Source organism: Malania oleifera, chromosome 12, assembly GCF_029873635.1.
Source record: "Malania oleifera isolate guangnan ecotype guangnan chromosome 12, ASM2987363v1, whole genome shotgun sequence".
Taxonomy (NCBI): domain Eukaryota; kingdom Viridiplantae; phylum Streptophyta; class Magnoliopsida; order Santalales; family Ximeniaceae; genus Malania; species Malania oleifera.
This window is the reverse complement of record NC_080428.1, coordinates 2,929,486-3,001,574: the sequence shown is the minus strand read 5'-3', so window position 1 is coordinate 3,001,574 and position 72,089 is coordinate 2,929,486. Positions and strand designations below refer to the sequence as shown.

The 72,089-nt window shown below is 37.4% G+C and overlaps 1 protein-coding gene across 7 annotated transcripts; it reads left to right on the top strand.

The window, feature by feature from the left end:
* The first annotated feature begins 35,659 nt into the window (after positions 1-35,659).
* Positions 35,660-64,772, top strand: LOC131144328 (inosine-5'-monophosphate dehydrogenase-like). Of its 7 annotated transcripts, XM_058092897.1 has the most exons (6): positions 35,693-35,842; positions 36,609-37,641; positions 38,890-39,069; positions 50,688-50,945; positions 63,499-63,617; positions 64,322-64,772. In XM_058092897.1, exons 2-5 carry the CDS (start codon positions 36,649-36,651, stop codon positions 63,568-63,570), a joined length of 1,503 nt encoding a protein of 500 aa, XP_057948880.1. In that variant the 5' UTR covers positions 35,693-35,842; positions 36,609-36,648; the 3' UTR covers positions 63,571-63,617; positions 64,322-64,772. The 7 variants fall into 7 exon arrangements, with proteins under 7 accessions (XP_057948879.1, XP_057948880.1, XP_057948881.1 ...); XM_058092896.1 differs by lacking the exon at positions 64,322-64,772 and having other exon boundaries at positions 35,660-35,842; positions 63,499-64,042; XM_058092895.1 differs by lacking the exon at positions 64,322-64,772 and having other exon boundaries at positions 35,771-36,031; positions 63,499-64,042.
* Positions 64,773-72,089: the final 7,317 nt, after the last annotated feature.

The following is a 72,089-nucleotide window of genomic DNA, read 5'->3' as shown; positions in this document are numbered from 1 at the left end:
AGCTTAATAAATGTTCGAGAGTGCAATTATAAGCTTAACTAAATTTTTATCATGGATAAAAAATGAGGCAATGAAAAGCCTTCAAATTGTGTGTGATTTGAAAATGAAAAAAGTTGATCTTATTGATGTGCAATTCCATTCTAATGTGCCAAATGGGCTCAATAAATACTATAGTGTAATTCTAGGCTTAAGTCAATTTCTACCTACCATATGAAAATGAGGTCATTAACACCTTCATCTTGTGTGTTCTTTGAAAATGGAAAGTTGAGTCTATTGATATGTAATTTTATTTTAATGTGGCAAAGTGGGCTTAATAAATCTTAGAGTGTGAAGTTGTAAGCTTAATTGAAATTTGATGGGACATATGGAAAAATGAGTCCAAGTACAACTTTCATTTTGAGCCTCATTTGAAAATGGAAAAATCGACCTTATTGATGTATGATTCTATTCTCAAAGGCCAAAATGGCCTTATTAAATGCTAGATATGTATCTCGATTGTTTGCTCAACTCAATTTTGAGCAAGCACACAAATACAAGGCCTCGAATGAAAAGTTGACCTTATTAATGTGCAATTCCATTCTAAAATGCTAATGTAAGCTTAATAAATGCTAAAGAGTGCAATTGTAGGCTTTACTCAATTTTAAATAGGCATGTGAAAATAAGACCATGGATAGACTCCATTTTGTGTGTTACTTGAAAATGAAAAAGTTGATCCTATTAATATGTCATTCCATTCTAAAATGCCAATACAGGGTTTAGATAGTGTAATTGCAAGTTTAACTTAATTTCAACCGGGTGCACGAAAATGAGCCCATGAATAGCCTTCATTTTGCAAGTTGTTTCAAAATGAAAAGTTAACCTTCTTAATGATTGATTCTATTATAAAGTCCTAAAATGAGCTTAATAAATCATAGAATGAAGTTGTATGCTTAACTAAATTTCAACTAGGCACATGAAAATGAGGCCATGAATAGTCTTCATTTTTGCACATTATTTGAAAATGAAAAAGTTAACCTTATTGATAGTCAATTCCATTTTAAAGTTTCAAAATGGGCTTAATAAATCTTAGAGTGAAGTTGCACGACAAAATTTCAATTTAGACGAAAATGAGGGCATGAACAGCTTTCATTTTGTGTATTACTTGAATATTAAAAGGTTGACGTTAATGTGTGACTTCATTCTAAAGTTTCAAATAGACCTATTAAATGCTAGAGATCTCCATTATAAGCCTCACTTCAATTTTGATTGAGCACATGAATACCAAGCCTTGAATATCATTCTTTGGCGTGTTATTTGAAAATGAAAAAGTTGAGCTCGTTGATGCACAATTCCATTCTAAATTGTCAAAATGGGCATATTAAATGTTAAATATCTAAATTGTAAGCTCAATTCAATTTATTATTGTAGAGAACCAGATAATTTTCATACTTTAATAATAGGAGGAGGAGAGAAAAGGAGAAAAATTAAACAGGGTCTCGTCGACGAACACAGGGGATTCGTCGACGAGCACTCATGAGGGTCTCGTCGACGGGGGCGTGTCTCATCGACGAGAAGATACCGAGAGGCTTTTTTTCAGTTTGAATCTTGTCAACGAGGAGCGGACATTCGTCGATGAACTTTCTTCTTGTCCTTGTCGATGAAGTGACGTGGCTCGTCGACAAAAGCCGGTGTTTAAATAGCCTAAACTTGATTTTTCAGCTGAAATTCTCGCACAAATCACACTCTCTCTCCTCAGTTCGTCCCCTCCCCCTTCTCTCTAAGTTTTCAGGTCGAATTCTCACTAATTCGACAATCCGAGGCCACCACGACGCTCCTGAGAAAGTTCTTTTCAAGTTTGCTGGAGTGGATCGTTGATGAAGTTGGCTTGAATTCCATCCCAATTTCAGGGTAAGGTATTTTATTTAGTGTTTACCTTTCCCATAGTTATAGAAAATGTAGTACATAGAGAAATACTGATGTTTTGTTTTAGGAGATGTTGTTTCAAGGGTGTTGAGTGGGGAACCCTATGGGCGTGGGACCAGGTACATAAAAAAGGGCTTTTTAGAAACTAGATAAAGGAAATATGCTGTGCTAGGAAATTTTACCAAAGTTATCAGAAATTTTATGTATATTTATATTATGCCAGTTTATTATCCAATTTTACAGATTATGAGTTTTAATATTTGTGTGGCCTGAGTGGATGTTTACCTGATATAGAATCTATATAGTTTTTCTCAGCATATCATGATTTACAATATATACAGATATAGACAGATATTTACCAAACAGATATTTATCAAACAAGTATTATAGATTTTATTCATATTAGTATATTATAGCAGTTACAGAATACCATGTTTCCTAAAACCATAACACTCAGATTTACAAATTATACAAACAGATATTACAGACAGATATACAGTTATTACAATCAGTTACTACAAATATGTGATATAGATATCACAATATATACAGTTCAGATTTATAGTGTTATGGTTATTTTGAAAACATGATAAAAACAGTAGAAAGATTATTGTAATATATATACAGTATCAGATCCTTGATGAAATATTATAGACAGATACAAATAATAGAGCACGGTACCGTTGCTATTTACAGAACAGAGTGCAACCACATATCTCAAATAGTATGTGGGTACCGTGAACCGCACTCGGAGAGCTTGTAAACTCCCTAGGACTTTGGGTTGAGGGGGCTCGGTTTGACAAGGTAGTTTTTCCAGTTCCGTGCTTAAGAGTGGATACAGTTTGGCCGGACTGAGGAATGGTAGAGTATAGTGACTTACCTAGTAGGCCAACCAGAGTTAAGTCTCGCCTACAGGCCGCACAACCCTATCATAAGGGGTTAAATCATGACACACAGATTTTCAAGGAAGAACACAGTTATGTATATATATATATATAGATTTACAGTGTTTGATAAATATAGTATGATGTTAGAAGTATGAAAAGTAGAAAATCAGATGATACAGTTATATTTTAAACTACGATGAATGTATGATATACTTTGTACAGATTTACCGTTTTATACAGTTTCAGATGTTAATATAATAGTTATGCAACACACTAGAAATAGTATATTTCCACTTACTAAGCGTCATGTCACCGCATTACTTTAGCATCTTTTAGGTGAGCCAGTTAGGCGAGCAGATCAAGCTCGCAAATAGAGTGACCTCTTGATTGTCCTGCCTATAAGGTAAGTGTGTACAGAGCATTGTGTTTTGGGATAGATGGTACTGGTAAGAAATGTAAAGATGTAACTATGGTTTGGTGACACTGAATTATGGTATTTTATGTTTATATATGGTTATATGATTTATTTTTCCACTGCATAGGTGTGTCTATTATGTACAGGAATACCTCTATGCCTATCTGAAGCCTGAGATGCTATAGCTAGGGTATCAAAGTAGTTTATGTGTTTATTTACATTTAAAAAATGGTGAAATTTTTGGGTCGTTATAGTTTTGGTATCAGAGCCTAGGTTGCTAGGTTTTGTAGACTCTAGAGTACAACAGGAAACAATACCAAAATTTAGAAATGGAATCTTAAGAAGAGTGGAACAAGGTATTAGTGAAATTGATGTTGGGAAATTAGGATGAGAATTTAGGGTTTCGTTCGGCTATTTGGGGGTAGAATTTCGAGGTGGTTTCTGTGATTTTCCTGGGGTGACGATTCCAAGAAAACCATAGTAAACTATCGATAACTTCTATTTTCATACAATAAGACTCAACCTTAAATTAGTAATGAGAGGTTAGGGGTATTTTAGTATAGTATTGAAGGAATCAGATACTTAAAATAATTTGGTAATAATGCAGGATGGATCCAGGAGGTAGTAGCACTCACGCTAGTGGGGATGATAAAGCTGGGCCTTCTGGTGCAGGAAGCAGGGATTCAGATGCTGTGCTACATAGTGTGGCTCAACAAGTTATGGCTGAGATTTCTTGGAGCTCCAAGGAGCAGGGAGGTCCATCTCTAGCTGAGGAGTGTATGATAAAGAAATTTGAAAAGATGAATCCGTCAGCATTTTCAGGAGCGGCTAATCCTGCAGTTGCAAAGAATTGGGTGCAGGAGATAGAGAATATTTTGACCGTATTTCACTGCACCGATGAGCAGAGGGTCCTTTATGCTACCTACAAGTTGACAGGGGAGGCCGAGAGATAGTGGACGGCCACTAGATTATTGGAGGAATAGAGATCTATTTCAGTGCCGATGACCTGGACTCAATTCAGGGACATATTCTTTGATAGATACTATCCTGCCTCAGTTAGAGAGGCTAGGATATAGGAGTTTTTAAGCTTGTCCCACGGTTCAATGACAGTCCAGCAGTTACGGCGAAATTTATTGAATTATCGTGTTTCTACCCTTATATTGTTCTAGATGAAGTTAAGAAGGCTAGGATGTTCGAGAGGAACTTGAAGCCATATATTTATAGACAGGTTGCACTATTGAGGATACATGACTTCTCATAGTTGGTTGACAGGGCCATAATAGAATAAGAGAGCTTGCCAATAGAGACTGAGATACAGAACCAGAAGAAGAGGACTGCACTCTCGAGTTTTCAAGTGGGGTCCAGCCGAGGCCCTTGGAGAGGAGGTAGATCTGGTGGGGTCAGAGGCAGATGGTAGAGTATAGTGGATTTCAAGGTGGACAGCCTCACACCACTTGCCCTAGGTGTGGATAGAGACATCCAGGTGAGTGCCGGTTAGGGGAGAATGTTTGCTACCACTATGGGAGACCTGGTCATATGGCTCGTACATGTCAGATGCCATCGAATTATGCACCAGATGCCAAACCAGTTTGGGGTGGTTACCAGGTGCCCCGTGGAGGTCAGCAGAGGAACACTGCATCGGCAAGGGTCTATGCGATGACGCCAGGTGACACTGAGATGGCTGGAGACGTAGTCGTAGGTACCCTTATTGCTTTACCATATAAATTTATTATTTTGTTTAATACAGGTACCACCCATTCCTTTATATCGATGGGGTATATCAAAGTAACTGGGGTAGAGACACAGCTATCAGATGTAGAGTTGTCTATGGGTACGCCGATGGGGTCTATGGTAAGAAGTAGGAAGGTGCTTTGGAACTTTCCAGTAAGTATTCAAGAGAAAGTACTACCAGCTGGTCTAGTGGTTCTAGATATGCAGGAGTTTGATGTAATACTGGGTATGGATTGGCTAGCAATTAATCATGCCATCATAGATTGCCATAAAAAAGAAGTGATTTTTAGACCTTCGGGTGAGCAAGAATACAAATTTATAAGTTCACGCGTGCGTGCCTCACCACAGCTTGTGTTGGTTATTCAAGTGAGGAGACTGTTACAGAGTGGTTGTCAAGGGTATGTTGCATATATAAAGGAATCGCCAAAATAAGAAATGAAACAAGTTGATATATCAGTAGTGCGTGAATTTCCATATATTTTTCTTGAGGAATTGCTTGGCTTACCACTAGACCAAGAGATTGAATTTACTGTAGATCTGTTGCCAGGGTCAGCACTGGTATCTAAAGCACCATATCATCTGGCCCCGGTTGAACTGAAAGAATTGAAAGATCAGTTACAGGAGTTACTGGACAAGGGATTTATCAGACCCAGTGTGTCGCCCTGGGGAGCACCAGTTCTATTCGTGAAAAAGAAAATGGGACCATGAGGTTGTGTATCGATTATAGAGAGATAAACAAATTGACAATCATGAATAAATATCCTCCCCCTAGAATTTATAATTTGTTTGATCAGCTTTAGGAGACCCAGGTTTATTTTAAAATTGACCTGCTGTGGGGTTATCTCTAGGTGAAAGTTCGAGCAGAAGACGTTTCGAAAACAGCGTTTCGAACGGGATATGGGCAATACGAGTTCCTAGTAATGCCATTTGGGTTGACTAATGCACCAGCAGTATTTATGGATTTAATGAACCGGGTGTTCCATTAGTATTTGGACCAGTTTGTGGTTGTATTCATCGATGATATACTAGTCTACTCGAGAAGTTTTGAGGAGCACGAGCATCATTTGATATTGGTGTTGCAGATATTGAGAGAAAGAAAATTGTACGTAAAATTTAAGAAATGTGAGTTTTGGTAAAGGCAGGTTTCTTTTCTCGGCCATGTGATCTCTAAGGCAGGTGTATCAGTTAATCTAAGTAAGATAGAGGTAGTGGTGAGTTGGGAAAGCCTAGGAAATATCCAAGAGGTCAGGAGTTTTTTGGGATTGACAGTGTAACGCCCCAACCTGGGTCTGCCAGGGAGCACTACGTCTCTCCTCCTCCACCTAGACCAGACAACAGGGGGCAGGCATTGTCAAACTAATGACTGGCCCCACAAACAACACGTGTCCTTTTCAGTGTGTTTTGTCCTCACTCACACACTTCTTGAGAAAACTTCCCAGTGGTCACCCATCCCAATATTGCTCTAAGCCAAGCACGCTTAACTATGAAGTTCTCATGAAAAAGCTCCCGAAAAGAAAGATGTACCTTGTTGATATGGGTAGTAACATTTAATCCTTTTAAGTCTTTCATCCATGGGATATTACATTCTCCCCCCACTTATAGAACGCAACGTCCTCATTGCGAACGCACGTTTCCAAACCCAGGCGATGTGAATCTCATCACACTTCCGGCTGAGTGTCGGCTCTAATACCATTTGTAATGCCCTAACCTGGGTCTGCTAGGGAGCACTGCGTCTCTCCTTCTCCCCCTAGACCAGACAACAGGGGGCGGGCCTTATCAGACTAATGACTAGCCCCACAAACCAACACGTGTCATTTTCAGCGTGTTTTGTCCTCACTCACACACTTCTTGAGAAAACTTCTCAGGTGGCCACCCATCCCAAGATTGCTCCAAGCCAAGCACGCTTAACTATGGAGTTCTTATGAGAAAGCTCCCGAACAGAAAAGTGCACCTTGTTGATATGGGTAGTAACATCTAATCCTTTTAAGTCTTTCATCCATGGGGTATCACAGGTAGGCTATTACCGAGGATTTGTAGATGGTTTGACCTTATTAATGCACAATTCCACAAAAGTGCCAAAATGGTCTTAATAAACGTTAGAGAGTGCAATTGGTGGCTTAGCTCAATTTCGATTAAGCACATAAAAATAACACCATGAATCATCTTCATTTTATAGGTTATTTGAAAACGAATAAGTTTATCTTATTGATGTGCGATGCCATTCTAAAACGACAAAATGCACTTACTAAATGCTAGAGTGCAATTGTAAGCTTTGTTAACTTTTGCACGAAAATGAGGCCAAAAATAGCCTTCATTTTTCTTGTTATTTTTAAATAAAAAATTTTACCATATTGTTGTGTAATTTCATTCTAAAGTACCAAAATGGACTTATTCAATGCTAAAGATCTCAGTTGTAGGCTCAATTCAATCTTTACTGAACACATGAAAATTAGGCCTTGAACAGCCTTTATTTTGAATGCTATTTGAAATGAAAAAGTTAATCTTATTGATTTGCAACTCCATTCTAAAGTGTCAATATAGGTTTAGTAAATGTTAGGTAATGCAATTGTTGGCTTAACTCAATTTTGACTCAACGCACAAAAATGAGGCAATTAATAGAAGTTCATTTTGCATGTTACTAGTGTCAATAGTAAATTTTTAACACAATAAAATAGGGAGATCGAGCTGAATATGTGAAAAGTTAGGTAAAAAACACAAGGTAACAAGAGGCATCATAGGGTGGTCAACTGACCGCCCTTGGACAGTCAATTGGTCCCTATTCCTCCTCCTATCATTTGGTGCCACCAATTGGCAATCGACCGGCTCATGTTGCTGGTGAACCACTCTAAGGAAAATTTTAATTTTGACTTGTTTACTCATGATTAGTTAAGAGGCTGGCATATCCCATGTGTCCTAAAGTTGTCATATGTTAGACAATGATATTGGTAGTTGGTGGTTGATCGTTTGAATTTGAATTTTTAAAATTCAAATTCAAAAAGTTATTTCTCTCCATCTCATTGGAGGTCTATATATAGATCTAAGTGGGGGTATGAAAAGAAAAAAATTAAGTGTTTTTGTACACTTTCTTGGGGATAAATAAATATTTTATTAAAAGTTTGAAGAAAAAAAAAAACCATCTCTCACATTGTTCATTATTTGAGTATTTGGGTTGTGTGCATAAAGATAGTGTCCTCCATTTGATCTGCAAAAGGTGTATAGCCTCTTTTTATCATTTTCCAAGGTTTTTTTTATTTTTTTTAGTTTTGGAAAAGCATGTTGATATGTTTGGAATGTACAAGTTCGATTCTCCATGATTTCTCCATTTACTTGCATAGATTATGCATGCTAGGATACTAGAACATGTTTTTCATTAGAAGTCCAAAAGGCATGTTTATCAAATTTTGCATTTAGGTAGTCGACTGGCCTATAGGCACAATCAATTGCCCCTCAATAGTTTGAAAAAAAAACTGTTACGCTACTAGACGGTTGATTGCCCCTTTGTAGATAGTCGACCACTAAATCCTAACAGTGAATATTTTGCATTTTTCATGGTTTTCCCTGAAATTTCAAGTATCTCTGAGTCTATAAACTTGATAGAGTGCATTTAGTTGAGTGTGAATGCTATTTTGCTTAGTATTTTCATAAATTTTTTTCATAAAAAACCAAGTTTTCATCAATAAATGAATTCACATGAATTTTTCGTAAGGTTTTCAAGTTTTGCAAAGTTTCAAACAAAATTTTTAAGTTTTGCAAAGTTTCAAACAAAATTTTAGAGTCATACATTCATGATATAGCTTTCACATCTTCTCCATAACTTTTTCAAACTAGAATTTGAGGCAAGTTTGTGGTTCTCCCACAAAAAAATTCACACTTTTTCAATTTTAAACAAGTAATAAATATTTTTTAAAGCAATCATCTATGAAGTGGATTGAAAGTGGAAAAATGAGTTTTTCTAAAAGTTTAACTTGATTTTAATATTTGTTTTACAGAGTTTTCCAATTGGAAAATTGGTTTTCTAATAATTAATTTTTCAACAAAGACTTCAAGTGGTTTCAAAAGGATTCAAGTGTTTTCTAAAATCATCAAAATATTTTCCACAAATTATATTTGAAAGTATTTTGGTGAACTAAAAGTGGCTTGATTCCTCTCTTGAAAGATTTGTGGACAATCTACTTCAATAAATTTAGCCACAACTTTAAAACTAATAGGTCGTTTGGTATCACCGTCAAAACTTACGAAAACAAAAACCATAAGCAAAAACTAAGAACTAAAAATATAAACTAAAAACCAAAAACTAGCAACCTATTTACTTAATATTTATAAAGTTAAAATAAATTAAAATTTTAATTTAAAAAATGCTCATTTTCGTGTTTTCATCAAATAATAGTTTAATAAAATATTATAATTATTTTACTTGATTGTTATATTTTTCAAAATGCACTTTACAATAACAATATTTTTATACATGACTATTGAAAAATTTTGAAATATTTTGTGCATAAATTTTAAAATTAACAATAAATTCAATAACAAAATACTTTTACTATTTTAAAATTGTCATGTCCAATAAAATTTTTATTGTAAAGTAAATTTTGAAAGTAGAATAATTAAGTAAAATAATTATTATAAATTTTATTTTTATTATAGTATTTTTTTATTTGTATTATTTGTAATTTTATTATTTTAATCATATTTTTTTTATAATATTATTTAATTTAAAGATGAAAATGAGCATTTTTAATTAAAATTTTAATTTATATTAGTTGTACATATGTTAACCAAACAGGTTGCTGATTTATAATTTTTAGTTTCTGTTTTTAGTATTAAGTTTTCACTTTTGGTTTTCGTTTTACTAATTTTTGACAATGATACCAAGCGGCCCCTTAGTTATTTGGATTGCTATGGTTTTCAATTTTTTTAAAAAAAAAATTATAATGATTGGAATTTTTTAGGATATTAATTTAATTCTATACAAATTCGGTAGATATTTGTGTTGAAAATATTTATATATTACTTATATGGAAGTTAAGGATATAATGATTATTTTCTTCTGAAATAAATACTAACCTAAACATCTTGTGTATAAATCTAGGACTTTTTAATCATCTTGCTAAAAAAATACTATTAATTTAAAAGTTATCTTACAATTACAACATTTACAAATCATAGGTATGGTTGTTGCGAGATAAAAATAGGGATGACCTGCGACGTTGCTCTCTGACTTCCGATGACCTAAAAAGAATGAAAACAAAGCAGGCTTGGAGGACCCGGGGTGTACTCTGGGGGATCGCTCCGATGCCTAAGTAAGGGAACATTTTGAAGAGGTTGAATGCAATTGTAAGATTGGGTTAAGAGTGAGTTACCTTTGCTTGTTTGCATTACCCTTCTTTATAGCGGCGAGGTTTGACCCTTGCGGTGATCCATCATTATGACGGGGGGGCGTGGATCGCTCAGGAGGTTTAAGGTGCCAGCGTGGATCTCTCCCTTCATTATTTGGTTAGAGCTAATTGCTCCTACTAGAACATTTGACTTGGGTAATGATTGTCAGGGTTTGATTTCCTTTTACAAGCTGATATATTTAAGGTATATCAAGAGTAAATTTAAAAAAGTGAGGAATGTGGTCATAGTAAATTTAAACCAAAAAGTTTTGAGATGCAACATGCATGTCATTTTTGAGAATGAGATTTTAAAAAATAAATTGTTTCTTTTGCCGAACCGATGCCATGGGGGGATTCGGCTGAGTTAGCTTTGCCGAGCCGATGTTCGACTAAGTTGGTTTTGCCGAGTCGATGTGAGTAGGTTAGACTGAGTTAGTTTTGCCGAGTCGATGCTAACATTTTGCCGAGTTGTTTCTACCGAACTACTCATTATGGTATTTCTTGCCAAGCTGTTTCGGTTGAGCTGCTCTTCGCGGCATTTCCTATTGAGCTGCCCGCCACTGCATTTCTTGCCAAGCTATTTCTGTCAAGCTAGTCATTGTGGCATTTCTCGCCAAGTTGTTTTTGTCGAACTGCTCATCGTGGCATTTCTTGCCAAACTGTTTCTGCCGGGCTACTCTTTGCGAAATTTCTTGTCAAGTTATTTCCGCCAAGCTACTCATCAGGGCATTTCTTGCCGAGCTACTTGTCGTGGCATTTCTGGTCGAGCTATTTCTGCTGAGTTGCTCTCTTAGGCATTTCTTACCGAACTATTTCTTCCAAGCTGCTCTTTATGACCTTTCTAGTCGAGCTGCTCTTTGTGACATTTCCTGTCGAGCTGTTTCTACCAGTCGCGGTATTTCTTGCCAAACTGTTTCTGCTGAGCTACTCATCGCAGCATTTCTTGCCGAGCTGCTCTTCGTGGCATTTACTACTGAGCTATTTCTGCCAAGCTACTCGTCGCGACATTTCTTACCAAGTTGCTCTTCGTGGGATTTCTTGTCGAGTTGTTTCTACTAAACTACTCATGGGTTGGGTCTTTTTTGCCTAATGAGCTATGTAACGACCTACCTAATTTACCAATTCAATTTTTTCTTCATAATAACATTCAATATAATAATCATGTACCATTGAATAACATAATCAACCTTGACCTATGGGTACTGGGGATATACCCAAAATATAACTCAGATACCTAAGCAGCTGGAAAAGTAAATTATAACATACCATACCCCCAACCAAAATACCATAGTCCTACTAAACTATTATATATACAATCATCTACAAAAATACCAAAATTAGCCTAGGTCACTTCCCAAAAATAAATCTAACCCTAACTCATCAACTCACCCTTCTCACAGGGTAGCTTAGCCGAACTCTACCGTTGCGGAGCTCTAACTGCTCATCTACCTAGATTTCTTGAAATATATGTGGTTGGGGTGAGATACCTCTCAGTAAAGGAAATAAACTAATATCAATGTGTGGCAACATGAGTATTTTTCATGTTATACATATAACATTACATAAATCATATGTGGTAAAACTATCTATGTCTTATTTGGGGAAAATATGATTTATCATAACATGGTATAACATTATGAATTTCTATACATAAAAATCATTTCATATAACTGTAAATGAAATAACACCCTGGATGGATAGCTGGCTGGTCTTATGTCTTACCCCCACATGACTAGGTTGTGCGGCCCGAAGGCGGGATGTGACGACCTGCTTAATTTCCACATTTTTTTTTAAAAATCAATATTACAAATCCCAACTTAGCAGATCATAATCCACCTGGACCCGTGGGTACTAGGGATACATCAGAACACATAACGGAAGCCTAAGCAGCAGGACATATACAATCACAATATTATAAATACGAAAACATCCATCACATTACCATAAATACCAGAGTCACTATATCCACTGTATTACAGTATACACATCCCAAAAACAAAATCTAGGGACATTTCCTACAAAAATCCAACTGTCCCTACTAAAACTTATCCTTCAAAAAGGGCAGACAACAGTTCTAGATCAGCGGGGCTTTTCCCACTCTCCCATCTGGGGCTCCTGAAAAGTTTATAAAATTTTGCGGTGAGACACCTCTCAGTAGGGGAAATAAACTAATACCAGTGTGTGGCAACATGAGTATTCCGTGTTATACATATACCATACAAAATGTATTCAGTAACTGTTATATCAAATCTGAGAAAACATATATATCATCAAAATATGGTAGAACATACTGCATTTTCATAGACATATTTCATCTCATATAATAATAATAATACACAAACATTCCTGGTAGGTTAGTTAGCTGCTATCATGTATTACCCCCACATGACTGGGTTGTGTGGCCCAAAGGCAGGACCTGACATTGGTTGGCCGACCACTGCCAAGTCAAGAGTACAGTCTGTAAGTCTGATCGGTCTTCCAGACCTGGTACGTACACTAGGGGCGTTCACACACTTCTTAAAAACCACATCAACCATCCAATCTCACACCACTTCGTACAGCGACGTTAACACAGATATCATGACCACGAAAACCATGGACACATAGCTACGATACTGTGCAAGTACTAGCCTAAACCAAGCCAACCAGGTTCTAATACCATATAACATATATTGAAATTGTGATAAATGGAAATATCATATCATTAGTTTTCAAATCAATTATATCATTTTGTATATATACGTATATCATGAAAATCATCGGCCCATACGCCGGTATTACACATTTTACCATAGCTCAGCCTGTACGCTGGCACATCATAGCACAGTACGCTAGCAAATCATTTCTATAGCTTGGCTCGTACGCCGGCAAATCATATACATAACTCAACCTATACGTTGGCAAATCACATCCATAACAAGGCCCGTATGCTGACAAAATATATCCATAGCTTAGCTCGTACGCTGGAAAATCATACACATAGCATGGCTCGTACGCCGGAAAAACATATAAAAATCTCGGCCCACACGCCAGTTTTCCATTATAAAAATCCATATCATTAACACATTCCCAGAAAACAGTATTTCATAACAATTTCTACTCATACCACACTAACAAGTTTTTTCGCATATTTAACATACCATTATTTTCAACAGTATTTCCCCAAATATAAATCATATATAAATATATTTATTTTCCTAAAATCAAATGCTATAACAATATACATATTTCCCATAAAACACTAGTTTAGTTTATCCCTTTACCTGATTCCTAAAAAGCCCCTAAGAAAATCTGTCCCGCACCCATAGGGTTCCCAACTCAACACCCTGGAAACAGCATTTCCCATAACTAAAGTTCAGTATTTCTACGCATATAACACTTCCTACAACTGTCAGATAACCAAATACTGAGTAGAAAGCCTTACCCTGGATTTGGGATGGTTTCCAACTCTGCCCCACCAACAATCCGCTCCGATAGACTTGCGGAGAACTCTCCCAGGAGCGTCATGGTGGCTTCAAATCGTTGAATCGGCAAAAATCCAGCCCAAAATCGAAAAGAGAAGGAGGAAAAACCGTATAGGGAGAGTGAGAGGGATTCGGCGCAGCAAAATGAACTAAAAATCACATTTAACCCTATTTATACTGCAGGAGTCATCGACGAGCCACGTCACCTCATCAATGAGTCCTATAGAAAATTCGTTGACGAACTTCAACCCTCGTCGACGAATTTCAGGCTTCTAAAAAACCTCTCTCGGTATCTTCTCATCGACGAATCCTAGCCACATCGATGAGCTCCGGTTATACCCTCGTTGACAAATCCCCTATATTCGTCGATGAGGAGCTGAAAAAAATTCCTCGGGATTATCCTTTCCAAAATGCAACGTTGTCGATGAACGCGAGGCGTTCGTCAACGAAGTTGACTACCTCCTTCTATTTTCGATTTCCATTTCCCTTTCTTTTTATTATTTAAATACCATTATTCTTTGGATTGTTACACGGGACCTAGCAATGGCTGGCCAACCACACTAGATCAATATAAGTTTGTAAGTATGATGGGTCTGCCCCTCCTGGTTTGGATGACAGAGGGACGCCTGCACTACCATAAACCACATCGACTGCTGATCCCCCACTATCCTTTACGACATATTGTAGCACTAACATAAACATGATTGTGATCACATAGCTACGGTATCGTGCTTCATGAAAGCCTAAACTAAGTCATCCGAGTTCTACTAACATATAGTATATTTCCAAATAATAATACATGGCTATTTCATAATAATATCTGTCATGATAATATTTTCATGAAATTTTGCAGAACATATTATATAAAATTCACGGCCCTTGCGCTGGCATTTTGTATCTTGTAACTCACGACCCTTACGCCGACATAGCATGTCATATAAAAACCACGGCCCTTACACTAGCATATCATATAAAACCACGGCCCTTATACGGACATATCATATAAAAAACATCGGTCTTTACGTCAGTATAGCATATAAAATTCATAGTTTGAAATCCCTGTACCATTTTTTTTATATCTTCCTGAAAAACAGTAATAACATGCTTATTCTTGAAAACATAATATTCTGATATTACATAAAATCATAGAATTTCATACTTATGCCACACAAAAGTGAATACTGTTCCATTCATAAAATTTACACAAATTCATAATCCCTGCTGAACAGTGTTAAAATTGTTTTCCTGTTAACAGCGGTATTTCCAAACTCAGTTCTATAACATACATAATTCCCTTGAAAATAAAAGCTGAATATTAATAAATAATTTCATGGAAATTCTTACTTAGTTTATCCCCTTACCTGACTTATGGAAAAACCTACAAACTCCAAAATTACACTTGTGTGGTCCTCAGTTCAATACCCTGAAATTGATATTTTCCCAACAAAACTTTAGTATTATCTTCCCTAACATATTCTCCTCAGTCCAGAAACACCAAAAACCTAACAAAACTGAAATTAACGAACTTACCCAAATTTTGGAATGGTTCCCAAGTTGGCCTGACCTACAAATCACTCCAGCAGATGTGAAGAGAATCTTTCCAAGAGTGACGTGGCAGCTTCGAATCGTCAAATCGGCGAAAAACCAACCCAATATCCTAAAGAGAAGGGGTGGAGGACAAAGTAGAGAGAGAAAAGAGGTTAGGATGCCATTTTCTTGCCGACAATCTAAATTAGAGCTATTTATACAATTGGCTTCATCGATGAGACATGTCATTTCATCGATGAGGCCAAGAAGGGAGTTCGTCAACGAACTCATAACCTTCGTCGACAAATTTCAGACCCTGAAATTATGCCTCTCGGTAATTTCTTGTCGACAAGACATATGTCCCCGTCGACAATCCCAACAAGTCGCTTCGTCGACGAACTCTTTGCATTCATTGACGAGATCTTGTTGTGACCCCCTTTAAAATTTCATTTTCCCCATCTCTTATTATTTAAATACTATAATTCTTTGGGTCTCTACAAGTTGTGCTCATTTGTTGGGTGGTTGCGTGGCCTTACGAGCTATGCTTGTCAGTTGAGTCTTCTTTGCCTAATGAGCTGTGCTCATTTGTTGGGCGGTTGCATGGCCTCACGAGTGGTGCTCATCAGTTAGGCATTCTTTGCCAAATGAGTTGTGCTTATCCATTGCATGGTTGCGTGGCCTCACGATCAGTGCTCATCAGTTGGGCTTTCTTTGTCTAATGAGTTGTGCTTATTTATTGTGATTTCTTATGGCCTCACGAGCAGTGCTCATCAGTTGAGCCTTCTTTTCTTAATGATTTGTGCTCATTTGTTGGGCATTATTCTGGCCTCACGAGCAGTGCTCATCAGTTGGGCCTATTCTTCAATGCCTAATGAGTTGAGCTCATTTATTATGCAACCTTTCGGCCTCGTGAGTTGTGCTCGTCAATTGGGCTGCTATGATGTGACGTTGGTGTATATTCATTACGTTCGCTGCCCCTAAAAAATGTAAGAGTCTCTTGTTGATTGTATCATACCTTTGGAGAATTGAGATTTATTGAAATTGGCACCATGTCAACATCTTCACAGGGATTTGATCTTTTTTCCTCGAGATGCACACACAGATTGATGAGTTTTCGCCTTCTCGAGATGCTAACTTTTTTGGGGATTTGTGCGGGCTTCTCTATAAAGGATGTGAGCTCGCTCATTTGTTCCTTGTCTCAACCAAAGGGTCTCTTTCCCTCGGCTAGGTACGCTTTCCTTCCGCCCTTGTCTTTGTTTCTTTATTCAACCATTTTTTGGCATTGTATGTTTGTTTTTGCTTTGTTCTTCATGTTCTTCAATGTTTTTGTGAAAATGTGGCCCTGTTGATCCAATGGGTATAGTTGCGTAAGTGGTTTATCTTGTTTGTCTTGCCCTTGATTTTCTCATGGAGTACTTAGAGCTTCAGGCCAAGCCCCTAATTACTGTAAGGAGTGCACGGTGTAATTTTTCTCCCTCAGATATGTAAAATGTCTGTCATTTTTTTGCTATCCCTTCTAACATTAGCAGTAGATTACCTGCCAACTCTGAGTCTGCTCTCGACCCCAATCCAAATGAAATTTGTTTATATACTGACTTTCTCGACTTAGGACTTAGGCTACTTTTTAGTCCCTTTTTTTTCTAATGTGTTACACTTTTATAACAAAGCACGATCACAATTTGTTCCCAACTCTTACCTGTCGTTAGTATCTTTTGATGTCCTCCTCCTCTAGCGAGGTCATCAACCCATGGTGCCTCTCTTTTGAAGTTGCTTCCAGATGAGGACGCACTATGTAGAGAAGGAGTTGTATTACTTCAACTCTGTTTCCGGCTATAAGCTATTTACCCCTGGTTGATGTCTCGGTACTTTTTCGCATACGGGGAGTTAAACTATCATAGGCCTCGCGTTTAGTCTACTCCTCTCGATGGTGATGTTTGTTTCTTCCTCCTTTACTTATTGTGTATGCATGAGCTATGTGTAAGTATAGGTTGCTTAACTCATCCTTTTTTCCTTTTAGCTCGGCTGCATCACATATCTCCCACGCTATCTCCCTCCGAATAGGCTATCCTTGAAAACCTGGGAGCTATTGGTCGGTAGGGGATTGTCCCTTATGAGGAGCTGCTCAAGGAGCGAGTCTTTGTGCAGTGTGTGCTTAGCTGCGTCTCCCCAAGTCTCATCCTTGCCTTGCTTTCATGGTGTGTATACTTATGTTTCTCAGTAGCGATCTGTAGCCTTATCTCTATTTTATTTTTGCTGATAAGGACTTCAACAAGTATGAGGCCCTGATAGCTGATGCAAAGAAGCATAGATTGAGCAAAAGCAAGAAGAAGAAGAGGAAATTTCAAGGGGATTCTTGTAGCGACCTAGAGAATTAGGGTATTTAAATAATGGAAGAAGGAGAAAGGAATTAAATAAGTAATTAAATAGAGCCTCGTCGACGAACACGGGGGATTTGTCTGCGAGAGCACAGGAAGGGCTCGTCGTCAAGGACGTGTCTCGTCGACAAGAAGATACCGAGAGGGTATTTGGGTGATTCTGAATTTCATCGACAAAGGGCGAGAGTTCGTTGACGAATTGCTTTCTTGACCTCGTCAACGAGGGCCGGTGTATAAATAGCCTAAATCTCATTTTTGGGCTAAAAAATTGACGCACAAACTCTCTCTCTCTCTCTCTCTCTCTCTCCTCCATTCGTCCCTCCTTCCTTCTCTACAATCTCAGGTCGGATTCTCGTCGGTTCAACGATTAGAAGTCACAATGACACTCCTACGAAAGTTCTTTGCAAACCTACCAGAGGGGATCGTCAGTGGAGCTACTTTGGAATTCATTCCTAATTTAAGATAAGGTTTTTTACTCAAAATTTGGTCTTTCCATAGTTATAGGAAATGTTATACATGAAGAAATACTGAAGTTTAATTCTGAGAGATGTTGATTTGAGGGTGTTGAACGGAGAATCCTACGGGTGCAGGACGAGTGTTTATAAGGGGTTTCTTTTCAGAAATAGGGTAAGGTAATAAACTAAAGCAGTCACTTTTCCTTTAAAATACTATTAAATTACTAGTAGATTTATGTTCAGAAAACATGTATTACATTTGAGTATTGTTGAGAAAATGTTTATTTGGGAAAATACTGCTATAATAATAAAATGTATGTATTAGTATAAAATGCCAGAAAATATGATTTCAATATAGAATATATGGTCTTATTTAGCATTGTGTGACATGAATATTATTTTATGTGAAAAGTATTATGTTAAGGCAACTTTATAGATAAAGTATATTTTCAGAAAATATGGAATAATGCAGTACACTATGATTTTGCAATACATGATAAATAACATGTTTATTCAGATTATTATCTTTGAAATGTTTGGCACAAGGTCGTGATTGATAGCCGGTGCAAGGCCATGTACTATATATGATTTCGATGCAAGGTTGTATTTATGAAATTTTCGGCGCAAGGTCGCAGAAGTGAAAGTAATCGATGCAAGGTCGTATGTATTTATGTTATTACAGAAAATGCTATGAATCTATTTATGTTAAACTGTATATTATCATGTAATATATATTATCAGAACTCGGATAATAGTTCAGTTCCGTTATAGGAGCACGCTACCGTAGCTATACAGATCAAATTATTATGTTTTAGGCTTGTGCTAACTGCCCTTGCAAGTAGAGGGGGTGGGAGGTAGATAGTCGATGTGGCTTTCAATGTAGAGTTGTAGACGTCCTCCTAGCAGTCCGGAACAGGGTGTGGCGGGCCCATTGTACTTACATACATTTTTGACTCGGCAGTGGTTGGCCAGCCATTGTCGAGTCCCGCCTTCGGGCTGCATAACCCGTCATGGGGGGTAATACATGACATCAGCTAGCTATACATCCTGGGTAAATTTCAGTATTATTAGTTATATCAGACATTTCATGAACAGTATGATTTATTAGAAATATGAAAGTATATGATTATGGAGTTAGGATATGATTAATGTTTTCTAGTATGCAAAATGTACTGTATATCTATAATAGCATTAAATATTCATGTTGTCACACAGTTGTATTTAGTTTATTTTCCCTTACTGAGAGGTGTCTCACCTCCATCTTAAATAATTTTTCAGGCAACCCAAAAAGACAGGCGGAGTAAGGCCGCCGTTGTGTTAGCTGTTTTACCCCGCTAGGAGGGTAAGTTTTGAACTAAGATCAGGAGATTTTTTATGTGGGAGCCCAAAAATATTTTTTGGATTTTTTGGGGATTGTATGTGAAGACAATATTACTGTGGATTGTTTTTCACTCATGTATTTTGTATTTTATGGTTTGATGGATGTAATTTATATTTACTGTTGTTTAAGTTTCTGCTGTGTATGACAGGTGTACCCCGTTACCCATGAGGTGGGGTACACTTTATTGATTATGATAAATTATATAGTAAATTAAGCAGGTCATTATAGTTTAGTATCGGAGCCTAGGATGCTAGGTTCTGTAGACTCTAGAATGCAGTAGTAATAATACTAGAGTATAGGATAAAGGAATTTGAGGTCTGGTTTTGTAGTCTAGATGCAGGACTTCCGTGGTGGTTTGTGTGATTTTCCTAGGATGACGATTTCAAGAAAGCCTTGTTAAACTATCATTGGGTTGGGTATCTAGGTTGCAGCATTGAACCTTGAATTAAGATCAGGAGTGATGAATTAATTGAGGAGATATTGTACTAGTTGGATGATATGTTATGCTGATAGAGTTCTAAGTTAAGTTATTTGTTTTTCAGGATGGACCCTGGAGGCAGTAGTGCCAATGCTAGTGGAAACGAGGGAGTTGGGCCCTCGGCACTGCGGGCGGTGATTTAGATGCAGTTTTACGCAGTGTGGCATAGTAAGTTGTGGCTTAAATTGCAAGGAATTCTAGGGAGTTGGGTGGTTCATCTGCAGGCCACGACAGCTCAATTGAAAATTTCATTAAGATGAATCCTCTGACTTTCTCAGGAGGAACTGATCCTGCTATTTCTGAAAACTGGGTGCAAGAGATTGAGAAAGTATTTGCAGTGTTGCAGTGTTCTGAGAAGCAAAGGGTGTTGTTCGCTACATATAAACTAACTGGAGACGCCGAGAGATGGTGGACGACAATGAAACTCTTAGAGCAGCAAAGGATAGTACGTATGGAGATGACAGAGAGCTATTTAAGGAGATATTCTTTTAAAGGTATTTTTCAGCCCCGTATTGCGAAGCTAAGCTTGAGAAGTTCCTGAATTTGAAGCAAGGACAGCAGACGGTGCAACAGTACGCGGTGAGGTTCATTGAATTATCTTACTTCACCCTGTACATTATTCCAGTTGAGGTGAAAAAGGTACGGTAGTTTGAAAGAGGTCTGAGGAGAGAAATATATAAGTAGGTGTCGATACTGGAGTTGCAGGATTTTGCTGAGCTGGTTGATAAGGCCACTATAGCAAAAATTGGAGAGCGGTTGGAGGCTGAGGAGCAGAGGCAGAGGAAGAGATCCACGTCGTCTGGTACCCAGCAGAGGTCTAGTCGTGGTTCGTGGAAGAGAGCTGGCTACTACAAAGACCAGAGACAGGAGACTGGGAATCGTGCTTTTTAGGGTGTGCAGCCACTTCCAACTTGCCCGACTTGTGGGAAGAGACACCTGGGAGAGTGTCGTGTCGGGCGAGGTATTTGCTACCAGTGTAGGGAGTTAAGACATGTGATGAGAGATTGTCAGGCTCAGATTGGTGCTGCTCCCACTCCTAGACCTGCTCGGGGAGGCTATTAGGCACCACTTGGAGGCCAGCAGAGGAATATGGTTCCAGTTAGGGTTTTTGCTCTGACGCTGGGTGATGTTGAGGCAGCCGGCGATGTGGTGACAGGTACAGTTAGTATGTTTTTATTTAAAGTCACTATATTATTTGATTCAAGTACCACACACTCGTTTGTGTCTTCGGGGTGTGTTAAATTATGTAAGGCAGACACACAATCATTAGATGTTGAACAGCTAGTGACTACAATGACTGGGTCAGTAGTAAGGTGTAGTAAGGTACTCCATGGCTGCCCAGTTGATGTTCAGGGGAGGATTCTATTTGCTGATTTAATAGTATTAGACATGCATGGGTTTGATGTCATATTCAGCATGGATTGGCTAGTAGCTAATTTTGCTAGCATTGATTGCTGTTTGAGAGAAGTGATATTCAAACCGCCAGGAAGACCAGAATTCAGAATTATAAGGTCACAAGTGCAATCTATACCTCATATGATTTCAGTTATACAGTCAAGGAGACTACTTCAGAGTGGTAGTAAGGGATTTGTGGCCTTTATGAAGGAAATGTTAGGGAATGAATTGAAGCTTACTAGTACGCCAGTAATGAAAGAATTTACAGATGTGTTTCCAGATGAATTACCAGGTTTACCACCAGATCGTGAAGTAGATTTTCCCATTGATCTACTTATAGGTACCGAATGATGCCTGTAGTGTTGGCAGAATTAAAAGATCAATTGTAGGATTTACTTGATAAAGGTTTTATACGACCCAGTCTATCCCTATAGGGGGCTCTAATATTATTTGTGAATAAGAAATACGGGTCTATGAGGATGTGCAAAAATTATAGGGAGATTAATAAAGTGACCATCAAGAACATATCCTCTACCTCATATAGACGATTTATTTGACGAGCTCTAGGGTACATAGGTGTATTCTAAGATTGACCTTAGATCAGGCTATCGTCAGGTGAACGTAAGGGTAGAAGATGTGTCAAAGATGACCTTTAAGACCAAGTATGGACATTTCGAATTCCTTGTTATGTCGTTTGATCTGACAACTGCTCCCGCAATATTTATGGATTTAATGAATAGGATCTTCCATCCATATTTAGATCGTTTGTTGTTGCTTTTATCGATGATGTACTGGCCTATTCAAGGAGCTATGAGGAGCGTGAGATGCATTTGAGACAAGTTTTGCAGACACTCAGGGAGAAGAAGTTGTATGCCAAGTTTAGTAAATGTGAATTTTGGCTTGAAAAAGTCGTGTTTTTGGGGCATATTATCTCAGGGGATGGAATTTCTATGGATCCCAGTAAAATTGATGCGGTAGTGAATTGGGTTAGACCGAGGAACGTCCAGGAGATTAGGAGTTTCTTGGGGCTAGCTAGATAATACCGTTATTTTGTTAAGGGTTCTCAACATTGTCAGGGCCTCTGACACGACTGACTAAGAAGAATGTCATATTTGAGTGGGATGACAGCTATAAGTAGAGTTTTCAGGAATTGAAACAGAGACTTGTCATGGCACCTGTACTGATCATCCCGTTAGGGGGTGAGGGTTATACTATCTACAGTGATGCGTCCTTGAAGGGATTTGGTTGCGTACTGATGCATCATGGTAGAGTGGTAGCGTACGCTTCCAAGAAGTTGAAAGAATATGAAAGGAACTACCCTACCCATGATATTGAATTAGCTGCAGTGGTACTTGCATTGAAGATTTGGAGGCATTATCTGTATAGCGAGAGATATGAAATTTTCTCCAACCATAAGAGTTTGAAGTATTTCTTCACTAAGACGGAACTAAATATGAGATAGAGAAGGTGGTTGGAACTTATTAAAGATTTTGATTGTACCATCAGTTATCATCCAGGAAAAGCAAATGTGGTAACTGATGCGTTGAGCAGGAAGTCTGCGAGACCCGTGTTAGCAGCTATAGAGATCCAGTATCCGATCATGATGGATCTGGAGAGACTCGGCATAGAGTTGGTGGAGAGTGATCCTCTAGTATGTATTGCCAGTTTAGTGGTACAACCTACTCTACAGGAAAGAATTAAAGCTGCTCAGAAGGAAGACCCCGAATTATCAGAGGTATTAGTTAGAGTGCATAATGGTCAGGGGGTGGAATTCTGTTTGTTAGAAGACGGAACTTTGAGGTTCCGTTCCAAGTTATGTGTTCCTGCCGATGCTAACATCAGGAAAACTATTTTAAAGGAGGCTCACAAATCTTTACATACAGTTCATCCCGGCCGTATGAAAATGTACAAGGATCTGTGAGAGTTTTACTGATGGAGTGGTATGAAGAAGGAGATTGCCGAGTATGTAGCACAGTGTTTGACATGCCAGTAGGTAAAATCTGAGCATCAGAGGCCGACGGGTTAGTTGCAGCTGTTATTTATCCCAAAGTGGAAGTGGGATCATATATCCATGGACTTTATTTCAAGGCCGCCATCGACGTCACATGGCCAAAATGTGATTTGGGTGATTGTAGACAGGTCAACTAAGACCGCCCATTTCCTACCTATCAAGATCAATTATTCCCTTAACCGTCTAGCGGAGATGTATGTTCAAGAGATAGTCCGTTCTCACGGAGTGCCTGTGTCTATTGTGTCAGATCGAGACCTGTGTTTCACGTCAGGTTTCTGAAGGACTTTGCAGGGGGCTTTAGGGTCTCAGTTGTCTTTTAGCACGACATTCCATCCTCAGTTAGATAGGCAAACTGATAGGACAATACATATATTAGAAGATATGCTTCGAGCATAAATGCTAGACTTTAGGGATAGTTGGACTAAGTTCATGTCGTTGGTTGAGTTTGCATATAATAACAGTTATCAAGCTAGCATTGGTACGACACCGTTTGAGGCACTGTACGGTAGGAGATTCCGTTCTCTGTTATATTAGGACGAGATGGGTGAGCGGCGAGTTATGGGACCAGATCTTATGCAGCAGGTGTACGATAAGGTTCATCTTATCAGAGATAGAATCAGTGCAGCTTAGAGCCGACAGAAGAGTTATGCCGATAATCACTGTAGGAAATCAGAATTTGAAATTGGTGATCATGTATTTTTGAAGATAGTTTCGTTAGAAGGGGTTATAAGGTTTGGAAGGAAGGGTAAACTTAGCCCTAAGTTTATCGGTCCATTTGAGATTCTAGAGAAAGTGGGGTCGGTTGCCTACAGGTTAGCTTTACCACCTGCATTATCCAGGATGCCTGACGTATTCCATATTTCCATGATGAGGAAATACGTCCTAGACCCTTCTCATATAATTGGTTATGGTGAATTAGAGCTCAGTGATTCGCTAGTCTATAAGGAGGTACCGGTGCAAATTCTGGATAGAAGAGAACAAGAATTGCGTAACAAGAAGATTTCTCTGGTAAAGTTTCTATGGAGGAATCAAGTAGTAGAAGAGGCTTGTTAGGAGCTCAAGGAATAGATTAGACAGATATACCCACAATTATTCGAAGAAGTTTAGATGTAACTAGGAAAATGTAAGTAAATATGTAGTATTTCTTTTGCAGGTACATGTAATAGTTTAGTTATGAATGGTCTTTTAGTTTTGAGAGAATTTTATTTTAATTTATATATGTAATCTCTCAGGACTTGAAATGTAACCACGGTATTCCTCCGCCATAAGTGAGGGTAAGTAATAAAATAAGTAGACTGTTTTGCCTTAAAGGGATGATGAGTTATATGAATAGTAAATTTCAATGACGAAATTTTATAAGAAGGGGAGAATGTAGTGACCCAGAGAATTATAGTATTTAAATAATGGAAAAAGGAGAAAGGAATTAAACAAGTAATTAAATAGAGCCTCGTCGACGAACACAGGGGATTCGTTGATGAGAGCACAGGAGGGGCTCGTCGACGGGGACGTCTCTCGTCGACGAGAAGATACCGAGAGGTGTTTTAGTGATTCTGAATTTCGTCAACGAGGGGTGAGAGTTCATCAACGAATTGCCTTCTTGACCTCGTCGACGAAGTGACGTGGCTCGTCGACAAGGGTCAGTGTATAAATAGCCTAAATCTCATTTTTAGGCTAAAAAATTGACGCACAAACCCTCTCTCTCTCCTTCATTCGTCCCTCCTTCTTTCTCTCTACGATCTTGGGCCAGATTCTTCTCGGTTTGATGATCAGAAGTCACCACGACGCTCCGGGGAAAGTTCTTTGCAAATCTACCCAAATGGATTGTCGGTGGAGCTACTTTGGAATTCATCCCTGATTTACGGTAAGGTTTTTTATTCAAAATTTGGTATTTCCATAGCTATGGGAAATGTTGTACATGAAGAAATACTGAAGTTTAGTTCTGAGAGATGTTGATTTGAGGGTATTGAACGGAGAACCCTACGGGTGAAGGATGAGTGTTTTTAGGGAGTTTCTTTTCAGAAATCAGGTAAGGGAATAAACTAAAGCAGTCACTTTTCCATTAAAATACTATTAAATTACTAGTAGATTTACGTTCAGAAAACATGTATTACATTTGACTATTGTTGAGAAAATGTTTATTTGGGAAAAACTGCTATTATATTAAAATTTATGTATTAGTATAAAATGCCCAAAAATATGATTTCAGTATAGAATATATGGTCTTATTCAACATTGTGTGGCACGAATATTATTTCAGAAATATATGGTATGAGGTTGGTTAGTGATTTCAGAAGTTATGGTATCGAGGAAAACAACAAATGCTACTAGAAAGAGGTGGACCACGACGAATGTACTCGCTGATCCTGATTAAGCCAGATAATGTCAAGGGCGCAGGTATAGGTTTATAATTAAGATAATGATGATTTAATTTGGTTATAAATGGTGGATTAGTAAAAATTTCGAGGACAAAATTTTCTAAAGTAGGGAAGAATGTAATAACCCGAGAAAAAATAATAATTAATTAAAATTATTAATCAATTAATTAGTTAAATATTATTAAATTAATGTATTAAATAAACAAATAAAAAGAAATAGTATGAAAAAAAAGAAATTATTAATTAATTAATGAATTAATTAAATATTATTAAATTAAAATAAATAAATAAATAAATAAAAGAATAGTAAAAAAAAAATTGGAATAAAGAGATATATATATATATATATATATATGTGTGTGTGTGTGTGTGTGTGTGTGTGTGTGTAAGCTTAATATATATATATATATATATATATATATAAGTTAAAGTATAAGTTTAATGTATATATATATATAAATTAAGTTAAAGTAAGTAAAGTAAAAGAAAAAATAAAAAATAAAGAAGCTGAGAAAGCTTCCTGAACCAAAATCAGAATGTGCCTACGCGGCTCTCCAGAAAGCTCTCTCTCAATCTCCTTCACTCTCCATCACTCCTCCATCTCCATCTCTCTCTCCCCTCAATTTCTCGACGGATATTCGACCAATCGGGAAACGGAAGGTGCTGTTGGATTCCTAACTCCGCCACCGACATTTCTACTAGAGCGGATTTGTCGTGGGAGCGGCGTAAGCACCACTCCTGGGGAAAGGTATAATTTACCTAATTTCTCAATTTCTTGTTAAATTTGCTATTAAATCAACGATCAGGCACCACCATGGGGTCCTAGTCATGATCGTCGTCATTTTGACATAAGTAAAGTTCCAATTGGGGTTTTCTAGGTCCTACTCCAAAGTAAGAGTGAGATTTGAGAAATTTGGTAATTTGACTATATTTAAGGGTATATTTATTTATTTAGAATCTATGGGCCTAGAAAATGTTAGAATAATATTTTATTCATGATTAATTACATGGAACTATAATTTTTAATTTCAGGGTTCGGGTGAGCGTCGCAGGCATCTTTTTGGTGTCCTTGTTGATGTAGTTCAAAAAACCAGGTAAGGGGAAAAATACATATTAAACCAGAATTTTTATGAATTTAATGGAAAAATAAATTGTGTAATATATACGTGTATATGTTTCAGTATGGGTAAAATGCCAACTGTTTAAATTATATTTTTTTCGAGTTTAAGATTGTTTATTAGATATGTATGTGCGAAAATGAACTGATGAAAGTGAGAAATATTTTCAGGATAATTATGTAAGAAATGAAAGGTATTTTCAGTATATAAACATTAAATGTTGGTTGACTTATTTTACAGGCAATGTATGAATTTTATTGCTAAAATGTGTGACATGAGATTGTGTGCAAATATATGTTAAATGTATGAGATGCAGGTTAAGTAAGTAATGCATTGTGAATAAAACATGATATGGACTATGTTGCTTGTGTGTGTTAATGCAACCATGTAAACAGCTAAAAAATGCTGGGTAAACGGCTGAAAAATGCTGGGTAAACACAATTGAAAAATGTTGGGTAAATGTATAACCGTTGAAAAATGTTGGGTAAAACAGTTGAAAGATGTTGGGTAAATGTATGACAACTGAAAGATGTTGGGTAAAACAGCTGAAAGATGCTGGGTATGAAATGAAATGAAATGAAATGAAAAGGGAAATGAATAGAATGGAAATGAAATGTGAAATGTGAACAATGTAAAATAGGAAAGAGTCACTTAAAGTGAAATGAAATGAAATGTTTAAGCTATGAACATGAACAAATGTGTATGATTGAATAATGACAGAAAAGAATAATGTATTATGATATTAGAAGTATTTATGTATGTAGAACATGTTCCGTTTGGGCAGGGCACACTCTTCACCTGAGGGCTTGCTGAGTAAGGCGAGTGCACTAGTAGCTTCAGATGTGGCGGTAGCTAAATAACGTACTGGGGCAAAGGGAACCTACTTGTATGGGCGGGTAGATTTCCCTATCTTTAGGGCCTTTGCCGGTAAGTTATTGTTGAAAGGTGTCAGAACAAGATCAATCTAACACTTGAGGGCTTACTGAGTAAGGCGAGTGTCCTGATATGCTTTATTTGTGACCTTAGGGTTACCCAAATATCATAGCGGAGGGGTGCTACTTGTATGGGCGGGTAATCACCCATATCCTTAGGTAATCTCGTGGGTTAAATCTTTTGCATGTGTTTGATTAGGATTAGAGAATGGTTTCAAAAATTATGTTAACGATTATTAAATGTTAAATATTATGTTGTTATATACCTCATGTTAGCCACACACTGTGTTTAATATATGGTTTTTTCCCTTACTGAGATGTGTCTCACCCGAATATAAATGTTTTTTTTTTTTCAGGACCTCCTCGAGGTCGAACATAGAGAGCTCAAGGTTTTATAGCATTATTGGGAAATAGAAAAAGAAAATGGTATATTTTTATGTATATTTTGGGATGTATAAAATTTATATTTTATGTTTTATGTCTTTACGTTTTAAGTTTGTTGAGAAATGATGGATTATGAAAATACTGAATATTTTTGGGAGATTTGTGTATATTTGGGAATGCAGGTGATGGATGATTTATTATGGATTATAGTTAGAATTAGTAAACTCTGATATTATGTTATATGGAGATTATGTTTATGTTTTCTGCTGCGTATATATTGATTTATGGATTATCAGGTATAACGCACCAGTCCCGGGTTTAAGGGTTCGGGGCATTACAGTGACTATGGTCCACGGGATCCCGAACCTACAAACAACCGAAGCTCATACGAATCGGGTGATGTTGCATTCTGTTATATTAGCCAAGGCTTCTACTTCTACCCACTTGGTAAAGTAGTCAATCACCACCAACAAAAACTTCCTTTGTCCCGTCGCTTAAGGTAGCGGTCCTAAGATATCCAGTCCCCATTGGGTGAAAGGACAAGGACTGATCAAGGGGAAGAAAAAGTTGGACGACATATGTGGTATTCCCGTGCACCGCTAGCTCTTGTCACACTATTTAACCATTTCGATTGTATCTTTCCTCATTGTGGGCCAGTAAAACCCTTGTCGTAGGGCCTTGTGGACTAAGGCTCTACTAGCTAGGTGATTTCCGTATATTCCTTCGTGAATTTCCCTTAACATGTATTCTCCCTCCTTGGTACTTAGACACCATAGATATGGCAGTCTTAGAGATTTCCTATACAACTCTTTGTCTATGAGCGTATACTTTGCCGCCTTCCTCCTTACCTTTATAGACTGTTTCTTGTCATCTGGTAAGGATCCGTCGCGAAGGTACTGCATCAAAGGGGCTCTCCAATCCCCTTTGTTATCTTCAACTACCATCACACCAACCTCCTCGTAAGAGGGTTTTCTGACTCGCTCTAAGTAGATTGCGTTCTTCCAGTCTAGCTTGTAGCTAAGGCTAATCTTGCCAGCGCATCAGCCTTTGCGTTCTCCATTCGTGGCATGCGCTCTATATCAAACTAAGTGAACACTTTGATGTGTTCTTGAGCTTTGGATAAGTATTTCTTCATTTTCTGATGCTTAGCCTCAAACTCTCCCTTCTCCTGTTCCACCACTAGTTGGGAATCGCTCGCAACATGAATTCGTGCTACCCTAAGTGCCTCCGCCAAGCGCAACCTTGCCAGCAGGGCTTCATATTCGGCATCATTGTTGGTCGTCACAAACTCTAACTTCAGTCCGTATAGTGTCTCTAAACCATATGGAGCCATAAGGATTAGTCTTGCTCCCCCTCCAGCTGCATTAGACCACCCGTCCACATGTAATGTCCACACCTTTGAGTTCTCTATTGTTTCATAGGATTGTTCTGCCATGAAGTCAACTAGTACTTGAGCTTTGATGGCAGGCTTTGGCTAGTATTCTATGTCGAACTCTCCTAGCTCAATCGACTATCTCATCATTCTCTCCAAGCTCTCTAACCGTTGGAGGATCTGTCTCAGCTATAAGTTTGTTAGCACGATTATCTTGTGCACCTAAAAGTATGGTCTTAATTTTTTATGTGCACAAATAATGGAGAAAGTTACATTTTCTACTGTGTTGTAATTCATCTCAACTCTGCCTAACACTTTGCTGGTGTAGTAGATGGGTTTGTGTTGTCTTTCTTCTTCTCTAACCAAGACTAAGCTGACCGCATGTGGAGTCGAGGCCACGCATAGGCAGAGGTCTTCTCCCGCTTTCACCTTTGTTAGCAATGGGCAGGAGCCAAGATACTACTGGAGCTGATCGAAGGTCTTACTTTGCTCCTCCCCCCATTCAAATCCCTCTTTCTTTCGCAGCGCCTTAAAGAAAGGTAAACCTTTATCTTCCGAACAAAAGACAAACCTACTGAGGGAGGTGATCTTTCCTGTCAAGACCTGGATCTCCTTCTTTGTTCGAGGGGCTTTCGTCTCCAGTAGCGCCCTTATCTTGTAAGGGTTGGCTTCAATACCCCTGTGCATCACCGTGAAGCCTAGAAACTTCCCTGCAGAGACGCAAAACATGTATTTGGAAGGATTTAATTTCATTTGATACCTGCACAACAATTCGAATGTTTCCTACAATTCCTTGCAATGCTCCCCTACTTTTAGGATTTTCATTAGCATGTCATCTACATACGCTTCGATCATCTTTCTGAGCTGGTTTTTGAATATCTTGTTCACCAGCCTCTAATATGTTGCCCCACATTCTTTATCCCGAAAGGCATCACTCTGTAGCAATAGAGTCCTCTTTCTGTGATGAATGGTGTTTTATCCTCGTCTCCTTGGTGCATTGGGATTTGGTTATATCCCGAATACGCATCTATAAAACTCAAGAGCTCATGTCCAGACGTCAAGTCTATTAGTTGATCAATTCGCAGAAGGGGGAAGCTATCTTTTGGACACACCTTGTTCAAGTCCATGAAATCGATACATGTCTGCCACTTTCCATTCAGTTTCTTTACCGAAACCACATTGCTTAGACACTCCGGATAGTTAACATCTCCGACTTATTTGGCGCTTATGGTTGGGGTCTACCTGCGACCTATGTTCCATGATTGTAGGGTCAATCCCAAGAATATCTTCGGCCGACTAGGCAAACACATCAGCGGACTCGTTCAGTAGATTACCCAGTTCTGTTTTCCAAGGGTCGAACAAGCGACTCCCTTTCTGTACACACTTCTCGTGATTACCATTTATAGGTATGCATGTAAGGTCATCATCTAGCGTGCTAATTTGGGGCTATTTTCCCTCACCTTCAAGTCTTCAACGGTCAAGGTTTCCCTTGCTTCACTCTTACCTTCTAACGTCATCACGTAGCAATTCTGAGCTGCTGCTTGATCTCCCCTGATCATCCTTGTCCCCTGTGGGGTAGGAAATTTCATCTTAAGGTGATAAGTAGACATTATGACTTGGGCCGCATTGAGCGATGGGCAGCCCAATATGATGTTATATACTGATGGCTGACCAACCACCAGGAAATCCGTCAACGAGGTGATTTGTTGTGGTGCCATCCCCATTGTCATTAGGTGTAAAGACCTGCCTAATTTACCATATTTTTTTCATAATAATATTTAATATAATAATCATGTACAACTAAATAACATAATCAACCTGAACCCATGGGTACCAGAGATATACCCAAAATACAACTCAGATACCTAAGCAGCAGGAAACGTAAATTACAACATACCATACAACAAACCATAATACCAGAGTCCTACTAAAACTGTTATATATACATATACATTCATCCATCAAAAGATCAAAAAGTAACCCAGGGTCACTTCCCAAAAATAATTCTAACCCTAACTCATCAACTCACCCTTCTATCAGGGTAGCCTAGTTGGACTCTATTGTCGCGGAGCTCTGTCTGCCCCTCTACCTGGATTTCCTAAAATGTTTATATAGTTAGGGTGAGACACCTCTCAGTAATGGGAAATAAACTAATATCAGTGTGTGGCGATATGAGCATTATCGTGTTATACATATAAACAGTATAATAAGTATATTTTGTAAAAATTGTCTGTAACGGAATTGAGTAAGACATGATTGTCATATCATATAAAGCATACTAGATTTCTATACCTGAAAATCATCTTATATAACTGTACAATACTTAAATAACACTTAGGATGGATAGCTAGCTAACGTTATGTCATACTCCCACATGACTAGGTTATGCAGCCCGAAGGTGGGACCTAGTAATGGCTGGCCGACCATACTAGATCAAACATAAGTCTGTAAGTATGATGAGTCTGCCCCACCTGGTCCCAAACTGCTAGGGGACTACTCCACTCTACACTAAAGTCACATCGACTGCCATCTCCCACACTACTGGTCGTGTGGTAGCACTATCATATTTCTAAACATATAACTACGGTACCGTACTCCTGAAATTGAACTAAACCATACCATCCGGGTTCTAATATCATATAGTAAGTTTCATATACTTAACATAACTATTTCATATTTCATAATAATATCTGTCATGTTAATATTTCATAAATTTTGTCTTATCATACATGATTATGGCATCTGCGCCAACATGAATCTCGGCATCTGCAACGACATAATATAACATGTATCACGGCATCTGCGCCGGCTTAACATAACATGAATCACGACATTTGCTCCGGCATAACATAACACGAGTCATGGCATCTGCATCGACATATCATAATATACTGAACATAATTTCTCTGTAGTGTTTAATGTTATAATCATGAAATCATAGTTCCTGTATTGTTTTATAATTGCTTTGAAAACTATCATATCATGCTTTATTTGGGAAAAACATATTATTCTGACATACATAATTATATGGAAATTTAAACTCATGCCACACAGAAATAGGTAACCTACTGAATATAAAATCTATTTCCAAAACCATATTTTTTGATAAAACACGTTTAAATCATATCTTTGTTCATAACAGTATTTCACAAACATAATTATATAATATACGTATTTTTCTAAAATTTAATGCTGTAAAGTAATAGATAATTTCATGAAAAATTCTAACTTAGTTTATCCCCTTACCTAACTTACTGAAAAGCCCACAAAACCCCCAATTCCTACAACTGCAGTGTTCCCAGCACAATACCCTGAAAGTAACGTTTTCCCCAACAAAACTTCAGTATTATATTTCCTAACATATTCTCCTCAGTCCAGAAACACTAAAAACCCAATAAAACTGATATTAGCTAACTTACCCAAATTTTGGGATGACACCCAAGTTTGCCTGACCTACAAATCACTACAACAGATGTGAAGAGAATCTTCCTAGGAGTGACGTGGCGGCTTTCGATCCTCAAATTGGAGAAGAACGGACCCGAAATCGAAGAGAGAAGGAGTGGAGGATGATTTTTGGGTGAGAGAGAAAAATTGCATGCAGAAATCTCGCTGAAAATGTGAGTTTGAGCTATTTATACACCTGCCTTCGTCGACGAGAAATGTCACTTCGTTGACGAGGCCAAGTAGAGAGTTCGTCGATGAACACTTATTCATCATCGACGAATTTCAGACCCTGAAATATCCCCTCTTGGTAATTCCTCATCGACGAGGCACGTGTCCTCGTTGACGATCTCAATAAGCCGCTTTGTCGACGAACTCTTCGCATTTGTCAACGAGATCCTACTATGATCCCCTTTAAAATTTCCTTTTTCTCTTATTCTTTTATTATTTAATTGCTATAATTCACTATGTCTCTACACCGGGAGTGTAATCATTCTCATGGGATGTACTATGTCTCCTCCAAATACCACTAGGGCATCATCATGGGGCTGTTGTACTCCTTCATCTTTGCTGGTGAAGATGATAGCGTCTTCCTGTTTTTGTCTTTTGCCATTGGGCTCCCTTTTCTCCCTCAAGAGCACCTGCTTGGCATACCTCTTTCAAGCGCCTCCGCTGTGTCCGCGACTAGTAGTTCCGCCAAAGATCACTGCGATTTCTCCAACGATCTGTTCCTCTTTCTTATCTGCGTTTGGCCTTTTCTTCTCACAAGCTTCCCCTCGATGATCCCCTTTCTTTACGAACCTTGACAAATGACTTTTTTTTTTTTTTATCAAGGCCTTAATTTCATTTTTCAGTTGAATACACTCCTCGATATCTTATTTGTGATCCCTATGGATCTGACAGAATTTTGACATATTTCATTTATATGAGGGTGTTCGCATAGGTTTAGACCACGAAACATACTCTGTCTTTCTTATGTGCATCAACACATCGGTTCACGGTGCGTTTAAGGGAGTATAAGTTTGAAACTTACTGGTGTGCCCCATAGCCCAAGAGCTAGCCTGTAACGTGTTGTTCTCTTGTCTTTTCCAAGCTTTGAAAGATTTGCTGACCTCTCTGTTACCCTTCCTTTTTAACTCAATTAGATTTCCTCTTGTATCCATCATCTCCTCCAGGTTGACATAATTATGTGCTCTAGCTATCAGTTCTCCCAAATCAACTAGTGGCTTCTTCCCCAATGAGTATAGGAAATTCCCCAGCTGAAGGGCGGTAGTTAGGGCTGCCAGTGCCACTCCAATGTCCAGGTTGCAGATCTCCATGGTCGCGGTGACGATGCGGCGCATGAACCTTTTCAACGTCTCCCATTCTCCTTGGACCAAGTTCATCAGATGAGCCGAAGTTTTGACGATTCTTTGACTGCTGATGAAATGACCGGTAAACTGCTGTTCCATCTTAGAGAAGGAGCTAATCGATCCAGGTCGTAGGGTTCGGTACCAATCCTTGACACTACCTTTAAGGGTGGCTGCAAATGCCCGACACATGATGGCATCAAGTGCGCCCTACAATTGCATCAACACCTTGGAAGTGTCCAGATGATCGACCAGGTTAGTCAAACCCTCGTACCTTTCAAAAGTAGGCATCTTGAACTTGCTAGGCAGCGGGACTTCCATCACTTCTTTGGTGAACAGCAACTCCGAGGATTTTAAAGAGGTTTCCTCACAAGAGGGCTTGGTTCAACCCTCTTTCATCATTTTCTTGATTTGATAGATCTTTTTTATCTTCTCCTCTAAATCATTCGATCTTTACTCGTTTACTCCTACGCTGCTCGCGTCTTCCACCTTCTTAGTGAGGTTAGTTCTTCCCTCACTCTCCATTGGGTTCTCTGCTTTCTTAGGTGAGTCGGGGCTAACCTGTTGTTGGCAGGGGACATGTCCTTCCATATCCTCCATCTTTTTCTAGGAGCCCTCCATTCTCTTTTGGAAGGTAAGAAATTCCTCCCTAGTGACCCCCGAACAATCTTTAGGCGTGGAGTGAACGGACTGGGGTGATTCTTTACCAGTGGCAGGGCTTGAGCTTGAGTCATGGGTATTCAAGAATTGGTAGTCGAAAGCAAGATGAACACCTCTCAGAAACAGTTCCCACAGAGGATGCCAACTGTTGCGAGATAAAAATGGGGATGACCTGCGACATTACTCTCCGACTTTCGATGACATGAAAATGATGAAAACAAAGTAGGTTTGGAGGATCCGAGGTGTACTCCGGGGGATCACTCCGATATTTAAGTAAGGGAACGCTTCGAAAAGGTTGAATGCAACAGTAAGATTGAGTTAAAAGTGAGTTAACTCTGCTTGTTTGCATTACCTTTCTTTGTAGCGGTGAGGTTTGATCCTTGCGGTGATCCATCATTATGACGCAGGGGCGTGGATTGCTCCGGAGTTTTAAGGCACTAGCGTGGATCTCTTCCTTCATTATTTAGTTAGAGCTAATTGCTCCTACCATAACATTTGACTTGGGTAATGATTGTCAGAATTTGACTTCGTTTTACAAGCTAATATATTTAGGGCATATCAATAATAAATTTGAAAAAGTGAGGAATGTGGTCATAGTAAATTTAAGTAAAAAAGTTTTGAGATGCAACATGCAAGTCATTTTTGAGAATGAGATTTTAAAAAATAAATTGTTTGTTTGGCGAAACAGAGGAGCTGAGGAGGCTATAAAAACCTCGGTGAGGGTCAAAAACCCTCACTATACTCTCTCTGCTCATTGTCGAAGAGCAGAGAGTACTGGTACTTCTCTAGGCCGGCCGCTCCGTCGTCTCCGGGTAACCTCTTGCAGAAATCTGCTCGCGCTTCTTCATTTTTTCGCTCTTTTCCTCTGGCTATTCGTAGGCCCCTGGGGTCGTTCTCCCCCCTTCTCACTCTCTGAGTGATTTGCCAGCCAGTTCTCTCTCCCTCCATCACTTGTGGGCGTCAACACCCTTTTTCCGCTTGATGCAAATCATAGGGTTATTGTGAGATTTCCAGTATGTGCAAGAATCTTGCACAATCAATTCACATTGTTTGAGTTTGGTCCTTTTGTAATATTATTGCTTGCGTTGTTTAGTATTGTTTGAGTTGTGTCGCCCCAGTCTGTTTTTCTCCCCTGTTAAATTCGTATTTTCTTTGCTGGTGATTGAGCTGTACGTGCCAGACGTGTTCATTGTTTCTTATGTATAAGAGCATCAAAACAACTTTCAGAACTAACACCAATTCTCAAAAGCCGACAACTGTTTTTAGAAATTGAAACTGTTTTCAGAAAACCTGATATCGAGATTGAAAACCAACACTGTTCAGTTCTGATTTTCAGAGAGCTGAAAACTAGAAATTGGCAATGATATCAAATGAGCCCAAATCTTAAAATGGGTGTAAATTTTCCTTGTATGATTTTTGGGTGTCGTTGATGCTTTTCTTATGCAGACTAGTTCATTGTTTGTGTTATTTGGTTGAGTATTCTATTTGTTTGTTCTTCATTGTCTCATTGTATTGAAGAATCTAAAAAATATTGGACACCACGCACATGTGCTTAATATTTTTTTTGTAATTGAGCAGGTGAAAGCGTTTTTTTGCAATAAGAAGAACCTGAATTGCAATGACTGGTACTCCTATTGATGATGGCTTTTCAGCCGATCGACTTTTCAACCAAGGATACTCCTACACCTATGATGATGTTATCTTCCTTCCCCATTACATAGACTTCCCAACTGACTCAGTACAGCTTGCTACTAAACTCACCCGGAGCATCAACCTCTCAATCCCTTGTGTTGCATCCCCAATGGATACTGTCACTGAGTCGTCAATGGCTGTTGCAATGGCTGTCCTTGGTGGCATTGGTATTATCCATTCAAACAACTCCCCTTCTGATCAAGCTGCCTTGGTCTGCTCTGCCAAGTCCCGTCGTATCCCCTTCATTTCTGACCCCATCATCATGTCTCCATCTGATTCAATTGCATCGGTGTCTGATTTTGCCTCTTCACCATGCATTTTGGTAACTGAGTCTGGGAGTGCAAAATCAAAATTGTTAGGAATTGTTTCAAGGTCTGATTGGGCTGTTTTGGATGATAAGGAAGCTAAGATTTGTCATTATATGTCACATTGTTCTGAAATGGTGCCATGGAACTATGATTTTGAGCAAGTTGCCTCATTTTTAGCTGCAAAAAAGCTTGAATATGTCCCATTGGTGAGAAATGGAGTGGAGGTAGTGGATGTGGTGACAGCAGCAGATGTAGAGAGGATTCGGGCTTTTCCAAAGTTAGGGATGCCATCAGTGGGGCCCGATGGGGAGTTCCTAGTGGGGGCAGCAATTGGGACGAGGGAGCAAGACAAGGAGAGGTTGGAACATTTGGTGAAGGCTGGCACGAATGTTATTGTATTGGATAGTTCACAAGGGAATTCAATTTATCAGATTGAAATGATAAAGTATGTGAAGAGGTTATACCCTGAATTAGATGTGATTGGTGGGAATGTGGTAACAGCCTACCAGGCACAGAATTTGATTCAAGCTGGTGTGGATGGATTGAGAGTTGGGATGGGATCTGGGTCCATCTGCACAACTCAAGAGGTTTGTGCAGTAGGCCGGGGGCAGGTATCATTCTTTACATCTTTTTCAATTTGACAAGTTTCTTGTTTTATTACTTGGAAGTGCTTTGTTGCATAGGCTTGAAAAAAAATCGAACACAAGTCTTTCTTTTCAACCTTGTGACCCTCAAATTGATCGAGCAAGCACTTGTTGGTTAACTTGGGCCTTTTGATTGAAATTTTTATAACTTATAAACTTGTAAGCAGTTGAATTACTAAACAATACCAATGTTGGCAGATAATTGGTATTGTTAATTAATTAGTGGGGATCAGTTGTAGCAGTCCAATAGCTTCTGCTGTTTTGTTTTGTAGTTATATGTTACTTTTGTAGCTTTTATGGTTGAATGTAAATCAAAAGGCATTACTTTGTTACTTTTGTAGCTTTTATGTTTGGATTTAAATCAAAAGGCATTACTTTGATACTGTCCATGATGTGAAGCTTCATCCGGTGTAAGCTGATGAGAAACTTCAAATAGTTTAAGCTTGAATTATACATGTTGAACTTAACTGAGTCTTCAAAGGCTTAATATTTAAAATATTATTTCTGATTTATACTGAAATTAATCATGAAAAGGTGTTGAGAAGATGGGTAACAAAGATTTTGACATTGAACGGTGGCCTACATCAATTTGATGTGCCTAACATAGTGGCATGGTCTTAGAATGAAATAAATTTTATGATGGATTTGTGGAGTTGGTTCTGAAATTGTTCTAGATATTAAATTATTATGTTTTTCAATCTAAGAATTGACTTGCCTAAATCCTGCCAGTAAAACCAACACAGAAACCAAAAAACTGTTTTTTTTCTGTTTCCTGATAAAATCCCACAAAAGGCAATGAATATTATGGCGGGTTTGGATTTTGGATTGCTTTGCTTCATTAAAGTTGTCATGTAGTTATTATTATTATTATTTTAACCTTTGCTGTTCTCCTTTTGTTAGCAGAGGAAAGATAAAGTACAACATTGGCAAGAAATAAAAACAAGGAAAGCATGATATCCTCCAGTAATAAAAGGAAACTAAAAAAGCGTAAAAGAAAATAATTACAAGGCAACTCTAATGAAACAAAGCTATTCAAACCCCATCATAATATTCATTGAATTTCGTGGGATTTGGTATTCTGAATTCTGCAATAACTATGGGAAATTAATGCCACTGGAAAGTCTTAACAATATGGTATGATGATTTTTTAAAATAAAAAATTAGGTTATTAATTGAATTACATACTCAAAATCATTTTGCTTTGAAACTTTTTAGGCAACTGCTGTCTACAATGTTTCATCTATTGCTGCACAAAGTGGTGTTCCTGTCATTGCGGATGGTGGCATTTCGAACTCTGGACACGTCATCAAGGCTTTGGCACTGGGTGCATCTACTGTAATGATGGGAAGTTTCTTAGCTGGAAGCAGTGAAGCTCCTGGGGCTTATGAATTTAAGGTATCATACTGCAACAAGGCATTGCTGATGTCTTTATTTTGTAGGTACCTTGTTTGATAAATTTGTGTCTCATTCAACTTTGATGAATTGGTGATGGCAATTCTTGTTGATTTAATTTACTGTATTTTAGTGCCTCTGCTTGTCAAATTTGCCTTCACTATTTCATTTCTATTGACATATAGTTTCTCATAATTTGTTTCTTCTTCCATTTGCCATGCATCTTTGGAGATGCTTTCCTGCAATAGGCATATCATATTTCCTTTTTTACTAGATAAAATTTTTTGAATACAATGGAAATGTGAAGTATGGGGTATAATCCACTTACTAATAATAATAACAATAATTGTTATTATTATTATTATTATTATTATTATTATTATTATTTTATGAACAAGTTGCCACGTAGGTCTACCTTAACCAAATACAGTTCTGCTATTTTTATTCCCAGAAAGAATTATGATCACAGCTAACCAAATGCATTTTTTGAGTATAAAGAATACATGATAGAATCATTTGTTTTCATTTTCAGAAACAATAATGCAGAAACTCATTTTTGTGTCCGTAACCAAACAGGCCCTTGGGAATCCAAAACCCAACTTTGGCTCTCTCTCTCTCTCACATGAGAGATGATAGCCCTCCACAAAAACCAACAAACAAGAGAGTTCCTTTAGCTCCCTATAGAGGTCTACAAAAGTTGAAACCAAGTAGTCCCATTTGATTGAAGAAAGGAAGCAATGCCATATTATACGCTACAGAAAGATGATATAAATGAGAAAAAGACATGGATAGCGCACAATTCCCCACCCAAGAATCTTCCTAGAAAAGGATCCGAGATCCATTGCACCACAACATGCTTGGTATAAGGAATAATAAAAGGATAAATCTGAGCAATATTATTCCGAGGTATCTCCATAGAACATATTAAACCCCAATGGTGTCCCGTCCATTAGAATGTAAGATGAATTTTATTTTTATGACTTTATGCTAAAGGGAGGTTTCCTCGGAGGGAAAACGCCACAACCAATTACCCTATAGTGTCTAGACACCAAATTTCTGAGTCCCAAACCTTTCTCCATCTTAGATTTACGCACAATCTTTTAACTGAATGGTCCTTCCTTCTCCTTTACCATGACTAAAGGAATTCTCTCATTACTTCTTTAAATTTCTTATGTACCCTAATTAATGAACGAACTATAAAGGGGGATGCTAGAGAGACAAGCTTGGATAAGGGTGATACAATCACCTAGAGAAAATAAAGCACCCTTCTAGCCCGCTTAGACACCCTCTCCTTAACTAGATCTCCAAACCCGATAGACCTAGTATTATTCCCCAATAGAACTCCTAATTAAGACAAATGCTACTCAAGCATGCCGCGCCCATCTAAGGAAGCTAATCCTAAAGACTTAACACTTCAAAGATTTGTAGTAGAAATCCGACTCTTTCCTATTTTTGTCTTTGGAACTTGAAACCTTCTGAAAAAATTTGAAGAATTGTGAAAACATTCGAAAAAGACTATGATCATTTAAGAAAAAAATAGTATCATATGTGAATTGAAAATGAGACGCAACCACCCCATACTGCCCAGCCCAATCCCTTCCACATCATCTCTATCCAAAGCCCTATTTGTCAATCTATTCAAAGTATCTAGCCTGAACGCTACATTCCTAACTTCAATATTCTTGAAAGGCCTTTTCAACCAACTCATCTAATCACAATAAATAGGGCCTGACAACAATCCCTCAATCGTTGATTTACTCTCATCCTCCTTTGGTAAATAATTGGTAATAAATTTAGTGATCTCATTTGCAATCTATCATGGATTAGACAAGACTAGTTCTCTCCTATCACCAATTCTGTCACCAAATTTCTCCTCTATCTTACCATTAGTCAGTCTCTGAAATTTTTTAGTGTTACAATCATCCTCCCTAACCCATTTAAATATGGTCTTTTGCATCAATTTTTTTTTTTTTTGGGGGTAAAAATCAAAGCCTCTACTCATATATCAAAATACCTGCTTTCCCTTCACCTCCGTTAAAACTCCTTGTACCCCATTTTTCTTTCCAACAAATAAGTCTTGTCTAAAATGTTAGTTTTCCTAACCCCCTCCAACTCCGTTAAAACTCCTTGTACCCCATTTTTCTTTCCAACAAATAAGTCTTGTCTAAAATGTTAGTTTTCCTAACCCTATTATTTTACCTCCACATTCCATTTTTTCACAGCTCTTTTTAAATGTTTGAGTTTTATCAAAATCTTAAAACCCTTCCAACCTCTTACAAGCACCTTATCCTGAGAATTTTTAATCAAAGAATTGGAAGACATTTTTTTTATCAGCAAAGAGAAAATCAAAGAATAAGAAGACTTGTGATCTAACATGTTTTCAAACCTAAAAGTGGTAGGGCCCACTTAACCTTGCTATATTCTAACGAAATAGGGAAGTGGTTTCACAGTGATCTAGACAAAGTGACTTGGGAAAGATTAAGAAAATGATTTTCCCACTCACTATAAAACAAGAACCTATGTAAACAATTAGCAAGTAGCAACCAATCTACCTGCACCCAGAAATCAAGAGAAAGCAGCATTGTGCACAGGAATATCCCTCAATCCACAATCCTTAGCTAACCTATCAAAATTCTGCATACTCGAGGTGTTCCTTCCTCCCTGTTTCTTTCCCTGGAAATCTCACTATGTTAAAATCACTCCCACAATCCACCCAGGAGAAACAAAACCCTGCATATAACTCATCTCAAGAAACATATTGAAAAGCAGGCCTAGGAGGACTATAGACCGAAGAAAACCACTACTGACACCTACCTCTAATTTCCTACAATGCAGCTAAAGAAAAGAAACCCATAAGACTATCAACTCTAGAGGAAGAATTAGAGTCCCATAGAATAGAATGGTTCAGGGCTTATGCAAGGGGATCCATTGTCTCTTTTTTTGTTAATCTGTGTGGTAAACACCTTGAGTAGGTTGTTTTTGCTTGCCCAAGGCTTGGGTTTGGTTAGATGCCTTCAAGTGGGGAGGGAGGAAGTGGAGGTCTCCATCTTCAGATGATACCATGTTGTTCCTCAAGGATAATGCTGCAAAATTCCACAGTCATTATCTTGCTTAAAATCTTTGAGAGGATTTCAGGCTTAAAATCAAATTTTCCAAGAGCAGGGTGGCTAGTATCAATGTGGGTGTTAAAGATCTTCAGACTTTTAAAGCCTCGGCAGGGTGTGTTTCTCTTGAGCAGCTGCTTACTTGCCTTGGCCTCCTGCTTTGAGGCAATCCAGTGATAGAGAAAGTGGGTAGGAGATTGGAGATTGGAAGAGCACATACTTGTCGCTCTGAGATTGTGTCACTCTTTTCTGATAAAAAAAAAATATGTATTAAGAGAGGGAGAGAATATATAATCTGGGTGAGGATATAAATCCTCAGAAAGAAAACAGAAAAACAAAAAAGAAATTAAAAAAAAATTAAATGGGAAAAAAAACTAAAATTAACCAAGAAAACCCCTCTTTAGTCCCTTCCCATAATAATTCCTCGAACATTTCAAATTTGCTAATTCCCTCTGACCCTTCTTTGCTTTTGATGTACCACCATGAAGACGAATTTCATTTCCACATCCAGATATTGGCGGTTCAATTTATCCAACAAAATCTGAGGCTTTTGAGCCTGAAGGTCCTCAAAAATCTATTGAACTGAAGTGGGTGAAATCCCATCATTAGTCTTTTGCTCTTCAATCATACAATCATCTTCAAAAATACTAATCCCCTCAAATCCTTCCATTGGAGGTGGCGGCACATAAGTTAAATCCCTAAGCCGATCAGAAGAAGAGTCAGAATTATTGCCATGTTGACCCCGAATCTCATCCAAAAGTAAACCCCTATCACATTCAAAATCATTATTCTCTTTACTATCAATGTCGGAGACATCCCCCACCTCTTTTTAACCTTGCAAATGATAACCCTCTCACCAATTGGCTCCTCAGCTATACTCAAAACACCATATGAGTTCCTCTTAGGATTTTTTTTTGATTTCTCACCAGAAGAATCTCAATTTTCTTCAAAATATTTCCTCATTTCAACACCCTTTTGCTCATCCTTTCGGCAAGCATACACCTTTGACTCCGCAAATTATCTGAATTACGTTATTTCTAGATGTATTTTCCTTCAAACAAGCAATAATACCCTGAGTTTTGTTCGCACAGGAATTATGATTTTTAGAGGAAACTTCCCCTTTTTCATCTCCAATACACAGCCCACTGAGAACCCTTTCCTCTACAGGAGAGTAATGGCCCACTAGAATACATGTTGAATTTTCAGAAACTAAGCTTTCTACTTCTGTCTCTTTCCCTTTTCTATTTTCAGAGCGCCGCCATCTATCCTGTTGGCCACCGAGGATCTGCTTTGAAGAAGAGCAAGGGTGGCCTAGCTGAAGAGTACCCAGAATATTATCCTTCTTGTAAAACAAGCCTAAGTTATTGACTTCAGTTTGATTATGGGCCCGCTTAACAGACTGGCCCAACAGTGATCCAAAGAGGCCCCCATTACTATCTGAAATACAGCCCAGGTCCAATATATAATCATAAGAGACCCAGGCCCAACCAACCAACCTTCAGTGTTCCTTCTTCCACAAAGGAAACCCTAGTGGGCCTAGCCACCTTTGGAACCATCGTCCCATTAGGAACCCTTGTCCTCTTTGACTTTGTTGGATTGTTAATTCATGTGACAAAGGCTGAAGGACTTCCTCTTGCAACTTTCCCTCCCTTTTCCCTTGCAAACTAGCTGACCCTAAATTCTCCAACACTGCCACCCCTTCTTTCTATCCAACGAGGTAATTGCACATGCTCTAATCTCTGCCTTTGACTAGGGAAGCTGATCTTCAGAAGAAAAAGCCATTTTCCTCCACATGGGGCACAGAACAATAGCTTATCCTCCTTCCTCAAATTATTTGACCCTACCAGAACATCCTTCCAACTTCTTGGTTGAAGTTTCTTTAAATCTGGGATACTTGACCCATGCGGCCCTTAAAACCCTTATAATGATCCATCCGCTAAACTTCCCCAGCTAAGCCTTTGCAGACCCCCTGAAATGAAAATTGAATTGCCCTTACCTCTTGAACTCAAACCCACTTCTAGAAAATTTTCAGTTCCAGTTGGTCTAATAGGCATCAGATGAATCAACCAAAATTTTTCCTACAAACAAAGCTGCTCAATTGAGCCCTAATTGAGACAACACTTTGATCAATCCGCCGAGTAGCTGACAATGGCACCTTCATACACTGATTGTGAATCTGATTCTTCTTACAAATAATCACAAATGACTCTCCTCCAATTTTTTATATCCTCAGATCAAAGGATTTTCCTTCGATCTGGGCTTGCTTCCATTGAAGATTTCTTTCGATCAACATGAAGCATCATCCATTGGCAAGAGATCGGTGAGCTTGTCTCACTCTCATTTGTGCTTCCCTATCCAGCATTCATATTTACTTCCATTCTCTTTCAAAGTGATTGTAAAAATTGCCAAGACTTTAGAAAGGCTAATGCATGACTTTCTTTGGGCTGGTCATAGGGAGGACCTAAGAGAGCATATAGTTGGGATGTGATGATAAACCTAAATCTGAAGGGGGTACTGGGGCTTGTCATTGTAATGTCCAAAAACATCTCCCTAGTAGGTTAATGGTTGTAGAGGTTTCCACTAGAAGTAAACTCTCTATGGCACAAACACTAGGTGATCAAAAGCATATATTGGCTCTGTTGAAATGGGTGGGAGACAAGAGGAAGTGGTATTATTTCTCATGCTTGCCCATGGAAGTTTGTGTCCTAGGTGGCAAGTGATTTCTTCCCTTTCACCCATTTCAAAGCTCGTAATTGTAATAGGGTGTGTTTTTGAGAGGATGCGTGGGCGGGTAAGGTAAGGTCCCTTTGGAGGTGAAGGTGCCTCGTTTTTTTAAGATTGCTTCTCTCCATAGTGCACCCATCAGCTCTTTTGTTTTTGTTTTTGCTTTTGGTTTTTTTTTGTTTGTATGTTTGTTTTTTTTTTCTTTTCTTGAGGGAGGCCCTCTTTTGTGGGATTTTCTGTTTTTTCAGGAATCTCAATGAAAGAGAGGTCAATGATCTTACTGCCTTGCTTTCCCCGTGGAGAATGAGAGTGTGTGGGAGGGCGAAGTCCTCTTTTAAATCTTTCTTCTTGCACCTTTTAGAAACCCCTTTTTTCATTGTTTTTCTTTGGAGCCACATCATTTGGAAGGGCAAAATTCCTTGGGAAACCCGTATCATCCTTTGGATTGTGTTACTAAATAGGATTAATACACATGATATGCTTCAAATTACAAGGCCCTGTATGTCTCTCAAGACCGACATGTGTACTATGTGCCACAAGACCAATGAAACAAATGCTCACATTTTTCTCCATTGTAAGGTAGCATCACACCTGTGGAATGCTCTCTTTCTTACACAAATGGCGCTTGGTCGGCACCCCAGACTCTGGAGGATTTTGCTAGTGAAGAATAAGGGCTTTGGCTCTAGTAGAAAGGGAGGTGCTTATGGAGCGATATTAGTTTTCGCTACCTTATGTACACTTTGGATTGGGAGGAGCATGAGAATCTTTAAGGGAAGCAAATCCAGCCCTAATTTATTATGGGATAGAGTGGTCTTTCTGGCTTTGTTATGGGCCCTTTCAAGGTCTTTGGGGGTTTATCATTGTTAGATATTCAAAGGGAATGTGTGGCAGCTCTTATACAACTTTTTTGGTTGTAGCTTTCTGGTATATTGAGGCATCTCGTCCTCTTACAGTGTACATTTTTTGTTCTTGATACAATTTTCTCGTATCCAGAAAAAATAATAATATCCCCAGCTTCTCCTTGAGAAAGAAAAAAAACTCCCAATCCTTACATCTACTTCCATTCAACTCCCAATCTACTCTTTCAAGTTTAGTTTCTTGTAGGAAAACAATATCAAGTGTGTTTTAAGTCAAAACTTCCCAAATCAATTTCCTTTTCCTAACATCCTCTAGACCCCTCACATCCAATTAATCATCTTCATAGCTTAACTAATTTACCTCCCTTAATTTGATCTCAGATCCCTCCTCCCTTCGACCCTCCCCCAGGTGCCCATAATTAACCGATTTTGCTAGCTTATTTAACTCTTTGAACTGTTTCTCTCTCTCTCTCTCTCTCTCTCTCTCTCTCTCTCACATACACACACACGCGCGCGCGCGCGCGCACACACACACACAATATTTAGGGACACAACAGCCCTAGGTTCTTGCCCTAGAGGACTAACTAACCTAAAACGCATTCCCTGTAAAAGAGCTTGAAGGTTTTTTTTCCCACAGGACTAATGTACAATGTCTCCCCCATTAAAGACCTCCTTTAAACATTTAGAAATATCAATAATCGAAGGCTTTATAGGAAGCATAGTACCTTATTGAGAATTAAAATTCACTGGGTCCTCCTTTTTATGCTCTCACTTCAGCATACCAGATTCAATTTCTAGTCTTGGATCAATGAATGAGCCATTGGAACAACATTTATGATTAGGAATGATAAACAAAGTTTCCTCCTCAATCATATTATCTACCTGGCTGGCATCTTTCTTCAAATGGTGAACAACCTGTGCTTTTTCAGAGGATTTTGTAGGGCCATTATCAAGGGAGCTTTAGAGCCACATTTAGTATGAGGAGGTCTGATTTGTTTATTGCAGAATGTAACAACATGGTGTCCGAGATTTGAATGAACTATGCACTTGCTTTGGATTTGTGAAATTTCAGCTGGTTTCATCTATTTTTTCATCTTTTATAGAACTAGCAATGGAACACATGCTAAGCACTTGCCCAACTTAATTTAAACGAAAATCATATTTATATAAGCAAATATTTTTATATATTATTGAGTTTTATTACATAGGTAATTTGCACATAATATTTATGTGAGTTGTTCAACACAAAATCATGGTGAGATTTAAATATAAATCACATTGAAAAGCTTCACTGCTTATGTATAAATTTGTAACTAATATTGAGTTGTACACAATATTATGTTGATTCATAAGTACAAATGACGTGGAAAAATTGTTATATTTGCTTTTATAGTTGGTTTGAAAATTTTCAACTTGTGATTTTTCTTGTAAAAATGTTGAAGCTACTATAAATTATTAATTATATTTAAAAAAAATTTAAAGAACACCAAATTATATGTAATCAGCATGTATAAAAAAGAAAGCATATTTATTTAGTTATTTCTAATTCAGTCTTTATTAATTCTCTCATTTAAAGCCAATTAAAATTAATGCTTCTAAACATAAATTGTTAATTAAATTTAGGATTTTCTTTTTCACAAGATTGAGCATATGCAAAGGACCTTAGAGAAAGAGGCATTTGTTTATTACAAAGATAGTGCAATTTGATTAATCCCTTTGAATTTCATATTGAAAGTTGTGATAAAATCTATTCATAAAAAAATCAATTCATTACGACCCATGGGTGCTACATTGGATTTCATATTATAAAAAATAATGGTTAATGACGATCTAAATCTGTCTTTTTTGAGATGAAAAAGGGAATATTTACGAACACAAATATTCAAATGGTCCATTGAGTTAGGCTAATTTATTTGGGTTTGGTTGAGTTGACCTTGATTCGGGTACAAATTTGAGTTTGAATACATGATATACAATCATTTATTCTTTTGATAATAGATTTTCTAGCAGGTATCAATTTTAATAATCACATGAAAATCAATTATGTGATCTAAAAAATTGTACTTAATCATCTAAAAATTAAATTATTTTTTTACATACATAACAAACTAAAAAAAATGATGTCATCTTCAAATAATATAATCAATTATCCAAGAAACTCTTCAAATGAACTTTTTGCACAACGAATGACTATGGAGTATGCATAAAGATAACTAAATTAAGGCATGGGAGTAGATACAATCTTTTTATTTTTATCTTTTAAAGTACACTTGCATATAGGTTTCTTCACCTCCATCTTGTAAGTAATCTTCATATTTTGAACAATCCAACATATAATTCATTAAAACCTACCTCAACTTATAAATATAAGGCATTCTGTCCCTCAAATAGGACTCCTCAATACATTTAAACTTCCCTTATTGTTAATAATGGCTATAAAATTACTTCACTGATGCTATTATTCACATCTCTCTCTTTCCTCTTGTCCACCACCGCATCCTCCCATGGCATGACATAACTCATGGTGCTACACTGCCCATTAACCCCAACCTTGCAAAAACTTCGTGGGCTCTCTCTACCCGCACAATCAAGTCCAAGCTTGATTTCCATATGATGATGTTCCAAGTTGCAATAGATCGGGCCATCAAGACCTAGCAACACCTCCTACAATGTGGATTTTCCAACAAAAATAATTGGGAAAAATCTGCTTCAATGAACACCCACGCAGCAATGGAAGGAGTGATGAGGATAGAGGTTGAGGTGCATGGTATTTGTGATATACGTTAAAAGAAGGGTGTATATATAGGGAGCTGGAATAGGACTATAGATCTTCCTACATTGAATAGACAATGGATGAAGATGGACTATAGATCTTCCTACGTTGAATAGACAAAGGGTAAAGATGGAAGGGTTAGGCATTCAATTTGGGGTTTTGGGACATGTGGAATTTCAATTTTCATGAATACATAATGAAGGCTAAAATAGTCATTGCAATTTGTCACTCTGAGGACTACCAGATATTTTCCTTAGTCTTTTAGGACTAGTTTAATCATAATTTGTTTTGGGTTTTGTAACAAGGATATTCTTTCATCTTAAAACTTTTAAACTTATCTAAATGATGCATGCTAGCTCTCTGATTAGTTGTGTTATGGAAAAAACTTTTGTTGTCATAATAAGCTAGATTAAATAGCTTATGAGAGATTTTATATTTCCTTGATTTGTGATTGTGCTTGTCTAAGCCCCCCATTTTTGGTATTCTCCCTCTTGAGAATATATTCTCGTCTTCTTAAAAAAGTTAGATGAAATAGATATATAAGATTAAAATTCTTGATGGATTTCCAACAATTCATACTAAATAATACAGGTCCTTCCCACGTATACAACCAATGTGCATGGTTGGTTCCCCTTTTGGAGTCCATTAACAAAAAAATTCATCTTATATAATTGCAAAAACATGTTTTTGTCTCCCCTTTTAATCTCCATATAGGCCTTAGGTAAAGATTTAATTTGGTTATGAGAAAAATGTTGAAATATCCTTCATACGTTGAAAGCAGGATTAAGATTAACCTAAATATTGTGAATTTTAAAATAAACTAAAGATAATATAAAATTGAAAATATAATGTCTTATACAACTTGAAAACAGAACCTTGTGTCTCCTGAAAATATTAATTCACATTCAAATTGAAAAAGCAGATTTGAAGCATGCCAAAGTATACACTCTTAGCGGAGTAGCATAACCTAAAATGCGGCAACTGTTTCTAGAGAGGGCAAACCTCTTGGCTATTTCTGCACCCCTACCTCCTTTATCACTGAGCGGTCATTTAGGGGCCTTAGCTGGTGATCCGGGCTGTTTCCCTCTCGACGATGAAGCTTGTCCTCCATCGTCTCACTGGCCAACCTTGACCCCTGTTATTTTGAGGTCATATCTAGTATTCAAAGTTTGCCTCGATTTGGTACCGCTCTTGCGGCCCGCACCGAAACAGTGCTTTACCCCTAGATGTCCAGTCAACTGCTGTGCCTCAACGCATTTCGGGCATCAATTGGAACTTGGGAGAACTCTACATATCTCATTCCTAGAATTAGACCTTAAAAATCATATAGAATAAATTTTTTTCTGTGATACCTAAATTAGGTTCAAGGTCAAACTTAAGCAATTTTTTTTAATTTTTTTTTTATAGATTTGGCTTCCACTAAAATTTTGAGGCTTAAAACAATTCGGAAATTTTGCTGGCAATTAGAATGTTGATTTCAATTTTAAAATTTTTTGAAAATCTACTAGTAAAACATGGGAATATGGGATTTTTAGTGAAAATTTTTCAGAAACTATCAACATATATAACAAGTATGAGTTTGAACTAAAAGGCTGCAAATTAATACATAACTGACAATTGACAACTGTGGATAATAAGGTGCAATAGCTGTTACAAATGTGTTCAATCAGTACAATTAAAATTGAAAAATCAGTTAAATACTAGTTTTTATGCAAATTCAACTAATTTAGAAATAAAAATCAAATAAAGTGTTGCAAGTAATATCTAAGTTCAATTTTGCATAAGATTTCAAAAATCTTAAAGCTATTAAAAATCTTTATTTTTCTTAAAAAAGAGGATTTATCAAGTGAAATCAATTCAAGGGTTTTGAATCTCAAGTTTCAATTTCAAGGAAATTTTGTTCACGGCCAAATTTTGACAAGTTGCATTGGAATTATTTGTGGGCTCTCAATGGAAATTTCGTACAATGGAAATTTACCATCATTTTGATTTCTAGGGTGACAGAAAGTGGAAATATGATAGGGATTTAAACAATTTTGTGGAAATATAGGACCAACATGTAATGCATGTAAAACCATTTCATGTTGGATTGAGGGTACTATTTGCTGTCTTCACATAAAGCAAATTTTCATTATTAATCATTTCAACATTTTGGTGTGCAAGGATGGTCGTCGGATAAAAAAGTATCGAGGCATGGGTTCCCTTGAAGCTATGATGAAAGGGAGTGATGCACGTTACTTGGGTGATACTGCTAAGCTAAAAATTGCTCAAGGGGTTGTTGGAGCTGTTGTGGACAAAGGCTCTATTTTAAAGTTTGTACCTTACACGATGCAAGCAGTCAAGCAAGGGTTCCAGGATCTTGGTGCTTCCACTGTGCAGTCTGCTCATGACTTGTTAAGATCAAAGACTCTAAGGCTAGAGGTATGTCTTTAGTGTTCCAGTATGGTTATCGACTTGATTTGCTTGAAGTTGAGTGGGCTTTATCTGTAGTTTTAATTTCAATTTCAAAGTAATGTGCCACAAAACATCCAACCTCTTACTTAATTTTCAATTTTCTTTCTGTTTTTGTTGTTTAGGCGTGGGGGAGGACATCTAGGTTTGTCATGAACATATTGAGGAAAAGTTAAATTAGAAAAGTGAAGAAGGCTTTTTTTATTTATTAATTTTTTTTTTCTATATAGTTTTTCAGGGAAGAGTGAGGGGGAGGGGGGGTGGGTGGGGAGGGGAACATGAGAGAAGTTCATGATGCATGATGTGATGTACTGCAACATCTAGTAGCCAGTTTCCCAGAGAATGGACTACTCTGGGAGATTTAGACCATTTCACTTCCAATTTTAGAATCTTCTAGTATTTTATTTGTTTCGTAGGTTATATGTTTCTCATTCCTAACATTGCAGAAAATTGAGCAAGGAAACTGTCAACAAGTATATTTTGACATAAAAGCTTGAGAATAAACTTGTTAACCGCGGGACTCATTATTGCACATATTTTAAAGCAAGATTTAGTATTTATTTTCCCTTGAAATTTGTATCTGGACCTTATAGTTTGATTAATTGCTTGTTGGCAAACTAAATTTGCACTGTGCTGAAATGTATAAATGGATACAACTCTTTGGGGGTTGTTCTTCTCTGTGTATTTGTCAAAGTTACTGATCTTGATTGCAGGATGTAGGCCATATGGGTTATGTATTTGACCTCAATTAATTTCTTAGCCCACCTAATGAGAGAAGATGAACTATCCTTTTAAAAGAAGAAAGTTAGCAGTAATGATTTGGAATAAAAAAGTTGTTATTATTGAATTTTCAATGTGGTGCGGATGGTGGGTGTGTTGGAATCAAGATGCGGGAATAAAAGTGGTTACATGGGAGACACAATAAGATTGAACATGATCTGTTTTGATGCTTACTTTACCAAATGAAGCTCTACAGTCATGACTCACCCTCTCTATGTAAATATGCTTCATCATCCTCAGTCTCATCATCATTTTCTTCGTTTTCTTCTTCTTGTGCATGTTTTTTTGTCATATTTTCTTAGACGACTATTAAGATTTTTTTTAAAAAGATAGCAAAATAAATTTCATTAATAGAGAAAGAATTTACGAGGGGGGAGAACAAGATATCTCCTGATAAAATTTGTGGAAAACCAGAAAGAAGAACTAAAAACAAGAGAGAGAAACATCAAGCTAGCAAGTTCCTTTAATCTTTTCGTGAATCTAGAAAACTAGCACATGTAAAAATCCAAACCCTACACACCAATGTCCAGTTAACTTCTTCCCAGAAATTATCCATGCATTACGTTCTAGCTATAGTTCCCATAATACTGCAAAGATGCTACACTTCCACAAGGCTGCCTTATCCTTCCTTTAACATGCGTAGGAGATGACTAACAAATCTTCCACCAAAAAAGGACAAACCGAAATCTCTTTGATGATACCAGGTAGTTTGTTCTAGATCCCTCAAGCAAATTTACAATGCAAAAGATGGGATACTGTCTCAGAATTCCTATAATAAAGCATGCAAACATTTGGAGAGAGAGCCTCCAAAAGTCTTCTAATTTGCAGCTAGTTATTGGTATTAATTTTGTTAAGCACAACAAACAATGTAAAATCTTTGATTTTTGGGAGAACTTTGACCTTCCAACTAAGAGGATAGAGAAAAAAAGAAGAGTTGGAATTGGTCAAGAATTCAAAGAATGATTTGCTAGTAAACATCCCTGACTAATCCAAAGCCAAGAATGAACATCCCTTCCCAAGGATAGATTGCAATTATTCAATAAGGACAACAAGGATAACAGCTCCACGATCTCCTTATCGTTTAAAGTTCTCCTGAAGTTGAGATTCCAAGAAACCAAAGAGCTACTCAAATTGTCAACAAAGAAAGTAAAAACCCTATTCGGATCAAAGTTCAATCGAAAGAGACGGGGGAAAGATGTGGAAAAAGAAGCGTTCCCAAGCCATGGGTTTTAAAAAAAACAAATTTGGGAAGCCCTTCCCACTTCGAAGTTAGTGTGATGAGTGAATAGAGAATAAATCTGAGAAATAGAACTCCACGAACTCCTTAAAAGAACATTTGAAACTAGCATTATCATCCCACCCATTCTCATTAAACCCAAACTTACTTCATATAACTCTATGCCATAGTGAAGTATCTTATAAGGGGAGACACCATAACCACAACCATTTGGTGTTTTTAGACACCAAATTACGAAGACCTAGCCCCCCTCCTTTTTAGACCTACAACCTTCACCCGACTCACTAAATGATTCCTATTACTCCTTTCACTAGACCACAGGAAATCTCATGATTCTCTCAAGTTTGCTAGCGATCCCTACTAGAATATTAAAAACTAACAAGAAATAGGAATGCTAGAAAGATTGAATAAGCGTTATTCTACCCTAAGAGAGAAAGGGCCCCCTTTCCAACCATCTAATCTCTTCGTCACCCTTTCTACTATCGGATTCCAAAAGTCTATAGCTCTAGGATTCCCTCCCAAAGGAACCCCTAAGTAAGTCAAGGGTCAACCAATAAACTGCACCTAACATCAGTAGCCGATTCATGATTTCGCTTGATGCTTATATTCAAGGTTGCTAAACCACTCTTCCCTATATTAATTTTGAGCCTAGATACACTCCTTACTTGAAGAATACCCAAAATTCTCCTAAAAGGGGGCTATGATCATCTAGGAAGAAATTGGTATCGTCAGCAAATTGAAGATGAGAAACCACCACTCCATCTCTCGCCCACACCTAAACCTTCACCAATCCCTTCTCTACTGTGTAATCCACCATCCTACTCAAAACGTCAGCTATAAGGACGAATAGAAAGGGAGGTAATGAGTCTCCTTGTCGTGCGCCTCAAAGCTGTAAACCAAGATTTGGCTTCACCATTCAACAATGAACTCCTAATCCTCCTGCACCAATGCTCACCAAAACCCTTTCTCATAAAAACCCTATTCAGGAAGCTCCAACTCACTCTTATCGTAAGCTTTGTCAAAATCTACCTTGAAAATATACCTTTTTTCGTATTCATATGAATATCCTCCACCACCTCATTGGCCACCAAAATAACAGCCAATTTTTGCCCCCCTTCCCCCCCCCCCCCCCCCCCCAAAAACCAACCCAAAAAATGCACTTTAAGCACTAGAAATAGTATCGTTGAGCACCACACTCAACCTATTAACTACACTTCAGTGAAGATTTTATGCACACTAGAGACGAGACAAATAGGTCTAAAATATTCAACTTTAGAAGATCTAGATTTTTTAGGCACCAAGGCTATAAAAGAGAAATTTGCTTTTAGAGTTCCATTCCCATAAAAATCAGTAAAAACATTCAGCAAAAATCACCCTTAATAATCTCCCAACAATATTGAAAGAAAGCCACGTTAAAACCATTCGTGCCCGGTGCCTTATCCCTATCCATCCCAAAAACTATTCAATCACTTCCTTCTCATCAAATGGTCTCTAACCCGTATATCTGATCATCGAGTATAGGTTTCCATCTAACCCCTCTATCATCGACCCACTATGGTCCTTTGAGTAAAATTTTTGAAAGAAATCAGTAATAAAGAATGCAATTTGATGGTGGTCATTAGTGACCCTCCGAGTCCCCATATCCAATTTCTTAATCAAGTTTTTACTCTTGTTCCCATTAGCTAGCCTGTGAAAGAAAAAAGAATTACAGCCACAATTTTTAATCCATTTAAATTTGGTCTTTTGCCTCCAGGTCCTCATTTCTTGAAAAATTACCTCTTCTGAGTTTATTTTTAATGGAAACTCTTCTTGTATCCTCACTATTTGAGGGAATAACCTCCTCCTCCTTCCTATCCAAGAAAGCCAACTCTCCCACAAGGGTAGATTTTCTAATTCTAACATCTCCAAACACCTCCCTATTCCAAAATTTCATTTTCTCCTTCAAACGTTTCAATTTCCTCGTGAATCCTTCCTTCCTGTCCCCATATCTAGCTCCCTAATCAAGTTTTTACTCTTGTTCCCATTAGCTAGACTCTGGAAAAAAGAGGAATTACAGTCACCATCTTTACCCCATTTGAATTTGGTCATTTGCCTCCAGCTCCCCATTTCCTGAAAAATTACCTCTTCCAGGGATTATTTTTTTTAATTTAAGCTTTTCGTGTATCCTCACTATTTGAGGGAATAACCTCCTATTCCTTCCCATCCAAGAAAGCCAACTCTCCCAAAATGCTAATTCTAATGTCTTCTAACACCTCCTTATTCCAAATGTTTCAATTTCTCCTTCAAATGTTTCAATTTCTTCATGAATCTAAATCCTTCCCAACCTTGCTTCAGATCCTCTCCCCATGAATCTACAACCAGCGGCTTAAACGTCACATGGTCCAACCACATATTTTCAAACCCTAGGAAGGGACATTTGGGAGAGGTTAGGAAATTCTTCCTCCCACTTACTACAAAATAGGAATCTGTCTAGTTTGCCAGTGACCGCTCTAGCCGCCCCCCTTCCCCCTACTGACCATTTAAAAGAAGCATTCCTCTAGGGAAGGTCTCTCAAACTGCAATCCCTAATTATCGAATCAAAATAAAGCATACTCGTGGTAGTTCTACCCTCCTCTTTCTTCTCTCTAGGAAACCTAACTGCGTTAAAATCACCACCCATGATCCACCTAGGGGAGCAAAAGCAAAAAATAGAACAGAGTTCTTCCCAAAAAATGCTCCTCAAAGTAGGTCTAGAAGGTCCGTAGATTGAAGAAACCCACCTTTGCCCCCCTCCCTCTTACTTCAAATGATATAGAAAGAGAAAAAAAATCCATTATATTATCAACTCTTGAAATAGACCCAAAATCTCAAAGGACAAGGACACCCGCTAAAGCACCACACGAAGGTAAAATTTCCCAATCCCTACAATAACCACCCCAAATACTCCTGACTTTTCCCTCTTCTACCTATTCCAACTTAGTTTCCTGGATAAGGTCAATATCAGGGGAATTCTTGTCCAAGACCACCTTCATCATACTCCTCTTCCTCATGCCCCCTAATCCCTTACATTGCAATCAGCAACTGAGATGGCCATTTTCTCAGGCGAACAATCTGTTGATGGCGGCTTTGCTGCTGGCTTTTATTTTATTTTCATAAGATTTGTTTGATTTCTCTTATGTGTTGGTCGGGACCCTGTTAAAAAACTGAAAATTTTTGTTTGCAATCATGTAAACTCAAGTAATCTCTATAGCGAAAAACTAAATTACAATTGTTACGCATGGTCCAAGTGTTCAATGTTTCTAGGATCATGTTTTATATGCTACAAAGTTGTTAGTGTAAATGGTTTTAACTTCTGAAATTCCTCTTAAATGTGTTTTGAATTTAATTTAATGCATTAGTGACTGGCTCATATGTATATATTCTAAATAAGTACTGGGGCTATGATAAGTGTATTGTCTATAATTTTATGAGTGGATGTTACAAAATAATAGAGTATCACAAAATGGATGCTTTTCTTTTCCATTTGAGTTCCTTTGAAAGGTAATAAACTACCTATACTTTGTAGAGACTGAAAACTAACTAAATAAGTTCATTCTCGTTGCAAGTCTGTATACCAAATAATGTTATTGCCATTCCAAGATTTCATTCCCATTACTAGTTATGTTCCAAATGCAGTTATTGTCATTCCAGTCTTCTATCCCATTCCTTGGTAGTCATTCCAATCTCTTAATTCCCATTTTGTTTGACTGATTCTGGTAACCAAACAAGGGCTTATGGGGATGAATAATTTTCATGCCCATGCATGCATCTTTCTTCTATCTCTCACTGATTCCTCTCATTTAGTCATTGCTACTAATGTTGCTCATTTCCAATGGCACTACAAGATCAACTTCTTACTGAGGCTGTGGTGGTGTTGAGCACCTACCATGGAGTCTGGACTCTGAACCGTCTTCGTTGGCTCTACTCTTCAAGCTTTAAAGCCTGCACCCAGAATTTGAAGTTCATTTATCGATCCCTTCCCAGATTCAGTTTCCTTGCATGAATATATTCAATGTGAAAGTCTCTGGTTCTCTAACTGCTGCAATTAGGGAACCTGTTACATAGCTTGATCATGCCACTTATATTCTAGATGGACTCTGTTTTGCATATGACCCATTTGTTGTTTCGCCCTACATGCACGGAGCCTTGCCCACTTCGTAGCTTAATTGGGTTACCATTCAATCATGAAACACATAGGCCAGGGATGGACCTGATACAGCCCACTTCTAAGCTGATGTTCAAACCAATAGCAGTGGCCAACAATTGCACAAGGCTTGTCCTTCCAATAGATTTACCATTTCTTTACAATCCATAGGGTGCGTCAAATCACTGTAGTTCCAATCTCTGGTTCGTGCTAATGCTAAGGCCTTAATGCATCATACAACAACAACAACAAAACTAAGCCTTAAGTCCCACTAGGTGGAGTCGGCTATATGAATTCTTTTTGCCAATTTAGTTGGTCAATGGTCATAGACCATTTCTTTTGACAAAGGGCTATTAAATCCTTATTCACTATCTCATTCCAAGTTATTTTAGGTCTACCCCTACCCCTTCTACTACCCCCCACAATAACTAATTCGCTCTTCCTCACTGGCGCATTATGTGGCTTATGTTGCAAGTGCCCAAACTATCTGAGTCGTCCCTCCGTTATCTTATCTTCTATCAGAGCTACACCTAACTTATCGCGAATATGTTCATTCCTTAATTTATCTTTAAGTTTTTTCACCACGCATCCATCTAAGCATTCTTATCTCGACAGCTTTTACATTTTGGATATTCTATTTTTCATTGCCCAACATTCTGATCCCTATAGCATAGCTGGTCTTGTAGCCATCCTATAAAACTTTCCTTTTAATTTTAAGGGTATTATACAATCACGAAGCACACTTGAAGCACTTCTCCATTTTACCCAACCCGGTTTAACTCTATGCATCACATCATCTTCAATTTCTCCTTCAACTTGCATAATAGATCCAAGGTATCGAAATCTAAGTTCTATTTATTTCTTCATCATCAAGTTTAACTTTGTCTCAGATCATGGCTTACCCAATGTTACCTAGAAAGCAGAATGTTTTGGTTAATGGAATGGGAAGGGGTCATGATATGGCACATGCTCTAAAACGTGGAATGTTAGGGGTATACTTAAATAGGTATATTGGTGAAAAGATATGTTATGGTACTTGTATATTTTGGAGAGTATGTTAAGTGTTTCAAAATCTAGAAGATATTTTATTTTGTGAAATAGATTGATAATGACTGAAAATGGAATTATAATGGATTAATTCTCCATTTTAACTAATAAAAAAAAAAAAGTTATGTGAAAAACTTTTGCACTTGAACTTTGGTTATTAGATTTACCTTTTTCGGAATGAAAATGTACCATGTTTTGGAACGTTTGTACCAATCTGTGGTTCACTAGGGTGTTTGTATTTTCTGGTAACTATGGGCTAATCAATGATGGCTTCCCGATTCTCATTTTCTTTGTTCTTCCTTATTTTTTCTAGTTTGTTTTGGAGGATTTCTCATCCTTGCTTCTAGGGCAGCCTGGTGCACAAAGCCCCCGCATATGCCGATCTCTTAAGAAAAAATTCCTTTTCAATTAAAAAATTACACCAACGAGAATAACAAAAACAACAAAGCCTCTGGTTATATGAATCTTTTTCTACCATTTTGCGTGATCTAGGGTGACATCCTTTGTAAGTTGTCTAATCTTTTCTGTCTTAATCTAGGTGTACCTTTCCCTCTTACAACCTCCAGTATCAACTTAATCATTCTTTATTGTTGGCATTTTCAGTTTATTGTGCAACTGCCCATGCACATGGTATCCCATGCCTTGGGCATGTCTTGTGCACAACAGCACACAAAAATAGACAGAACAGAACACTTATTAAGGAAAGAGTGAGAATTACAGTTCCTTTATGAAAGAAAAACAGAGAACAAGGAGTCCAACATGACAACTGAAGCGCCTGTTCACTGGAAAAATTATTATTTCCACTTCAATTTTCCAAAAAATTGCAAAATTGCCATCTTGTTTTCCAGCTTTCAATGATTTGTATAGAAAAGCTGGTAAACAATATTTTATCATTTGCCAACTTATCTATATAAAAGTGGAAAAGTTTTAAAACAAAGTAGCATTTTAATTTTTTTTTCCAGTAAAAAAATGGAATATGAAAAATTTTTCCGCTATTGGACAGGCCGAAAGCATTTCACACTATTTGTTCTGTACTTCTGCAGATGGCTCTTAGATTCTTTGACCCATTTAAATGCCTTATATTGTGGCATTTCAATGGTCAAGCATATTAAGAGTTGACAAGAGGGTCTTTATTATTTATTATTTATTTATTTATTTGGCAGGAAATAATCTCTCCTTTTTTTTTTTTGTTTTTATCTATACTTTCTGGGATTTTATTGTTTTGGGGCTTAAATTCTTGATTTATGGAAACTAATCTGAGTAAATTCCAGAAGTTCTGTCCATTTTTTTCCTGCTGGATTTTTATGCTCACTGAACAGGAACCTCCACAAATTTCAAAATTAATATTCTTTCATGGTTGAAGATAAAATTCAAACTATTTCCTTGATTGATCTCTTCTCTTAGACCTATTGAGGATTCACGAGACAGTCTTCTGTAGCAATGTCAATGAAGTGCAAAGACCCGAGCTCTGCGTGAATCTTTTGGATCAACTTAAAAGTTCACTAGGTGTATGAAAAGAAATACACCCTTCATACCACTTACCAAAGTCATTTTGCGGAAGGTATATGGAGAATCGGATGGGCCCCAAAAGTTGGTAACAAATGCATGTCAGTGGGAAGGATTCATTAAGCCAGAGATTAGGATTGCTGGGAATTATGGAGTTTGAGGTGTCTAGCTGGTTTGTATTCTTGCTGACTTTTTTATGTAGCCCTTTATCACATGGCTATTAGAGCAATGAAATCAAAGCTAAATGATAGAAGATGATTAGGCATTGTTATCAGTATATTCTGCACTAGTGATTGCTTTGAGAGTTAATGAGGCAAAAGACAGCATACAATCAAAAACTTAATAAATTGAGTGAAATTTTAGATTACTAAGTTATGCAGAGGTAGCATCAAGGTTCTGCAGCCATGGAGAAATTAGAAGAGGAGGAAGGGGAAGGGAGGAGAGAGGGAATACCCCAGGGGGGGGGGGGACACATTCACTTCAATTCAAATTCATCAGAAACTGCCTACATCATGGCTTTCACACACTATTTATAAGAAAGCCTAAATACATAAAATTACGCACGTACCCCTAAAACTACATGAATTACAAACAAACCCATACTTTACACAAATATTACAAACAACCTCCAAATACACATAATCCTATACCAATTAATACTAAACACACATAATATTCTACTAACTTAAACCAACAATTATCAATCTAATTCTTCTTAAGTAGTCTCCAACTTGGATCTTCCCGAGGTCTTGCTTCTTGTCCTACGTCAACTCTCCTCCAATTAGAAAAAATTCAGCCTCGAATTTTGAAATGTTGGAGAATCAAAAGGGAGAAGCAAACTTGGACTATTTGAAAGCCAATGCTTGAATGAGACAAGAAACCACATTCCATTGGCAGCACCATAGACTTGAGTTGAGAATTAGCATCAATGAACACATTGGGGATGATGAACTCAATGATAGGAATGTATGAAAGACTTTGGATGTCTTCAACCATATGCATTTCCTTGGTTGTAGTGTTTTCAAATTGAGTAAATGTGACTAATTCTTTGTCTTGGTTTATTCGTAGAGCAGACTTCAAAACGATTTTCTTCCCATTATAGTGGAAGACATGTTCTCAAGCCCTCGAGTCACACCCAAATTATCCAATCAAGGAGAACCAAGGGATGCATGGCCAATCTTCATAGGTAGGATATCGAACCAAACATTAGCCATATTCACCCATTTGGATGGGTACCAAACATCTTTCATAAACACGTACAATAGAGTTATCAACCCAAGACATCTCATAAGGCTCCGGGTGAGGTTCGGGATGAAGCTGCACTCAAGTGACTCCATTTATGGAAACCATATTCATTGGATATCTTCCATCAATAATGATTTTGCAAATCTTTTCTCTGCATTTGAAGAAGGCGTTGAACAGCTCGAAATTGTGCCCAAAGTTTGGAAAATGGCATTCCTTTTTCCTATAATTTGTCACAGTTTTTCTGGATTTATGCATATACATGCTGCAGCTATATATCACAACCTGTTAACACAATTTCCCACAAGCCTTACTCCCAATTTCTTAAAAACTATCTTTAATCTACCTTGATATTTATTGTCCTGCTGAAATGAAACAAATTCACGAAGAAAACTGACAAATTACAGAAAAAAAACCTGATTTTTTATGTTGGCAGCAGTAATTTCAGGGTTTCGTGCCAAATTATCACCTTGCTTGCAATATGTTGTGTCCACAACAAAATATCTCCTTGCAGGTCAAAATATTGTGGAGAAAAGCCAAAATATCATGGCTGAAGCAATTTTTTGCAAGACTGGAAATTGCAGAAAACTGTGGAAGTTTCCTAGTCGCAAGCCACCGGCATGTGGGGTGTGTGCTCCACCAGTGTGCACCTCTGGCAATGAAACTTTGGTCAAGGAGGGATCAAGGGATGAGGAGTTTAGCAGTGGTCGCAGTGTGTTTAAGAATCACCAAATTTTGGAGCTTCAAAGGGGCCAACGGCTGGAATCCTAATGGACGGCGCGTGAGCCTGTTCCGGTGATCGGAAGGCGACGAAATTAAAGTGGATGGGGCATCGGGGTGTTCTATATTTTATGGTGTGGGTGGTGCTGCAGGATGGTGGCTGGAAAGTGGTGTTTTAAGAAATGGGGATGCGGCTGGAATTTATAAGAAGTTTAGAAACTGCAGAACTGCTTTTTAGTTTTTTCTTTTTTGTTTTAGAAAGAAACTGAAATTCAGAAATGGAGAGAGAGAGAGAGGAAGAAGAGAAAAGAAGAAGATGGGAGTTGGAGGAGTTGCTAGACAGAAACTGCTAAGAGACAACCACAGAATTCAGAAATGAGGAAGAGAGTTGACAAAGTTCTGGGAGAGAATTAGACGAGAAGAAGAAGAGAAGGAGAAGCGAAACAGAGAAGAAACAAGAGGGCAGAAGGCTGCTGGGCAGCAAAGGATTAGGGACTGAACAAGAGATCAGAATGAAGAAGAGAGGAAATGAAGAGAAGAAATCAGAACTAGAGAGAATTAGGAGAGAAAATTAGAAGAAGATAAGTAGAGAGGAGAAGAACAGGGCTGAAGACAAGAGAGAAGGGGATGATGAGTTGACAAAGTTCTGGGAGAGAATTAGAGGAGAAGAAGAAGAGAAGGAGAAGCGAAACAGAGAAGAAACAAGAGGGCAGAAGGCTGCTGGGCAGCAAAGGATTAGGGACTGAACAAGAGATCAGAATAAAGAAGAGAGGAAACGAAGAGAAGAAATCAGAACTAGAGAGAATTAGGAGAGAAAATTAGAATAAGATAAGTAGAGAGGAGAAGAACAGGGCAGAAGACAAGAGAGAAGGGGATGATGAGGGGATTGAAATGGAAGAATGGAGATTGAAGTTGGGCTCTGATACCAAATTATGCGAGGGCAGCATCAAGGTTCTGCAGCCATGGAGAAATTAGAAGAGGAGGAAGGGGTAGGGAGGAGAGAGGGTATACTAGTGGGGGTGGGGAACTCATATTCACTTCAATTCAAATTCATCAAAAACTGCCTACATCATGGCTTTCACGCACTATTTATAAGAAAACCTATTCACATAAAATTACACATACCCCTAAAACTACATGAATTACATACCCTTTACACAAATGTTACAAACAACCCCCAAATACACAATATCCTATACTAATTAATGCTAAACACACATAATAAACTAATAACTTAACCCAACAATTATCAATCCAATTCTCCGACTTGGATCTTTCCAAGGTCTTGCTTCTTGTCCTACATCAACTTGATACCAAATGATGTAGGGGCAGCATCAAGGTCCTGCAGCCATGGAGGAATTAGAAGAGGAGGAAGGGGAAGGGAGGAGATACCGCCCTGGGGCCTTGGGGGGGGTGGGGGGAATCTCATTCACTTCAGTTCAAATTCATCAAAAACTGCCAAACCCCTAAAACTACATGAATTACAAACAAACCCATATTTTACACAAATATTACAAACAAACCCCCAAATACACATAATCCTATACTGATTAGTACTAAACACACATAATAAACTACTAACCTAAAAATTATCAATCCAATTCTTCTTAAGTAGAGTCTCCAACTTGGATCTTCCCAAGATCTTGCTTCTTGTCCTATATCATTAAGTCAACTTCTGTATTTTGGGGCAAGTTTGTCACTCATGGTTATCTTGTTTTTTGCTACAACTATTGACTCATTTCTCACCTTGAGCCCAGCTGTGTTGGCCATCCACAGATTTATATTTTCAACTATTAGCCCCTTCTAATATTTATTAATTTGGCATGTAGGTTCGTACAGGAGCAGCACAAATTGAAGGTGGAATTCATGGCCTAGTTTTTTCTGAGAAGAAGTCTTTTTGACATCTCTAACCTTCCTATATTCATGGCCTGCTGTTGCTTACTAGCTGGTAAATTAGCATTCTATTTTGGTTTTGGAGTATGATATCGTTGGATGGTATTCAAATTAACCAGAATTCTGTCATTGCATGTGGCGTATACGAGGCTGAGATATGATCTTTTGCATTTGGATTTGACATTTTGGTTGCTGGCACGAGACCATCCATTTTCATTTTGTACTATTTTGTTTGGTTGTACGATTAAGGGGCCAGAGGGTTGGTTATGTAAAACAATGTAATGTTTTTTATACCGTGCGCTTGATGGGTAGGCTACTATTTTCAGTTTTCTTAAAGTGAGGCAATTCCACCATTTTATCTAGTAAATTTACTCTTAAGGTGTTTGTGGTTTGTGCTGTTTTGAAGGGCGAGAATGTACAGTGAATAATTTCATATCTGAGAAGAACTATTTATAATGAGAACTGTGCAACCGTTTTTAATTTTTTTTTTCTTCTGCATCACTTTATTTTTTTTTTAATCTTTTTATATTTGCTATATTTTTTTATGTATTTAACATAGGAATGGCCTTTTTTTGGTTCATTTGGACACAGAGGATAGCTCATAGTTTTTCTTCTTTTGAATTTCAAGTTCAATGCTTAGATCCCTATATAACTTTATTCTTCAAAAAAATAAAAATAAAAATACAAGTGTCATTTATTTAAATTTATTGAGTGGGATAAAATTAACTAATTTCAGAGGCTACATTTGTGGTTTGCAAGGTTAATAAAGGGGCAGCCGTCGATCTTGTTGCCAAATTACCTGCTGGTTGAAATAAAATCAAAACTAGAGTGTGTCCACAGTGCCAACTACTCTTCAGTTACATGTCATCAATGGACCTATTTCTCGTGGACAATCAATCACCATATGATGGATCTTGAAATCATTCCATTGAGAAGCAGTACCCAAAAATGTATGCTAGACTCGAGGAAACTTCACTGACTCATTAAATATTGGGAGATAATGTAATAGCTGAATTTGCCAAACAAAATCCATCAGAATTTTGACAGTTATCTTTCAAAGTTATTAAAGTCAACAGAAGTCGAGGTGATGAGAGAATAGTAGTGGTTTGGAATTTCTCATGTTTTCATCGGAACCGTGTATTTATACTTGTAAATTGTAATTCAAGATTTTGGAAAAAATACATACAACATAATGCAAATTGATATCTCCCATTATTGAATTTGATTGGCATGACTACTGTCCAATCTTCATTTTTGTTTGACCATTTACTTTCGTGTGATTCTAGTTACATTTATGCGTGATTCCTTGCAGAGTTGTAGCAATTAGGTTTGATTAGCCTTTCCATAAGTATTATCCCGAGTTATTTAGGTAGTAACTGTGCCACTAAAATGACTCATCTAAATCTTTCCAGTTTGTTGGAGATATGGGTCAGCTCTTTATATGCTTTGGCTGGCTTCATTGACTATTTGAATAGCTCATTGTACTCAACCTTCACAGTATTCTCCTCAAATGTTCCTCACTCTCATTATCAATCTTGAAAGGTTGTGGATGACAGTATGAAGCTTCCTTTAATTCGTTAAAATCTTTATGGTGCGAGGCGGTATGTGATGCCAACATAAGTTCAATAAGATTAAAGCGCAAATACTATATTTATGACATTTTTTCATATCTTAAAAAAATAAAAGCAACCTCTTGTGTATTGCAAATGTGTCCATGTATGATTGGGCTTTTGTGCAAATGAATACAAATTGTTTGTTGTTCGTCCTTAAATTCAATCAACCATTGCCTATATTTAAATAGCCCTTAGCTCACATTTTTGTCATTTTTGCTTTTGAATCTTTTAAGCATCATTGAGTCCCTTCAACTCTCTTGAAGCTCAAAGCATCCCAAAACTTGTTCCAACATCTCGTGCTTCAGTTGTACTGACCTCAACCTCCAAAGTATGTTTCACTATTTTCTATCCTTTTATTTAGTCATGGTCATTTTCTTAGTTATTCCACTCCCTTGTCATCAATGATTCATTGTAGAAACCAAGCAATGTATTCTTTTTGAGTTTGACTATTGTCTTTTGAACAACTTTCTCCTTTGAACACTTTTGCAATGCACACAGTGATCACTTGAGAAGAGCGTTCTTCAACTATTGCCTGGTAACTTGCTAGTACCTTGTGGTGCTACTCAATAATCTACAACCCTAGTAGATGTAGGAACTAGGTATTCTATAATAGTTTAGGTTGAATTCTCTAGTGCTTATGTTAGTTCCTCTTTTCATATCTTTTGAATTGTGCATGTCTCCATGTATAATTGGGCTTTTGTGCAAATGATGCTAATTGTTTGTTCACCCTTAAATTCAATTGAGCATTGCCCATATTTAAATAACCTTTAGGGCACATTTTCATCATTTCTGCCTTTGAATCTTTTAAACATCATTGAGTCTTTTTTACTCTCTCGAAGCTCAAAGCATCCAAGAGCTTGTACCAACATCTTGTGCTTCAATTATACTCTCCTCAACCTCCAAAGTATGTTTCACTATTTTCTATCCTTTTATTTAGTCGTGGTCATTTCCTTCAGTTATCCCACTCCCTTATCATCAACGATTCATTGTAGAAACCAAGCAATGTAGTCTTTTTGAGTTTGATTGTTATCTTCTAAACAACTTTTTTCTTTGAACGCTTTTGCAATGCATTCAGTGATCACTCGAGAAGAGCATTTTTCAACGTTTGTCTGATAACATGCTAGTGCCTTGTGGTGCTCTACTTGATAGTCTAGAACCCTAGCAGATGTACGAACTAAGTTTTCTAGAATAGTTCAGGTTGAATTCTCCAGTGCTTAGGTTAGTCCCTCTAGTATAGATGTATAGTTTTGTATGATAACTTCCCCAATGAGCCCAACTAGAGCTTCACCAATCTTTATTTTAAAGAAGACATGATAAAGCAAGACATTCAAGAACTATTATTCTCTACCATGATCCCCTTCATTATGTGATGGTGATCACTATGGCAACCACCAATGCATTGAAAATAATGTCCTTTGGGTGAGGATCCAATGACATGAGCTGCTCTGTAATATGTCCTCTAGGTCTCTTTCTACTTTTCTATTGCATGTCTTACTTTGATCCAAGCTATCTTCCTTAGCTGGCTATAAGATATGATGTGGATAGCCCTAATTATAGTTTGGGTGGTACTTTTCTTGTCTCCTGCTCAATTCTTTGGTTCTCAATAGCTAGTTGCTTATCTTCATAGAGAGCTTCTCTCCTAACTGAGGGACTGCTTAACTCATCTCTCTGTGGTCACAATAGCTTGGCTAGATTGTATGACAATTTTACACAAATGGAAGACTCCAAAACTCTACAAAGAAAATATTCTTCTTAATTGTCAAACTCTTTTGGATTTCATTTGCATGATGATTGAGTTGGACGAGAAAGATTTTCAAGTGCCCATGCCATATGGTTTATTTATAGGCACACATGACCCTTTACATACATAAAATGAGAAAATATAAGACGTATTGAAAAATAAATAAATACATGTGTAGGTTTATCCATTCATCAATTGTCATTAATTCTATGATCTTAATGCACCTAAAATATATAAGGGTAAATTCCTAGGACCTTCTTGATTTTTTTAAATGACACAACCTCTACTATCAAAGAAGTCCCTATGTTTTTAAAAACAATCAAAGAACCCTTGGGACCAGATTTTTATCCATAAATTCTATAATGTTAAATGCACCTAAAATATACAAGGATAAATTCCTAGGACCCTCTTGATTTTTCTAAATATGACACTATAATCTCTAAGTTTCTAAAAAAAATTGAAAAACTCCTTGTTTTTAAAAACTATCAAAGAACCCTCAGAACTAGATTTCTATCAAGGGTTTTTTGATAGTTGTCATAAATCTATGCAAAGTGTCATATTTAAAAAATTTAGAGGGTATCTCTAGATTTTACCGTAGTATCTAATAACCTACAAGGTGAACCGAGTTTGAAATTTATTTATCTCTATTAATGCTACAACAATATAAATATTAACAATGTGTAGAACATTAGTTTGTTGGTTTATTCATTATCGAACTTTCCCTCCTTTTTGAGTCTCAAGAAAAGAACATGAGTATGAAAAGACGCATAAATCACATTACAAACTCGTCATACTTTAGTAGTTACATATCACTACCATTTGTACAAGCTTTCAATTTTTATTGTACACGAGAATAATTAGGGAAACATATAGAAACATACTAAAACTGACAAATATATCCAAAATGTTATTTACTTTTATGTAAAACAAGTAATTACGAAAACATTGAGGATAATGTGTATTATTATAGTAGGGATGATGAAAAAGGTCGGGAATTGAGATAAAAAGGCAATTGATACCAAATGGCTAATGCACATTCATATATTTTAGATAAATTAATCCTGATGAAAATTCCCATTGATCGAGTCACCATTTTAATCTATGGAGGTGCTAAATAAGAGAAGGAACCTTTTTCTCTTTGAAAGATTATTTATCAACATTTCATTTGCGTTTTGGGGTTGTAGATTTTATTTTTTGTTATATTTTACTTTTAAACTTGTAGATTTACATGAGTGGCTATAACTTCATTGATTACATAGGAATTCCAGCCATCAATAAGTCTTTCGGACCCCCTAGTATGACATCAAACCTACGGATCATCTCTTTTCAAAGGAAGCAAATGCTGTCTTGAGCTTGACTTGGTCAAAATTGAAGCTTCAATCATCCTATATAACTCTAGCACTCAATTCAAGTAAATGACTCAGCTCATTTTGCCAAGCTTGTTAGACGTAACACTACATTTTCATTTACATGTTTTCTAAATTTCGCAAAAAAAAAAAACATCTTAAATGGGTCATTTAAATTTCATTTGGGAGTCACAAGGCATTTTCCTATTCCAAACAAATGCATTTTTTTTTTTTATGAATTTGATTAAAGTAGATTCCACAATATTATTCAACTGAAATGCACATCTTCCTAGGAACAATTCATTATTTGTTGATTGCTTAACAAGCCAAGAAATAACCCCCAAAAAAAAAAAAAAAATTCAAAGTTAAAGTAAAGAGAGGACATAGAATGATGCAATATTGCCATGCCAATTTGTGCAAATCTCCTAACTCGATGTTTAAGATCACAAATTGAAAGTTTTAAGCTTGGATTAATGTGTATTAGACAAAAATGAATACCAAAATTATGTTAAATTTTGGCTAGAGTCTAGACAAACCCAATTCATAGCCACCAAACTTGATCTCCTGCAAACAAAATTGACATTTATTTTAATATTGTTCCTTCCCCCTCCCACTAGGTACCCATTTAATGAAATTTGGTTTCATTTTATTATCTTATATAAATATGAGTATTCAAATTTATTTTCTTACTCTCTTAAGGAAAATAATTATTTTTTGTCATTTCAAACTAAAGAAATGTGATTTATTTTGTCCATAGTGCGTTCTTATTTACTATGCTTATGCATCTTTTAGAAGAAAAATGTGGTGTCACCAACTGGGAAAAAAACCTATGTACACCCTTTGTTGTCCTAAGATTGCATGGTTTGCTAATGTTGTTTTTAGCCTCTTTAAACCACTAGATAATGAACCCACCCTAGGTTCATTCCCCAAATCTTTACTCCACACATTAAATACTCTAGCATATATTTACATGTGATTTAATAAGAAATCTAAGTTAAATTCATAGCTCATTGGTTTCTAGAACATATTTTCAACCTTTGCTTATTTAATCCTACTCTAAACACAACCATATGTGCAGACATAGATTTAAGATCATTGTACCTCTATTTCACTAATTCTAATTCCACTTGACAAGAGACAAAAAAAAGCATTTGCATTGCTAAGGAATAATGTTGGGGATGTGACTCATGACTCATTCGTAAAATGAGTAGTTCGAAAGTTATCCCAAGTATAGGAGTTCTGTCTTGTAATACTTAACCCAAGAGTCAGATCGTCTCCTCAGGGAATGCAGTTTAACTCCAAATTTTACGTAATTTCAATCAGAAAATTCGAAACAAAAGGACACTGAACACAGTTCACATTTGGGTTTTCTGGGTTGTTTGAGATTTTCTTTTGACGATTAAAAGAACATGCAATTTAAATCCTAAATCCTAACGCACATGAAATTTATTAGCGAGAAATGGAAATCCTACACTTAATCACTCAAGGATTAAAACACGCGTTGAACTTCAGAAAAAAATTAAAAACAATAACTTTAAGCACAAACTTAAGCATGCAATTAAAAACTAAATCGAACACAAACTCAACCAAAAACTAAAATTTTAACACAATCAAGAACTTAACCAAAATTAAAACTTTAACGATTAAATGATAAACTAAACACGATACAAATTTGGACTCTAATCAAACTGAAATTAAAATAATTAAAACCCAACAAAATTTAAATTCTAAGTAAGACAACGATTTTAAATCCTAAAGATATTATATTTTTTTCCTTTTTTTCTTTTTTATTTTAAGAGATTAAACCAAACCTTAACGGAAAAGAATAATAATTTCCCAAGCAAAAATCAAGTCCAATAATAATATTAATTAAGGAGAGAGAATAAAAAAAATATAAACTTAACCAAGAGTAACCCAACAAGATTCAAAAGTTCTAAACTTTAAAGAAATTCTCTTAACAATATGCAATAAAATATTAAAAGAAAGAATTAGAGAGAGAGAGAGAGAGAGAGAGAGAGAGAGAGAGAGAGAGAGCTGCCTGTGGATGAGGAATAGCAACAGGGGGTGGCTCTCGGGTTGACAGCAGGGGAACACACGACAAGGCAAGGATCCTCTTAGGTTAGGGAGCAGGAGCAGCAGCAAAGAGCAACCGCAGCACCGCAAGGAGGAGGAGTTGAAGTAGCTGACAGCAGCGCGCAAGGTAAAGCAGCAGTGCAGGGGGTTCTCTGCTTGGAGAGTTCACGGCAGGAATGATGGAGTAGCGGTTACACAGCAGGAATAAGGGAGAGTAAACCAAGAGGGGGAGAAGGGAAAGGGAAGAGAGAAGGCTGGAATTAGAGAGAAGGAAAGAGAGGCAGAATGAGAGAGGAGAGTTGAGAGAGGAGAGTTCTGTGTGTGAGGGAGAGTGGAGAAAAGGAAGAGAGTTCAAGGGCGCTGTGTGGCCGAGAGAAGGGAAATAAAAGAGAGAAGGAAGAAGTGAAGGGAGCGGGGAGGAAGAGAGAGCCGAGAGGGAGAGAGAAGAGAAAGGAAGAGAGAGGGAGAGTAAGGAGAAGAGAGAGTTAGAGAGAGGAAGGAGAGTTGGAGAGGGTGAGAGGGTGCGGGTTCTAGAGCTGAAGAGAAAAGAAAAATATAAAGGGAGAGGGGGAGGGCTGCCCTACCCAGCACCAACTTGGAGAGAGGTCCAGATTCAGTTGCATGGCTGGGTCAAATCAACATATTATATTTATTATTTTTTTTCTTTTTGTTTTTCCTATTTCTTTTTTTTGTTTCCTTGCAAACAAGCCTAGTTTTGACCCTCCTGAGGCCCATATCTCTCAAAACTTTAAACATGAAAGTTGTAGATAATTTTATCATATTTTCACAACATTTCGAATCGTCTCGATCAGAGCTCGGACGAGAAAATTACGCAGAGATTACGAAGTAGTGTCAATTTTAGCTTCCAATAATTGCTCTGTGATAAAAAACACCAAAAATTCATAAATTTCTCAATAAAACCCAAATATTGTAGATATGACACAATGTGAAATTATTGAGAGTAATTGGGTATTTAATTAAAAATATATGTCTCAATGCATGAATTAAAACATCAAATTATGCAATTTAAGAGCGTAATGAACTTATATTCAGAATGGATCGCATGTATCGGAGAGAGCTACGTGAAGCGAAGGACAATTGCATGAGAAGAGGTTTTAGGCAATACGCAGGAGGAACTTCGTTCAACACAAAATCATAAATGATTTGGTCAAACCGTCAACTGTTTCCGTTTGTGTAAATCACGTACTTTAAATTCGGGGGTTTGTAGTTTGGGCTTATCTAGGGATTTTACCTCTGGGGGATAACTATAGATGTAGTTTAGTTTTACTAGAACTCTTCTATAGGCATTATATGGTTATATATAAATCATTATGTAACCTAAAATAGATTAAGCTTGGTGCAAGCTTCAAGTTAGCTTCAAAGTTGTAAGCTTTGACATTGATCATAGTGAAAACCCAAGTGTAGCTCCCGTGGACGTAGGTTATTGCCGAACCTCATAAATCTTGTGTGTTTTAGTTGTGTTTTCACTTCTTCTTATTAGTCTTTGATTGCTTCTTGAGCATAGTTCATTATTGAGTGTTTGCATTAGTGGTTGTTGGTTCGTTCGTGATTGATTGTAAGCTCTCACTGCATGTGTTCAAGTTGAACGGGAACTAGAATTCTAGTTGAACTTGAATTAGAATTCAACTGAATGGGGAACTTGAATCAACAAGTGGTATCAGAGCTTTAGTGTGTCACAACAATTGGAATCTGAATCGAATACTTGTTGCTTGTTTGTGCGAATCGAATCAACA

Bases quoted from the DNA above. Each gene is read 5' to 3' on its own strand.
- LOC131144328 (XM_058092897.1), top strand. From the start codon at position 36,649: ATGACTGGTACTCCTATTGATGATGGCTTTTCAGCCGATCGACTTTTC. The intron at 39,070-50,687 runs GTATCATACTGC...TTGGTGTGCAAG, and splicing joins CTGGGGCTTATGAATTTAAG to GATGGTCGTCGGATAAAAAA. The intron at 50,946-63,498 runs GTATGTCTTTAG...TTTGGCATGTAG, and splicing joins CAAAGACTCTAAGGCTAGAG to GTTCGTACAGGAGCAGCACA.